General features: G+C 44.5%; 3 protein-coding genes across 4 annotated transcripts; 1 reads left to right on the top strand and 2 right to left on the bottom strand.

Annotated features, from left to right (window-relative positions):
- The first annotated feature begins 15,205 nt into the window (after positions 1-15,205).
- On the top strand, positions 15,206-29,735 carry LOC137352541 (transmembrane emp24 domain-containing protein 3-like). The gene is made up of 3 exons (XM_068018119.1): positions 15,206-15,463; positions 25,308-25,556; positions 26,641-29,735. The coding sequence occupies exons 1-3, from the start codon at positions 15,326-15,328 to the stop codon at positions 26,875-26,877; spliced, it is 624 nt and encodes a 207-aa protein (XP_067874220.1). The 5' UTR covers positions 15,206-15,325; the 3' UTR covers positions 26,878-29,735.
- Positions 29,736-32,845: 3,110 nt separating this feature from the next.
- On the bottom strand, positions 32,846-42,335 carry LOC137352542 (interferon-stimulated gene 20 kDa protein-like). The gene is made up of 3 exons (XM_068018120.1): positions 41,915-42,335; positions 34,416-34,616; positions 32,846-33,021 (listed from the first exon to the last, which is right to left on the bottom strand). The coding sequence occupies exons 1-3, from the start codon at positions 42,143-42,145 to the stop codon at positions 32,875-32,877; spliced, it is 579 nt and encodes a 192-aa protein (XP_067874221.1). The 5' UTR covers positions 42,146-42,335; the 3' UTR covers positions 32,846-32,874.
- Positions 42,336-51,277: 8,942 nt separating this feature from the next.
- On the bottom strand, positions 51,278-61,237 carry LOC137352538 (apoptosis-enhancing nuclease-like). Of its 2 annotated transcripts, none has more exons than XM_068018114.1 (4): positions 61,170-61,237; positions 58,320-59,140; positions 55,878-56,078; positions 51,278-55,178 (listed from the first exon to the last, which is right to left on the bottom strand). In XM_068018114.1, exons 2-4 carry the CDS (start codon positions 59,094-59,096, stop codon positions 54,975-54,977), a joined length of 1,182 nt encoding a protein of 393 aa, XP_067874215.1. In that variant the 5' UTR covers positions 59,097-59,140; positions 61,170-61,237; the 3' UTR covers positions 51,278-54,974. The 2 variants fall into 2 exon arrangements, with proteins under 2 accessions (XP_067874215.1, XP_067874216.1); XM_068018115.1 differs by lacking the exon at positions 61,170-61,237 and adding an exon at positions 59,907-59,999.
- Positions 61,238-65,943: the final 4,706 nt, after the last annotated feature.

Here is a 65,943-nt window from a genome sequence, read left to right as displayed (position 1 = left end):
CTGAACAGATGAAAGGAAAAAGAATCCTTGTCCTCTGGCTACCAAACATCACTGCTATTTTTAAAATGAATGTGGCTGAGTCTCCAAGCAGCCAGATAAGAGCTTGCTCACATGACCCATAGCCTTCTGAGCTTTCCTTCCAGCTTTCCAACTGCACACACTTTCAATTTTCCTCTCAAGTTAGTCATTGTTTTGGGAGCACATACATCACAAACAACCCCAACACACACACACACACACACACACACACACAGAGGACACAACAGTATTCTCCACATCAGCCCAGGATAAGCAGTGAGCATGTACACCAGAGGCAGTTTATATAATAATACGCTGTCTAAAATATCATCTGTCTGTGGCAAACATGCCAAAACAAGTTTGGGTCTATTTTACTGCCAACATTGTGAGTGTTTTTAAAAAGCACATAATTGCAAAAACAGTTGTAGCTGGAAAATTTACAAGAATGATACAAGAACTCAGAGGTTATACCTATCAGAAAAGATTGAACAGGCTGGGGCTCTTTCCTCTAGAAAGGAAAAGGCTGAGTGGAGACCTGATAGAGATCTTTAAGATTATGAAGGGGTTTGATAGGCTAGATGTAGGGAAGATATTTCCACCTGCAAGCGAGACCAGAACTAGGGGTCATAAATAGAAGATAGTCACTAAGAAATCCAGTAGAGAATTCAGGAGAATAGCATAGATGCATTTAAGATGAAGCTAGATAAATTCATGAGGGAGAAAGGAAAAGAAGAATATGTTAATGGAGTTCGATGAAGAGGGGCGGAAGGAGGCTCGTGTGGGGCATAAACACCAACATGGAACTGTTGGGCTGAATGGCTTATTTCTGTACTGAACATACTATGACATTCTATGTAAAATTAAGCCATACTACATTATCATACCAGCTTACTGTATTCTCATCGAGTACCTATGTCTCCAAAATATGTTAATGAGCATTAAAGAACAACGAGATTTAGTACAAGCAAGTTAAGCTTTCATATGACAACAACACTTTAATATGGTTAAGGCTTTGGGCTTAAATCCAGCCAGAGTGACAAAGCAGAAGATGTCCTTCCTGTGTCCACTGTAAGGGAAGGGAATATTCAGGGTCCCCACTCATGTATCTGTATGGTCATCCCTGCTGGGAACGTGAATGGTGGGAAAGGATACAATTAGGCTGACATGCAATGTTGTCCATAGCTAGATAGGATGCTACAACTCACCTAACCCCCCGACGGAAAACCAACAGAATCAGGTGGAACATCTGGTTTTACACCCCATCCATTATTTCTCTCGGTTAAGTTCAATAAAAGAGTAAAACCATTGTTATACCCTACCACATCAGTTTCCTGATGGGCACAATGAGTTAAAATTGACCCAGATTCAAGGCTCACACATGAATGACCACTTGGGTCATTAATGGTCACTTGGGCAAGATATCACGGGATGCAGGCAGCACAGTGGTTAGCACTGCAGCCTCACAGCTCCAGCGACCTGGGTTTAGTTCTGGGTACTCCCTGTGACCATGTTGGTTTCTGCTGGGTGCTCTGGTTTCCTCCCACGGCCAAAGACTTGCAGGTTGATAGGTAAATTGGCCATTGTAAATTGCCCCTAGTGTAGGTAGGAGAATGGTGGGGATGTGGTAGGGAATATGGGATTAATGTAGGATTAGTATAAATGGGTGGTTGTTGGTCAGCACAGGTTCAGTGGGCTGAAGGGCCTGTTTCAGTGCTGTATCACTCTATGACTCTATAACCACCATTCATGGAGATACATCTCAGAGAGGGTGTCAAGATCGTTCTAACAAAGGAGGCAAGAAGACTAGATTTTTTCAAAAATTGCTCCTCAACTGAATAAAAAGCCACAAGGTGGCCAGTGCAGGAAACAGTGCAAAAATCACACTGGTACAGTGGGAACTCAGAGAGACTCTCCACTTGACCAGGAAAACACAATGCTGGGTTTCCAAAATGGAAAATGCTCCACTTACCCAGGTCTAATGTCCCTCACCAGGCAGGTGCAAAAAAATTCAAACATGCAAGAAGTATTTAAAAAAATGTACAGCCAATTTAATTTTGACTTAATGATCATCCGAATCTATTTAAAACTATTCCCGTCTAATAAAGAAGATATCGCGCCACTGCTGCTACATTACAGAAGCTGATACACATGTGAAAGAACGTCATAAGTGACAGACCTTAAAGCATTTGTGGTATGGGTCTTTTCACACTCCTGAAAACTCCTCTGCTGAAGGCACTGACTTAACTGGTACTTTCTTCTTGAATGAGGCTAGACAGCACGTTATCTTACCACGGAGAAGGGATGATTTGCAACTGAGGCTAACACTATTCTCACCTGACATCCAGATGCGTGCACTTTCCCATTGGAGTAGCTGGATACCTACCAAAGAGGGACAGGAACCTCTCTGGCTAAGAAATGCTGAGGTCAACTGCATCCCTCCAAATGGTCCACTAGTTGAGAACAGTTTATTCAGAACATAGCTGGGCTCGAATTTGTGGTCTTCAGATCTGCCTGATGTACAATATAGCATACTCATCACAAGCATCACAAGGATTGAATAAGAAGTACAAAGAAAGAGTTTCCACTAACTTGGAAACAATTCTTCACTTTAATGCTCCCACTCTATCTCTCTCCCTGAATTAGTGCTGCAAGCATTTTAATTCTGAATCTGGATTAAAACTTCATTATTTGGATTATACTAAACCAGGCATTAAAAATGAGAAGATATTCAGATTTCTCATTGATATAATTAAGATGCTTTTCTGGATCAAATATTCTTAGTTACTTTTAAGGCTTTGCTGTAAAAACCCTTTCATCTAATCTGTTCTGTTGATTCTACCCGTACAAAGTAAACATTTTACATTGCTAATCACACTTCTAGTGCTGTACTGCCATCATGTGGCTCTCTGGTGTTGATTCAACATATATTTCAACCGTTCCATATTTACCATTTCTTCCTGATTCTTTCCCTTCTCTCCTGAAGGCCTTCATAAGTGAGCCTAACCAATCAACTCTGGCAGACCTACTTGGTGTTGCAAACACAGCTAAGCCTGTACTGTTCTCACCCAATGTGCACCCACCTATACTTTCCAGCAGGGACTAGCTTAACAGCAAGAACCCCATACCAGGGCACTGACTGATGTCCCATCACTGTGTGGGGAATCACAGGGACAGACCACAACCCATCACCATGTGGGGAAATGGGCATATACAGACCCACGTCGCACAGATATGGTGAGTGATAATAGTGGCCTTGGAAAAGGTGTAGAGGAGAGGCACGAGAATGATTCTTAGCTTAAAGAATCTCAACTACTCAGATAGGCTCAAAAACCTCGGTCTATTTATTCTACAGCAGTGTAGATTTAGAGCTGACCTGATAGAGGTCTATACAATAATGAAAGGGCTGGATAGTCTCCCTATTGAGAGATTATTCCAGTTTAACAGATGGGACACGACCAGGGGATGCTGATTTAAACTATGCAAGAGGAGGAATTGCCTGAATGTTAGGTGGTTCTTCTTTTCCCACAGAATTCTGAGCCTCTGGTCTGGTCTGGTGGGTTCTGACTCTCTGCCTTCAGGAGGGAGCAGCACCCATTCCTGATGGGCAAAGATCACATCATATAGAAGGAAGGTGTATTTACAGATTACACTTCATCCAGGTGATCTCCTGGATTGGGTTTGATCACTTGAAGCAGTCAGAGAGGAATTTTACAGAGCATTTTATCCCTTACTGGCCCTGGGATTTTTCTATGTTTTTTTAATCTCTCCCAGAAGATTACACGGCTGCGAGGATGGGAGAGGAGAGGGCGGAGGGAGGACGTGTTTAGTCACAATGCTCCAATTATCATGGTGTTGGGCAGGCTTGCTAGGCCAGCTGGTCTTTAACTGCCCATCAATGTTGTATGTTCACGCCTTTTTGAAGGGTGGAATGTTAATAAATCTGTTGAGCAATGGGGAGAAGGTACTGAATTACATCAAAGTGGTGTACATTAAAATTCCACCTCCATTATAACCCTAACTCTAACCCCATCTCCACCTTTACCTCAGACCATTTAGGATAGAAACCCGCATCCGTAACACAGGTTATCTGGTCATTATCTCATTGCTGTTTATGGGATCTTGCTGTGTGCAAATTGTCACTTGGTGTAGTTGTGCATGGGAAGCTGAATGGTGTAGCCTGTCCTCAGTTCATAATATGAGAGCAGGAGAATACTTCATTCTTCAAGGCCTGTCTATAACCAGCAGCTTTAAGGCATGAGACCGTAGTCCATGCATGGTTTCTGAAGGTTAACCAGATCAAATCCAGACAAGTATGAACTGGCCAAGTTTGGGTTTTGTGTAGATCTGACTTTCTGTGCAAATCACAAGCCAAACCAGAGCAAATTAAAATTCCAGAAATTGAAATTCAGCTGTGTGATAATTTTAACGCATTGGTTAATATACTTAGAAAGCAAGTGATTTGCATTTATATTGCACTTTATCCCACCTCTCAAAAACATTCTGAAGGACTAAACATGGAATTAATTAAATTGAAGCACAGTTGCAGTTGCTACCTAATCGAACACAGCAGGCAAGATCACACAAACAAGATGATACAAATGATCAGTTAATCTGTTTCCAGAGTGATGTCTTCAATAAACTCCCAAACAGTCGAATTTCACTAAAATGTAATAAGCGGTGCGTCACAAACATTTCACAATTGGTCCAGAGCGGAGTTAGCCCTAGTGTTCTCAGCAGAGCGATCCCCAGCATCAGTTAAACCAGTAAAGTTGCTTACTTGGTTGTCAGCTTCTTGTCCTCATTTCCTTGAATTTCTAAATTATTCTTAATCCGGTTCTCTTGGATTTTCATCCGAAACAACACACAATTCCCATTGTTCTGCCACTTTTACGGGATTCTCTAGATTTGCTTTTGTGCATATGTCCCTTTCAGCCACGGATAGAGTCAGCATCTGGTGCAACAATATTTTAAAAGATTTCTTAAACCAACAAAAGACTAAACCTTAGATATACCACAGACTGATTTAACACATGCATACTTAGCAACTTCATATGTCATTACTTTATCCAGAATTTTAAACAAAGCACCAATCTATTTAAAATAAATGAGTCAACGCCCTCATCAAAATATTGGTTAAAGTAATTTCATGTCAAGTCTTTTCGCAACTAATATTGCACAGGACAAGTTCTAGACCTGAACAGCGGGCATTACCCTAGGATGGGGGTTATCGGCATTATTGTTTCTAAACTGACAAGTTTTCAGAGAGAACACTAAAAATGAACAATTGCCTATCCTCCACCGCACCCCCCAATAATGACGTTGGGAGGTAAGGCAATGCGAAGCTGTATCGACCAGTAATGCTCTGCGTTCAATCCCTGTGGCAAGTTAGCCGTTGGATGGTTTACAACTGACCTCTGAACTCCTGGGAATAACCAACCAGAGCTCTTTGTCCTGAACAGTGTCTGGTGGTCCCCACTGGAAAGTGTAGGAGTGCGGAATTCGGAGGAAGACAAGATCAGGCTTTGTCACCAACCAAAGGCATGGCCACCAATGGTGGAGTGACGAAAACTGGGGAAGTTCAAGAAGTCAGAATTGGAGAAGCGCTGAGATCACAGAGGGTTGTAGGACTGGAGGAGGTTACAAAGACCGGGAGGGGGTGAGACCATGGAGGGATTTGAACACCAGGATTTGATTTGTAAATCTGAGGTCTTGTTGGACTGGGAGCCAAAATCAGTCAGCAAGCACAGGCTCCATCCCTTCATTCACCTTGGTTAGACCACACTTGCAACATTATGCATAGCTCTGGTTTCCATATTATAGACAGGATACAGAAGCATTGAAGAAAGTACAGAAAAGATTTCCAAGAATGATATCAGAGCTGAGAGGATACAATTATCAGGAAAGTCTTAACAGACTTGGTCTCTTTTCTCTAAAAAAGGTCAAAAGGCCACCTGATGGAGGTCTTTAAAATGATGAAGGGGTTTTGAGGGTAGATGCAGAGAAGGTGCTTCCACTTTTTTTTTATTCATTCATGGGATGTGGGCGTCGCTGGCCAGGCCAGCATTTATTGCCCATCCCTAATTGCCCTTGAGAAGGTGGTGGTGAGCTGCCTTCTTGAACCGCTGCAGTCCATGTAGGGTAGGTACACCCACAGTGCTGTTAGGAAGGGAGTTCCAGGATTTTGACCCAGCGACAGTGAAGGAATGGTGATATAGTTCCAAGTCAGGATGGTGTGTGACTTGCGGGGGAACTTGCAGGTGGTGGTGTTCCCATGTATTTGCTGCCCTTGTCCTTCTAGTTGGTAGAGGTTGCGGGTTTGGAAGGTGCTGTCGAAGGAGCCTTGGTGCATTGCTGCAGTGCATCTTGTCGATGGTACACACTGCTGCCAATGTGCGTCGGTGGTGGAGGGAGTGAATGTTTGTAGATGGTGTGCCAATCAAGCGGGCCGCTTTGTCCTGGATGGTGTCGAGCTTCTTGAGTGTTGTTGGAGCTGCACCCATCCAGGCAAGTGGAGAGTATTCCATCACACTCCTGACTTGTGCCTTGTAGATTGTGGACAGGCTTTGGGGAGTCAGGAGGTGAGTTACTCGCCGCAGGATTCCTAGCCTCTGACCTGCTCTTGTAGCCACGGTATTTATATGGTTACTCCAGTTCAGTTTTCGGTCAATGGTAGCCCCCAGGATGTTGATAGTGGGGGATTCAGCGATGGTAATGCCGTTGAATGTCAAGGGGAGATGGTTAGATTCTCTTTTGTTGGAGATGGTCATTGCCTGGCACTTGTGTGGCGCAAATGTTACTTGCCACTTATCAGCCCAAGCCTGGATATTGTCCAGGTCTTGCTGAATTTCTACACAGACTGCTTCAGTATCTGAGGAGTTGCGAATGGTGCTGAACATTGTGCAATCATCAGCGAACATCCCCACTTCTGACCTTATGATTGAAGGAAGGTCATTGATGAAGCAGCTGAAGATGGTTGGGCCGAGGACACTACCCTGAGGTACTCCTGCAGTGATGTCCTGGAGCTCAGATGATTGACCTCCAACAACCACAACCATCTTCCTTTGCGCCAGGTATGACTCCAGCCAGCGGAGGGTTTCCCCCTGATTCCCATTGACCTCAGTTTTGCTAGGGCTCCTTGATGCCATACTCGGTCAAATGCTGCCTTGATGTCAAGGGCAGTCACTCTCACCTCACCTCTTGAGTTCAGCTCTTTTGTCCATGTTTGAACCTAGGCTGTAATGAGGTCAGGAACTGAGTGGCCCTGGCGGAACCCAAACTGAGCATCACTGAGCAGGTTATTGCTAAGCAAGTTCCGCTTGATGGCACTGTTGATGACAACTTCCATCACTTTACTGATGATTGAGAGTAGGCTAATGGGGCGGTAGTTGGCCGGGTTGGATTTGTCCTGCTTTTTGTGTACAGGACATACCTGGGCAATTTTCCACATTGCAGGGTAGATGCCAGTGTTGTAGCTGTACTGGAACAGCTTGGCTAGGGGCGTGGCAAGTTCTGGAGCACAGGTCTTCAGTACTGTTGCCAGAATATTGTCAGGGCCCATAGCTTTTGCAGTATCCAGTGCCTTCAGTCGTTTCTTGATATCACGTGGAGTGAATCGAATTGGCTGAAGTCTGGCATTTGTGATGCTGAGGACTTCAGGAGGAGGCCGAGATGGATCATCAACTCGGCACTTCTGGCTGAAGATTGTTGCAAATGCTTCAGCCTTATCTTTCGCACTGATGTGCTGGGCTCCCCCATCATTGAGGATGGGGATATTTGTGGAACCACCTCCTCCAGTTAGTTGTTTAATTGTCCACCACCATTCACGGCTGGATGTGACAGGACTGCAGAGCTTAGATCTGATCCGTTGGTTATGGGATCGCTTAGCTCTGTCTATCGCATACTGCTTACGCAGTTTGGCATGCAAGTAGTGCTGGGGGACTTCTGGGGGATTCAAAAATTAGCAGCCATAAATATAAGATAGTCACTAATAAATCCAGTAGGGAATTCAGGAGAAACTTCTTTACCTCTAAAGTGGTTAGAATGTGAAATGCATTATCGCACGGAGTGATTGAGGGGAATCGCATAGAGGCGTTTAAGGGGAAGTTGGTAAACACAAGAGGGGGGAAAAGAAATGGAAGGATACGTTGATAAGGTTAGATGAAGAGGGTTGGGAGGAGGCTGAGGTGGAGCATAAACATCTGCATAGACCAGTTGTGTCAAATGACCTGTTTCTGAAATGTAGACTTGATATAATGCGATGTAGATACTAATCACATTCAAGCTAGACTGTTAGTCGCCCATCTGAGCTTGTTGCGACTTTATGTTAAGTCCCTCTCTAGTGCCAGCCGCTTGCTGAAACACCAGACTGACTGTCTCCGTACGAGGTGGACAGTAGTGACCTCAACCACCGTGACATCGCTGCAATATGAAGGGGATGGGGAGTATACTCCTCAGTCCCCCACCCTCTCCACCTCACACCCAGTATCCCCTTTTGCAGTGCTCGAGAATTAATAGTCAGAATTATTGGGATTGCACTGCCAGTTTCCCTAGCATCTTCTGCCAAATCCAAATCCAGATAGAGAGCAGGATCTGGCCAAAGCTACTGATAGCATCACGGCCTAAGTTCTGAGGCTTTCCTTGTTGTTCATTTAAAAAAGTCCATTAAAAATCTCAAATAATTAACAACTCCATTTCCCAAGGCATAAGAGTGACCAAACTGAAATTGTGAGCGGTGCAGTAAAATTCTCTTTCCCCCGGTTTAATGGAAATGTTAAGCTGTTTAAAAACAGTTGCAATTATCACATCAATTAAAACAGCAGAGGAAGGAATTTCATAGAAGTCATTTAAACTCTGAGCCCTAGTTTTGCACAGCCCAGTTGCAACTCATTGTTGGAGTCTTCTTGTGATGGAATATAGGTATAATAGGTTTAATTAGGTAGAATTTAGAAATAGTTAAAATATTATACCTTTTAGAATTAAAGATTGAGTGGGATGGTCAGGTTTTCAAAACCCACTAACATTCCCCTTTAAGAAGATAGAGTTAGAAAATTTCAAGGTCCCTGTTATGAACCAGAAACAAGTTCGGAAATCCATTTGTATCTCTGTTGTCAGGGGCTTGGAAGATAAAGACACACATCCTGTCAGTAAGAGGTAGCAATAAACTTAATTGGTTTGTACAGACAGGTCAGCTCCGGAGGTTGTTTTGGAGTGCCATGCAAAGGGCAATTATAAATAATGAAACAATAAATGGAATGGACTCACAGGAACAATGGAGGTTAAGTAAACACAATTATAAACATTTTGACCAGATAAATGCTCACAACTTCAAAAACAAAGGAATTTCAGTAAAACGTTAAGTGGAAACGGTAATTAAAGATATGGATTTTAAAAGCAAGAAACACACACAGGAAGGTCACATTTAAATGCTTAAAGTCAGATGACACTTCAGAAACAGTATAAACATGAGAGGTTTTGAAGCAATGATTAGAAGTGTTGAATCTGCAAACAATGCTTCTCAACTAAGGGGAATTTAAGGCAAAATGTTTACTTCAAATATTGATGGATATTCTGGATATTCTAAGATATTTTTGCTGCAACATTAGCAAGGTTAAACTTTTGGATTCTATGTTAGAAATAAGATTATGTGTTATATATTTTAGTAATATTTGATATTGTGATATACCTATCCACTTAGAAGCGTATTTCATGTTAAATTCTTTAATAAATATATAAAAGTTAATAAATGGTCTCATGTAGCATTCTGTATACAACTACAAAGATCTCCCTCTCTGTATCTCTTTAAGTGGAGAGATAGGTATTGAAAAGCATTCCCAGACCCTTACAATATCTGGGATATTTATGACTTAGCCATAATTATTAAAAGTAGGCTGTCCGAAGATGGTAATATTCTCAGTTAGTTTTCTTTCTTTGAGGGAAAGCTAGTACAATTGTTTCGACCCAAATAAGTGACTATGAGAATTTGTCTGGTTTGAACTTGATTAAAGGAGATTCATAGGGATCTACTCCAGATTTGGTTTAGTCCCTATAAGGGGTTAAAGTCATAAATCGCTTCATTCATAGACCTGCAAAAACTGGATTGGCCACTGCAAAATGAGGTGGGTGTGACTCTGAGGGGATCACCTGCAGGACAAAGACATTATCACAAAGGTTATTATCTGCATGAAAAATCATTAAAATACTGACTTTTATGACTAGATGCTCAGTTTCATTGCTTTAAGTCCGTTAGTAAGCGTGCTGCTATTAATAAAATTCAATAATTTTAATTAATCACATTTAAATATCAGGTGAGGGTTGAATCAACCTTGGACAGTCTCCTGGTCCCCCTCTCACGTGGAGAACAGACATTTGTAATGAGATAACCATGAGAAAACTCTTCCTAGCTCCCTCACCAATTCAATCTCAAATTCTCAACTTTTTCTCTCTGACCACAATGACATCTTTGCTACCATATTCCCATTTACCTGCTCCTTTGCCTCTACCTTTGACACTTGTATTTTCTCCAAATTACTCACTATCTCCCACAAGTCCCCATCCTCATTCCCTCAAATCGAAGGGCACTAAACTTGAGCACGCTTAATGCATATCTGGTCCGGTAATCCATTGCCCAATCTGCCTCAACCATATCCATTATTACTGTGCCTCTTATCTCCAACCAAAACCACCGCCTACTCCAGGATCATCCTACAGGGCTCCTTTGCTCTGCAACTATCTTTCTCCTCAAACCCCTTCCCCTCACCTCATACACCCTTACCTACAACACTAAGTGCAAGGAGCTTGTGTATTGCCTCTCCAAGATTGACACTAGTCCATGCAGCTGCCTTTGCCACTTACCTTTCCTTCCTCTCCCCTGCCACCAACCACACCCCCCCCAACCTCTGCCAGTGTTTATCTCCTCCAGAGTCCCAACCATTCTAGATCTGATTTCCTGTCACTCTGTAGTTTCTCCCTCAAGCCTTTCTCTTGCTCACACTAGACTTCTATCACCTTAAACACCTTCATACCCAACATCTGGCCACTCAACTTCCCCTCTTGGTTTTCCATGTTAGAAATTGTGAGGAGAGCGTGCCTGCAATTTTCTAATATGCGCCAAATGTGTCATTCTAATTAATGGTCTAAAACACATGGGCTATGCACAGATGTTTGGTATGCATTTCCAAAGGTGAGATTCCATGCCAAGAATGTGCAAGTAGAAAATTTAAACTAAAATGTGGAGCTGGATTTTACTGGGCTCCCGACATCGGACTCCATGGCAGGGGGAGGGGTGCGGGAAGATGGGTCCGGCAGAGGCCCGCCACGGAGTCTGACATCGGGAGGGCCAGGCCCGATCTTCCCGGCAGCAGTGAGGCTCCAGGGTGCCCCCCCCCCCACCACTCGGTGACGGGATCTGCATCTACATGTGTAAACAAAAAAAAAGCTTACCTGGGATCTTACGGGCCCGCCGCGATCTTCAGTGCAGGGGCCGGCACTCCTCCACCTTGACTTCTCTGTCTGGGGATATTAGGCATGGTACTGGTGAGGAGGGGAGGGGAAGTTAGGATCTTTTGTGCAATGGGGGAGAATGGGAACATAGGAATATAGGAACAGGAGTAGGCCAGTCAACCCATCGAGCCTGCTCCGCCATTCAATACGATCATGGCTGATCATCCACTTCAATGCCTTTTTCCCACACTATCCTCATATCCCCTTATGTCACCGGTATTTAGAAATCCGACACTCTCTGCTTTAAACATACTCAATGACTGATCTTCCACAGCCCTCCGGGGTAGAGAATTCCAAAGATTTACAACCCTCTGAGTAAAGAAATTTCTCTTCATCTCTGTCCCAAGTGGCTTCCCCCTTATTTTGAAATTGTGTCCCCTGGTTCTAGACTCCCCAACCAGGGGAAACATCTTACCTGCATCAATTTGTCTATCCCTTTAAGTATTTTGTAAGTTTCAATGAGATCACCTCTCATTCTTCGAAACTCTAAAAAATACAGGCCCAGTTTCCCTAATCTCTCTTCATGGGACAATCCTGCCATCCTGGGAACAAGTCTGGTGATTCTTCGTTGCACTCCTTCTGTGGCAATAATATCCTTCCTAAGGGACCAAAACTGCACACAGTACTCCAGGTGCGGTCTAACCAAGGTTGTATACAATTGAAGCAATAATTTGTTACTTCTGTACTCAAATCCTCTTGCGTTAAAGGCTAACATACCATTAGCCTTCCTAATTGCTTGATGCGCCTGCATGTTAGCTTTCAGTGACTTATTGACAAGGACACCCAGGTCCCTTTGTACATCCACACTTTCTAATCTCTTACCATTTAAGAAATACTCTGCACATCTATTCCTCCTACCAAAGTGGATAACCTCACATTTTTCCACATTATATTCCATCGGCCACGTTCTTGCCCATTCTCTAAGTCTGTCTAAATCCCTTTGAAGCTGCTTTGCATTTTCCTCACAACACACCTTCCCACCTAGTTTTGTGTCATCCGCGAATTTGGAAATATTACCTTGAATTTCCTTGAGTTTAGAAGATTGAGGGACGATCTATTGCAGTATTTAAAATTATAACAAGGATTTGATAGGGTAGTTAAAGAGAAACTATTTCCTATGGAATCCAGAACAATGTGGCATAATCTTAAAATTAGTGCCTGGCCACTGAGGAGTGAAATCAGGAGGCACTTTTTCACACAAAAGGGAGTGAAAATCTGGAACTTTCTTCCCTCGATGGCTATGGATGAAGTTTTCAAAACTGAGATGAGTAGATTTTTGTTGGGATGTGCAGTAAAAGTAGGTGAAGATTGAGATACAGATCGGTCATGAACAAACTGAATCGCGGAACAGGCTCAAGGGGAGCATGATCTACTCCTATTCCTTACATAGTTATACAGGGTTTACAGCACCTAAACAAGCCATTTGGCCCATCTAGTCTATGCCAGAATTTATGCTCCACACGAGATTCCTCCCTCCCTACTTCATCCAACCCGAAAAGCAAATCATTCTATTTCTTTCTCCCTCATCCAGCTTCCCCTTAAATGAATCTATGCTATTCGTCTCAACTATGCCCTGTGGTAGCAAGTACACATTCTAATGAATCGCTGGATAAAGAAGTTTTTTCTGAATACCCTCTTAATTTTTAAGTATTTATTATTAAGTATCATCCTTGTAAATCTTATTTGCACCTTCTGCAGTGCCTCTATATCCTTTTTGTTACTATGTTTTATAGATATAGATAGGTGGATTATTGTGACTTGATCCATATATTAGCATTTGCTAACCTTAAATGCTGGTCTAGTTTCAATTAACAAGACACAAGTGAAACATTCAAGTCTTGGAGGTGGGACAGAGAGGAGCCGTGAGGTCAATGTTTAACATTCAAACTATGCGGAAAGACTAGAGAAACATGTCTTTGCGAGAAGGTGACGAAGGCATTTGAGACCTATAAAATTTATTAAACACAATCAACGCGAGGTAACCAGGACAGCAGGCCAAAGGATTCACGGGTTCCAACTGGAGAAAGGTGAATTTAGCTCTGAGTACTTAGACAACATGTGGTTAACACTGGAGGTAGTAAATTATTGTTTGTGACAGAAGCTGAGGAGCATTTAACATGTTTGAAATAGATTTCAGCCTAAGTAATGGAAGCAAAAGACAAATGTGCAGCCATTCAAGAGGAGCAAGTGCTGTGAGGAGACAACATAGGAACAGGAGTAGGCCATTTAGTGCCTTGAGCCTGTTCCGTCATAGTTGATATGTGGTCGAACTCCATATACCTGTTTTTGCTCCATATCCTTTAATACCTGTGGTTAATAAAAATCTATCAATCCTAGATTTAAAATTAACAATTGACTTAGTATCAACTGCTATTTGTGGAAGAGAGCTGCAAACTTCTACCATTCCTAACTTCATGCTTGAAAGGTCTGGCTCCAACATTAAGACTATGTCCCCTAGTCCTAGACTCCCTGACTAGCAGAAATAGTTTCTCTCTATCTACTATCTGATTTTTCTTTCCAGCTGATTTGCCCATCCTGGGCTGTATGTATTCGTCATTTTACAACCACAGCAACAAGAGTCAGCATCTTGAGAGGAGAATGAAAGAAAATTAGCAGCAAAAACAAAGGAATTTTAATTAAATCACTACTGCCCCCTCTCCTCCCCCGCCCCCCCCCCCCCCCCCACTCCACCGACTGACCCCTCATCTGTACACCTACCAACTCACATGTTGAGCAGCCGTCCAGAATTTCTGACCAGGAAATCCACTGAATTGCCCCTCCTGTGGTTTTACAGTCTCATTCTGAGCTAATGGGGCAACAATTAAATTCACTTCAAAAGAAACTCTGACAAGTACAGAAACAGTAGGTTGTACAGGCCAGAATAATTAGGCAAGAGGGAAGGATATTGTGACTGCAACAGAACTAATGGTTGGTTCTTATCTCTCAATTCTACACGTGGCCCCTACTTGAATAAATACAACAAACTTGAAGTTAATTTTATCACAACAAACTTCTCTGATCAACTCACACCATCAACTACTTTCTGAAGCTCAGCAACTGTTGCTATGTAAGAAAGAACGTTCATTTATGCTGTGTCTTAACACTTCCCCAAGACCAATGAATTACTTTCAAAGTACAGGTGTAAATAACAGAATAAGGGAGTGGGGAGGGCAAGGGCTTCATATATAAAATATATAAGTCTTTCGATGATTCTCTCCACAGTTGAATGGCCAAATAAATCTCCCAACAGGTAGAAGTTTAAAAAAACGAATCGTTCTTGGTTTACATGTTGGCAGCATGTAAATGGGAAATGGATAACTATGTAAAATAAAAACAAAATTGAGAGAAAGGCAGGAGAAGTGGATGGCCCTATCAATGAGCTAGCACAGGTCCGACGGGCCGAATGCCTAAGATTTTATGTGCCTATGTTTTCCCATGATGGAAGGAAAACTGCAAACAAAGACAGAGGGAATGTGTCCTGGAAAAAAAAAGATACGAACTTGATCGCAATGTTTAATCTGTGCTGTAGAAATCCTGATGATACTTGCAAATCTCTCCCATTCTGCTTCCTTCCCTTTCGCACTGTTCCCGGAACGATCGATCTTTTGCTGCCACGTCAGGTTTAGCCCGACCCCAACACTGCGTCTGGTCGGCGGGAGGCGGAGCTGAAACAGACCTGTAAATGTGACACGACTCCTTTTACAAACAAAAGCTGTGTTCCAGAAAGCAATTGCTGCCAGTCTGCTTTCAGCCTCCTCCTGCATTCTCTCCCCCCACCCCGGGTCTTCACACTCCTCTCCAAACCATCATGTTCCTCCCTTACCTAATGCTATTACCTTTGGCATTCGCCGCTTTCACTGAACTAACATTTGAACTGCCTGATAAAGAGGTTGAATGTTTCTTCGAAGAGGTTGAAAAGGATGCTCAGTACACCTTGGTTTTCCAGGTAAAGTGCCAAAAAGGAGTTTTTTTAGAAATAAATTTAGATAATGTATGGCTGGCTGATTGATGCCATATGATACCTACTCTTATGGGCAGATGCAGGCTGCAATTGGCAGCAAGTTATGCTTTCATAACCTACTTTTATTGCGTAGCTTTTTTTGGGTGGAAAGTTGCACCAAGGTCGACAGTATAACTGCAGTTGAACTGGGCTCAGTAGGTAGCATTGTTACCTGTGGGATTGGAGTTGAAGGGTTTGAGCCCCACTGCAGGGTAATCTGGTTTTAGAGGATAGTTAGTGTCTTTCGGGTGAGATGTTAAAAAAGACTTGTATTTATATAGAACCGTGCACAACATCTGGACATCTCAAAGCACTTTACAGCCAATGAAGTACTTTTGAAGTGTAGTTACTGTTGTGATGTGGGAAACACGGCAGCCAATTTGCATACTTCCAGAAACCGCAATGTGATAATGATCAGATAATCTGTTTCAGTGATGTTGATTGAGAGATAAATGTTGGCCAGGACACCGGGGAGAACGCCCCTGCTCCTCTTCAAAATAGTGCCTTGGGATCTTTTACAACCACCTGACAGTGCAGACGGGACCCTCAATTTAAAGTCCCATTTGAAAGACAGCACCTCTGACAGTGCCGCACTTCCTCAGTACTACACTGGAGAATCAGCCTTGATTTTTATGCTTAAGTGCTGGAGTGGGACTTGAACTCACAACCTTCAGAGCTACCAGCTAACACACATTACACTGATCAACTGTTTACAGAGAAATGGGTTCTCTTGGTGCAGTAACTGATCATGCATCTCATTGCTGTTTTGTGGGATCTTACTGTGTGCATAATGGCTGCCATGTTTGCCTACATAACAATAGTCAATGCATTTTATGGTAATTTGTTGTATGCCAAGTGTTTTAGGCTAATGCAAGCTTTTTTATAACATAGTCAATCAATTCTGAGCCCACTGCTGGGATGGTGGGGGTGGGGGGCCGGGGGGGCGGGGGGGTGGTGGGGGTAGGGGTGGGGGGGCAGTGTGGGAGGGTGGTGTGGGGAATGGTATCACGCCTCTTTCACCTTATGCACCCATCACCCCTGTGCTCGCTGTCCTGGTTCCCGGTTAAGCAATGCCTTGATTTTAAAATTCTCACCCTTATTTTCAGATCCCTCCGTGACTTCGCCTCTCCCTATCTGTGTACCCTCCTCGGGCCCTACGACCCACCAAGATATCTGCGCTCCTCCAATCCTGGCCTCTTGAGAATCTCCAATTTTAATCGCCTCACTTTTGGCGGCCCTGCCTTTAGCTGCCAAGTCGCTAAGCTCTGGAATTTCCTCCCTAAACCTCTTTGTCTCTCTCCTTCTCTTATGTGGTTCAGTGTCAAATTTTGTTTGATAATGCTCTTGTATTTATATAGCACCTTGGGGTGTTTTACTATATTAAAGACGCTATAGAAATACAAGTTGTTGTTGCTCTGTTTGCAGTGCAACTACAAGTCTCATTTTGAAACATTTCTGCCATTCTGTTGAACGACTCATGGGAAGTACCAGAGACTGTCTGGCTTCAATTAGCACACTGCGCCAAGGATGAATCACCTTTGAGAGAAACGAAGGAGAGTGGAAGATTAGGGGACACAGTATAACATTGGAAAAGAACCGACTGGATAGTGAACTTTGAACCTGAGTGCCTGATGTCGGTATGAGAAGCCCCAACATGTGTTTAAGTATTTCCAGGCATAGAGCTTTGTTTTGTCTATTGAAAAGGTGGTCTAAATGGATAGTTCTGTTGTCCCTTGGCCAATGCATTACAGAATGGTTCACATTGAGTCAATATATTCTGATGCTGTGTGATACACTTCTTGTGCAATGTTTTTGATTTGCCCCCTCAAGTTTGGCCAGTTACTCCCAGTGGCAGACTTATAGCCACCAGTTAGCCTCAGTTCAAAATACATGAGCATGCTCATAGTTTGAAAGGACAATATGTCATAGGAACACATGAACCTAGGAACAGGAGTAGGCCGGTCAGCCCCATCGAGCCTGCTCTGCCATTCAATACGATCATGGCTGATTATCCACTTCAGTGCCTTTTTCCCACACTATCCCCATATCCCTTTATGTCTTTGGTATTTAGAAATCTGTCAATCTCTGCTTTAAACATACACAATGACTGAGCTTCCACAGCCCTCTGGGGTAGAGAATTCCAAAGATTCACAACCTTCTGAGTAAAGAAATTTCTCTTCAGCTCTGTCCTAAGTGGCCGCCCCCTTATTTTGAAATTATATCCCCTAGTTCTAGACTCCCCAACCAGGGGAAACATCTTACCTGTATCTACCCTGTCTATCCCTTTAAATATTTTGTAAGTTTCAATGAGATCACCTCTCATTCTTCAAAACTCTAGAAAATACAGGCCCAATTTCCCCAATCTCTCTTAATGGGACAGTCCCACCATCCCGGAACAAATCTGGTAAACCTTCGTTGCACTCCCTCTATGGTAATAATATCCTTCCTAAGTAAGGTAAGGGAACCAAAACTGCACACAGTAGTCCAGGTGCGGTCTAACCAAGATTCTACACAATTGAAGCAAGACTTGACTACTCGTATTCTCAAATCCTCTTGCAATAAAGGCTAACATACCATTAGCCTTCTATTGACTTGTATCACTGGATGCTGTTTACTGCTCAAGGGCGCAGAGTCCAAACATTTCACACAATCCTTCACACTTTACTGAAATTCTAGTGTCAACACTGGGTCAGTGTACATCTGCACTATCAGCTCCAAACAATGGTTCTGGCATCATACCAGCAGTATTGCTATGCTTGTAGGTGCCAATCAGTACTTGCTGCCTGGAAATTCTACCCAGCGCAGTGAAGCTTTTCAAGAATTCATTGTACAGCTTGTACTGGGAAGAGGAAGAACTGATCTTTAGGGGCTGTAATGTTTGTTGCAATGCTTGCACTACCTGTTGAGTTGAGCAGATGCCAGTTCCCCTGCCTGGCTATATTACAGGTCTATTCCTAAACTAGATTCATTCCAATTTCAGAGCTAGGACCTTGCTTTAATTTTTTGTTTAAAAAACCCTCCTTTCCTGAAGGGACTCACTCATGTTGGGGGTTTGGTTCCACAGGTTTTGGCTTCCCTTCGATACCTCATCAAATGACCAGTCTTCATTTAGGCTATTCCATCAAGGGGACAGAAAACAATCCTCTTCTACTGTCCACACACAGGTAGTGATCAGGAGCGAGAGCACGAGCTGATTTGATCCATTCCCCACCCTAGATGTGCTGGTACTGATTGTAGTGTCTCACTGCCCATAATGGAACTGAGGAACACTGACAGACCTGAAGGTCTCACGGATACAACCCCTGGTCTGAGTTGAGTTGCACAATGGGTAACAGTTGGGATTTTGCATTGGGGCCAATGCTTTTGGGCCAGGATAACGTCAGTGGTAGGGAAACGTTTAGAGATCCAAATCCAGGGCAAAATTGATTGTCACTTCGAAGATCATGGGTTAATAAATAACAGCCAATGTGGATTTGTTAAAGGCAAATGATGTCTGACAAGCGTAATTAAATTCTTTGATGAAGTAATGGAGAAGGTTGATGAAAGTAATTCCATTAATGTTGTATATATGGACTTTCAAGGTAAGTGCCACATAATGGATTTGTTAGCAAAATTAAAGCCCATGGGATTAAAGGGCAGTGGCAGCGTGAATACAAAATTGGCTAATAGAAAGCCCAGAGTAGTGGTGAACGGTTGTCTATCGGGAGGGAAGTATGCAGTTTTTAAAAATTCATTCATGGAATGTGGGCAGCATTTATTGCCCATCCCTGAGTGTTCTTAACTGAGTGGCTTGCTAGGCCACTTCAGAGGGCAGCTAAGAGTCAACCAGATTGTCGTGATTCTGGAGTCAAATATAAGCTAAACCGAGTAAGGACAGCAGATTCCCTTCCCTTTAGAACATGCGTGAACCAGACCAACAACAACAACTTATATTTATATAGCGCCTTTAATGTAATAAAACATCCCAAGACACTTCATAGGAGCATCATAAACCAAAATACGACACCGAGCCACATAAGGAGATATTAGGTCAGATGACCAAAGGCTTGGTCAAAGAGGTAGGTTTTAAGGAGTGTCTTAAGGGAGGAAAGCAAAATAAAGAAACAGAGAAGTGCACGTCAGATATTCCAGAGCTTAGGGCCTAGGCAATTGAAGGCGCAGCCACCAATGGTAGAGCAATTAAAATCAGGAATGCTCAAGAGGCCAGAATTAGATGAGCGCAGATATCTCAGAGGACTGTGGGGCTGGAGGAGATTACAGAGATACAGAGATAGGGAGTGGTGAGGCCATGAAGGGATTTGAAAACAAGGATGAGAATTTTAAAATCAAGATGTTGCTTGACCGGGAGCCAGTGTAGGTCAGCGAGCACAGGGATGATAGGGGAATTAAGACATGGGCAGCAGAGTTTTGGATGACCTCAAATTTATGGAGGATAGAATGTGGGAGACCAGCTAGAAGTGCATTGGAATTGTCAAGTCTAGAGGTAACAAAAGCATGAATGAGGGTTTCAGATGAGCTGAGACAGGGTTGAAGTCAAGTGATGTTATGGAGGTGGAAATAGGCAGTCTTAGTGATAGCACGAATAGGAGGTCGGAAATTCATCTCGGGGTCAAATGTGATAGCAAGGATGCGAACAGACTGATTTAATCTCACACTGTTGCCAGGGAGAGGGATAGAGTCAGTAGCTAGGGAATGGAGTTTGGAGCGGGGACTGAAAACAATTGCTTCCGTCTTCCCAAAATTTAATTGGAGGACATTTCTGTTCATCCAGTACTGGATGTTAGATAAGCAGTCTGATAATTTAGCAACAGTGGAAGAGTCGAGAGAGGTAGTGGTGAGGTAGAGCTGGGTGTCAATCAGCGTACATGTGAAAATTAACACTGTACTTTCAGATGATGTCGCCGAGGGTCAGCAAGGAGATGAGAAATAGAAGGGGACCAGGATAGATCCATGGGGGACACCAGAGGTAATGGTGCAGAGCAGGAAGAGAAGCCGTTGCAAGTGACTTTCTGGCTACAATTAGAGAGATAAGAATGGAACCAGGTGAGAGTAGTCCCACACAGCTGGGTTTTTATGACAATCCAAAAGTTTTATAGACACCATTACTGATACTAGCTTTTTATTCCAGATTTATTATTAACTGAAATCGAGTTCCCCAGATGCCATGGGGGGATTTAAACTCACATCTAGTGGATTAGTCTAGGCCTCTGGATTGCTAGTCCAGTAATAACTACTGTGTTACCAATCTCGTTTCTGGTGTTCCCCAGGGGTTGGTATTAGAGCCAGTGCTCTTTTTGATATATATTAATGACCTAGACTTAGACTTAATTTGAAAGTTTGCAGATGGCACAAAACGCAGAAATATGCATAGTGGGGGGGATAATAGCAGACTTCAGGAGGGCATAGACAGACTGGTGAAATGGCAGACTAATAGCAGATGAAATTTAAGGCAGAGAAGTGTGAAGTGATACATTTTGGAAGGAAGAATGAAGAGAAGCATTCTAAACTGAATGGTGCAATTTTAAAGGGGTGCAGGAACAGAGAGACCTGGGGTTCACATGCACAAACCTTTGAAGATGACAGCACGAGTTGGTAAGACTTTTCAAAGAGTATACAGGATCCTGAGCTTTATAAATAGAGGGTTAGAGTACAAAAGCAAGGAAATTATGCTAAACCTCTACAAAACACTAGTTTGGCCTCATCTAGAGTATTGTGTCCAATTCTGGGCACCACACTTTAAGAAGGAATGTCCTGGGAGAGGCTGCAGAGATTTACGAGAATGGTACCAGGGACGAGGGGCTTCAGTTATTTGGAGAGACAGGAGAAACTGGGATTGTTCTTCTTAGAGCAGAGAAGGTTAAGGGGAGATTTAACAGAGGTGTTCAAAATTATGTAGGGTTTTTGATTTAATAGACAGGGAGAAATTGTTTCAACCAGCAGGTAGTTCATAATCAGAGGTCACAGATTTAAGATAATTGGCCATTGAACTAGGGAGAGATGAGGATAATTTTTTTCAACGTAGTGAATTGTTATGGTCTGGAGTGCACTGCCTGAAAGGGCGGTGGAAGCAGGTTAAATCATCCCTTTCAAAAGACCATTGGATATATACTTGAAAAGGAAACATTTGCAAGGCTATGAGGAAAGAATGGGAGAAGTGAGACTAATTGGATAGCTTCTTCAAACAGCCAGTACAGGTATGATGGGCTGAATGTCCTCCTTCTTTGCTGTATGTTTCTGTGCTTCAGATTCTTAATGAACCTCCAATAACCTCTGCTGGAACCTGTGATGTTCAGTGAGAGCTAAGTTGTGTTCTGGTGGTATTTGGGGCTGGTAAGTGGGCTGGGGGATGGGTTTAATTTCCATCTGCCTACTAATTGCCTCTGGTTAGGTGTGTGCGGTTGTAAGAAGAATCTTGTCTAAGTATTTTTCCAGATAGAGGACAAACATCAGTCACTCCAGGTGGCAGGTGCACCACTAATACTGCTTTGTTAATTCATGAAATGTGGGGGACTGGGTTATCTAATCACCTTTCATAGCATGGCTGCAATGGCCCTAGGTGAAACAAGCTTGGCCAGTCTTGATCCAGTTTATATGTGGCTTTGAGCTAGAGCTCAAAACAGTTCCTAACCCAGAGCTAATGCGCAATCTTATGTAAGGAGACCCCATTTTGGCTGGTGTGGGACATTGGAAAATGTTAATGTTGGTACAATAGGGAGTACTTTATTGTTGGGAAAATGTAGCAAGCTTCAGTTTGCATAAGTGGACAGTATAAAGGGAGATTTATTCTCCATCTGGCCTGTGCCTTATCTAACCTGCAAATGCTCAATCAGCACAAAATTAGTAATTTTTTAAAGTTTAGTGATACAGCACTGAAACAGGCCCTTCGGCCCACCGAGTCTGTGCCGACCATCAACCACCCATTTATACTAATCCTACACTAATCCCATATTCCTACCACATCCCCACCTGTCCCTATATTTCCCTACCACCTACCTATACTAGGGGCAATTTATAATGGCCAATTTACCTATCAACCTGCAAGTCTTTGGCATGTGGGAGGAAACCAGAGCACCCGGAGGAAACCCACGCAGACACAGGGAGAACTTGCAAACTCCACACAGGCAGTACCCAGAATTGAACCCGGGTCGCTGGAGCTGTGAGGCTGCGGTGCTAACCACTGCGCCACAATAAGTGAAAACATGAGCATTTACACATCTCTTGAGCTGGAAGGGAACCGTGGAGAATCAGAGGAGACATGATTGAAGTGGATCAGGTGTGTACACAGCAGACCTGCTGCCGAACTAGTCAAGTCTAATCAGAGGGTCAGATGGTGGCATCTTGTTTATGATGTTAAAGAAACAAATATTTCCATTCAAAGCCATTGGCGGATTCAGAGAACAGATTTCAAAATATACTTTATAAAACTGACTACAGAGGAAACCTTGGTCCAAAAGAAATGTCGTAGGTGAGCAGGAAAGAGATGTAACTTTCCATTGGTCTGGCACACCATTCCATAGACTTAAATAATTAACAAATAGTATTATTCCTGAAAAATTTCAAAGTTACAAAGCTTCTTTTCTCATAAGTTTCTTTAATGATTAAATGCTATACTTTAAAGTGTTGGAGAAGGGTCAGCATCAAGTACTTCTGCATCAGAATTAACACAGATGATATACAGAGTAACTCTTCCTCCACACTGCCCCATCAAGCACCACCCAGGCCAGATACAGTCCTGTTAGGACTCCCTCTAATTTGGCTCCACAATGTGCCTCTATCATTACCTCAGAACAAACCATTACCAAAGTTGGAGAGAGTAATAAAGAAAAGATGTGGTCAAGGTTAAGAGTGGCGCAGTGGTTAGCACTGCAGCCTCACAGCTCCAGTAACCTGGGTTCGATTCTGGATACTGCCTGTGTGGAATTTGCAAGTTCTCCCTGTGACCATGTGGGTTTCTGCTGGGTGCTCTGATTTCCTCCCACAGCCAAAGACTTACAGGTTGATAGGTAAATTGGCTGTTGTAAATTGCCCCTAGTGGTGGTAGGAGAATGGTGGGGACATGGTAGGGAATAATGTAGGATTAGTATAAAATGGGTGGTTGTTGGTTGGCACAGACTCAGTGGGCCGAAGGGCCTGTTTCAGTGCTGTATCTCTATGACTATGACTAAGTTTGGTGATAGAAAGTTCATGTTAAGAATGTCCTATCCTTTTAGTATCATACCCCAAAATGAGTTTCTGGCTTCAGAAGAGAATTGAAGTGAATGGGGGGAAGACATGCACAAACATCCACACCACAACCTGTAGTAATGTAGGAACAGGAGTTGCCACTCAGCACCTTATGCTTGCTCCACCATTCAATTAGATCATAGTAGACCTGTATCTTAACTTCATTTATCCAGCTTGGCTTAACACCCTTGTCTAAGAAAAATCTATTCATCTCAGATTTGACATTTTCAAACCTCAACAGTTTTTTGGGGAACAGAGTTCCACATTTCCATTACCCTTTGTGTGAAGAAGTGCTTCCTGACATTACCCCTAAATGGTCTAGCTCTCATTTTAAGGTTGTGCCCTCTTGTTCTGGACTCCCCCCACCAGAGAAAATGGTTTCTCTCTATTTACCCTATCAAATCCTTTTAATCATTGTTATAACCCAGTGAGGAAGGGGTCTAGGGTTCCCTCTCAACCTTCACCTGGTCTTAACGTAACAGGGTTTAATTTTTAAAACAGCGTGTTTTGGCTCTCCCGTGGTGAATCCTTGTTCACCGCTTTCCAATTATAAGGCAAAGAAACCATCACAAAGAGGTTTTCTTAGGTTTAAAGAAGAAAAGTTGAAATTTATTAAACTTGAACTTAAACTCTAATTCGGTTGATGCCTACCGATACACAACGCACCCACGCTAGCATGCATACGCGATACACACACGCAAACAGGGACAGAAAAGAGCAGAACAAAAATAAAGCGGAAAAGTTTGAGGGAATATTTGAAGAGCTTTTGTTATGGTTCTTTGAGCTCACTGTAGAGTCCTCTATAGTGGGTAGATCTTGCTTTTCGTTGGGGCCCAGTATTCTTCGTAAACCTTGTTCGCTGTAGGAGACTTTTCTCTCTTGGGGTTCATGTGTCTTCAGCGGATTCAGAGGCTTGTGAGAAAGAGATAGGAGCAGACAGGAGAGATATTCTCAGTCCAGGAACAAACAGTGTTTCTGCGTTTAAACTCTCTGGGACTAGTTCAAAAGACCCTGGAGCAGCCAGTTAGTCATGTGACCAACTGGTCTAACCAGTCCTGGATTGTATCACCTTAGCAGTCTCTGGAATGCTCCTCTTACACACAATACCTGGTGATCAAGGTCCATTTTGGGCTGAATGTGTCAGGGAATGGTCCTTTGTCCTTCCAATCACTGTCTGCTAATATGCAAATGTCTTTTTTCAGCAACAGCTGATCTGTTTAACAAGTCATTTTCTCACTCCAGCAACAGTTTAAAATCAATGTACATGACAAAATTAATGTGCGTCATTCTTGGCAGGTGGGGGCCTAGCGTGACATCATCTAAAAACACATGAATTGGCAGAGTGGGGAAATCCACAGGGTTACAACTGCAACCCATCCCTTTGGGAACGTTGGCGTCTGATTATGTATACACGCCCATTTATATTGGTGATGGGGTGTGGTGTTGGGCTAAAGACAGTCTGTGTATAGTTAATGACCCTTTTGTTCTGAGTTCCCTTCGGATCTGACTTGTTGCCAAATCAGTGTATGATCAGTTGATAAAAGTTGAACATTTTTGTTCTCAACAGGTGGTTGCAGGCGGTCACTATGACGTGGATTGTTTCATCGAAGATCCCACTAGGCGAATGGTCTACAGAAAGCACAAGATACGGTACGACACTGTCGTTGGGAAAGCAGAGATCGCCGGAGTCTACAAGTTCTGCTTCGGCAACCAGTTCTCCACCTTCACGCACAAGAAGATATATTTCCACCTCCAAGCTGGCGAAGAGCCTCCAATTCTCCGCAATGTTGAGGACAAGGTCTCTGCTCTCACACTGGTTAGTTGGTCTTCCCAGGCCTTTGGAAACCTGGCTTCTCATCTTAATGGGTCATACAGAAATGTTGAAAAAAATTAGAGTGATTGGGTGATGCCAGGCTTAGATTTTAAAGCCTTCAAGTTGTAGGATAGTTCTGTGTGTTTGGCTAAACAATGGAATGTACTTGCATTGGCCAGATGACTCTTAAAATCGTAGAATATTACGGCACAGAAGGAGGCCATTTGGCCCACCGTGCCTGTGCTGGCTCTTTGCAAGAGCTATTCAATTCGTGCCACTCCCCCTGTGCTTTCCCCATAGACTGGCTAAATTGTTCCTGTTCAAATATATATCCTTTTGAAAGTTTGTTTCAAATTTGTTCTTGGGATGTGGGCATCACAGGCAAGGCCAGCATTATTGCCCATTCCTAATTAACCTTGAGCAGGCGGGGGTGAGCCAGTTACAACTGAGTGGCTTGCTAGGCCATTTCAGAGGGCAGTTAAGCGTTAACTACATTGGTGTGGGTCTGGAGTCACATGTAGACCAGACCAGCTAAGGACAGCAGATTTCCTTCCCTGGAAGGACAGTAGTGAATCTACTAGTTTCCTGATCATTATTAATGAGACAAGCATTTTATTCCAGATTTATTAATTAAATTTCTGTAGCTGCCATGGTGGGACTTGAACTCATATCTCCAGAGCATTAGTCCAGGGCTCTGGATTACTAGTCCAGTAACATTTCCACCTGGTTACCATCCCCTTAGCCTTACTATTGAATCTGCTTTCACTGCACTTTCAGGCAGTCCATTCCATATTATAACAACTAGCTGCATTTAAAAACAAATTCTCCTCATCTCCCGGTGGTCCTTTTGCAGGTAAATCACCCACTTGGCTGGTTTCTGTTGAGCTGCAGAGTCATTAAATTCTACCAAGTGCCAAATGTAAGGATAACAATTACAGCAACCATCCTGAGTCGTACGGAGAATAATAATGCTGATGTTTGAAGGTCTGTCGTAATTACTTGTGTAAGTGTAGGAACCTTCTGCATTATGCAGTTGCTGGCCGAAGCAGTTGGACTGCATCGTGATCCTTTTTGCTTCCCTCTTCAGCTGGAATCCTCCTGCACCTCCATCCATTATGCCTTGAGGACCGTGGTCAGCTTGCAGGCACAGCAACGTGTACAGGCGACAATTGATCGCCTGCATGCAGAAGATATCAGCATCCACATTGTCTACTGGGCATCGAGCGAGACTATCATTGTTTTTCTGGTTACTGTTGGCCAGGTGATCATCCTGAAGAGATTCTTCACTGAAAAAAAGGCCTCCGTGGGTGTGACCAACACCTAACGTCTGCAGCCACTGTAGCCTAGCCACTCGAAGTCACATGTGTGTGCCATGTTACTGTAATGTAGTTATTATGTGACAATCAGTGTGCAGTGGTCAAAGGGGAGATATAGTCAGTGAAGGTAGCCCTCCCCGTTAACTACCAGTTGCAAAGGGAGTGATACCTGTACCTGTGTCTTGCAGTCACCAGTTCTTAGCATAGTCAAAGCCTCTCGCATTCTCAGGGCAACCTCGCAACCAAAAAATGAATGAAAGAACTTGCATTTATGTAGTGCCTTTTGTGACCTTGGACATCCCCAATCAATTAATTAATTGGGGCGCTATCAATGTTGTTACATCGACAGAATACAACAACCAAATTGTGCACAGCAAGCTTCCACAGAAATTACAAATGAGATGACTGACCAGATGATCTGTGTTTGGTGACGTTGCTCAAGGGTGGAATGATGGCTGACATAGGATGGCCGTTGCCCAGGGAACTGCAGACCAAATAATTGACGTTAGGTTCCCAGGACACGCAATACTTTGAAACAAGCAATTAGGCAATTCTAATAGTTCCACCTTCCAGTCCATCTTCACATATTGATACTCTTGGCCTCACTACCTCCTCTGACCTCAACTGGAGCTGCCCCATCTCCTCAACTAAACCTTCCTTCAAGAAGTTTGGTTTCCCCTTTTGCTCTTTTACAGCTTTTCCCCTCAACATTCTTGTCTGTTAAATCCAAGGACACGTGAATGGCACTCTCATATTCTGCAACTCTCTCACTCCTGGATAGGAAACAAGGAAAAGCTTATCCTCTGATAGGCAATTCCAACTCTCACCTCTAGATTCCTCTATCCCTCCACTGCACCTTCATCTGTCTCTCTCCATTTAATGAAAATAATTAACATCAGGTTTCCTATGCAGTCTTCCTTCTTGTTCCTTTAAAGCTTTGAATGCACTGTCCTCGACCGTTCCTCCTCACTTTATCTTCACCCCTTGTTGGAATCAAGGTACTCCTCACACCTTCTCCTACTCACAAGGACCTCAGAACTGTGGTAATCCCAGCCTCACTGAGACTACTCATCCCCCTACAATCAACAAACTCCAAGCTTGCCATCATCTAATCCTTACTCCATGTTTTGCTTTTATCTTCTGGCCTACTCCTTTCACATTCAGAAGTGGCCTGTACTTTGGGCCTTGGCCCTTCATGTGGGTTAGGAACACAGGAACAAGTGTAGGCCATTCAGCCCCTCAACTATGTCCTGCCATTCAGTTACATCATGCCTGATCCTCATCCTCAATCCACTCATTCTCCAAAGGGAGCAGGTACAAAAAAACCCCACCCATTTTATGCAGAAACCCTGGTGCAGTATCACAAAGCTCTGTGATAGTGACATCACAAAACTCTGCACTAGTGACATCACAAAGCTCTGCAGGAATGACATCACAACTCTGCTTTAGTGACATCACAAAGCTCTGCACGAATGACATCACAACTCTGCTTTAGTGACATCACAAAGCTCTGCACGAATGACATCACAACTCTGCTTTAGTGACATCACAAAGGGATTGAAAGTGAGCATGAGACCAACATGCCTCTATTTTGTGATATTGCATTGTGGGGAAAGTGGCAAGTTCCACACAAAATATTCTGCTCCCAGCATAAAGGTAATTAAATGGGCAATTGGTACAGATGGACAAGAGTACAGATATCTCCCTCAATGGCAGTTAGGACTATGTGTTTCACCTTTCAAAGAAAACTGCTGATTGAAGGCTGGGGTCCCACTAAATGGGATCTGCTGATGATATAACAAGTCCGGTGTGCCCCCAATGAGCTTTGCTACTGAAAAATTAATTTTCCTTGGTGCTCCAGTTATAGGATGTGTCTACAGTAGAACTGCTGTTACGCTTCATCCATTGAAGATTTAAAAAAACTCACATTTATCCAGCACCTTTCACCACCTCAGGACATTCAATGAAGTACTTTTGAAGTGTAGTCACTGTTGTAGGAAACACAGTAGTCAATTTGCATTGAACAAACTCCCACAAACAGCAATGTGATAATGACCAGATCATCAGTTTGTAGGTGTTGGCTAGAGGATAAATATTGGCCAGGACACCAGGAAGAAACCCCCGCCCCTCCCCCGCTCTTCTTTGAATAATGTCATTGGAACATTTATGTCCACCTGAGAGAACAGACTGAACCTAGGTTTATAACATCCCACCCGAAAGATGCCACCTCCGCCAGTGCAGCACTCCCACAGTACTGTATCCCTGGAAAGATAGTGTTTGAATGTGTACCGAATGAAGAAGGAGGTGGAATAATACCACAGCCTGAGTCAGCACCTCCAGCAAAAGTATTAGCGCCTTCTGGTGAGGGAGAAAGTTGCAGGGAGCGAAAACAGTATGGCCACACAGCGTCAGTGATTTCACTCCAAGACACTAGTAGTTGATGTAGTTGGAATCCAGTCACGACTTCACACCGGCCAGCCCAGCTTTGACTGCTTCAAGAGACAGGGGCTAAGAGACCACAAGCCATGGGTCAACGACTCTCTTGACCACAACGACTTAGCTGTAATATTGTTGCCAGAGCTATACTGCAGAAATCAAAACTCTTCCATATTAAAGTGTATTTTTTAAAATTCACTTCAGGCAGGCTGACATGTTCTCTTGGGTAATGGTACTTTAACAGGAGACAACAGCTGACCTTGCAATCACAGAACAGCAAGGCCGGTACAGAAATCAGCACATTCTGTTCTAGTGCTGAGTATCAGAAAGGGTTGGGCTTAGGCCAGCTGGACAAGGTGGCTAAAGGGTCAGTGGTTGGTCTCTCATAGCACTGACCCAAGATTGGGGATGGAGGGAAAGAGGGAGGGGAGGGGAGGGGGGGATTCTCTCCTATAAATGGGACCCCATGATTATCTTTCTGAGCAACTCTCTCTGTGAGTTCTGTTTAGTTGAGTCTCCAGTCAGCAGTCTTTATCCTGCATATGTTTAAATTATGTGGAGTGATAATTACAGGCAAAATTAACTCTCCCAGTACTCTTATACTGAGACAGGAGGTGGCCAAGAATCAGGAACCAGCCAGCTGGCTGCTTTAAGTTGAGGCAGAGCTGCCCAAGTTAGTTTGCGCGCAGGTTGTTCTTTGCCCATCCCCGTCCCGCAGTGGTGGGTGAGTGCCCACTGCAGTGATCAGGGAGGCTCGCCGTGGGGAGTGCATTACTTTGCAAACGGAATCTCTCCATGGCAAAGGGGTTTTTCAGGACAACGGTTGCCGAGAGCAGACAAGGGATATGGGAATAGTGGGGAAAATGGTGTAGAGGTAGATGATCGGCCATAATCTGTTTGAATGGAGCAGCAGGCTCGAGGGGCCGAATGGCCTACTCCTGCTCCTATTTCCTATGATCCTAGACCAGGAACAGCCTTTCCATGGTTCAAACATCACCCACCGCTCCCTCCCTAACTCTATGTTGAGGTAGCAGCTGTGGCCTCACATTAAAACCCCCAGTGCTTCTGGGCTAAGGAGGTGGAATACCAGCTGGAAAGTAACTGAAGTGCATGGGCATTGGGCAAGGAGGGGATTAGGGTCCACCGCAGTCTTCTACTCGATTCTTTGCCAGCAATGGAGAATGGTGTCCATGACACTGTACCCCGGCGGGAGTCAGCAGCTTCAGAAGTGTGTGTAGGGGTGAATCAGAGGCAAAAATTCTCTTTATCAAGGAGACTCACTGTTTTTTCTCACTGCTTGTGAAGTATAAATTTATTCAAGGGCTGTGCAGGTCAGACGGAGTGCACTGTGCGATTACAATTGGGAATTTAATTCTGTCAATCACCACACTTTAACTGATTCCTATTTACGTTGACCCACCACACTGAATAAAAGATTAATGATTGATTGATTCTGGTTCAAGTTTAATTTTCACCTTGGCACTAAATGGGGAATGCTCCAGGAATTAATGCAGGCTTGACTCGCAGGGACACTTGTTAAAAAAAAACGGAAACAGGCAGCTCTACTCTGAAAGAAAGCATGTTTAAACGGAACAAAAGCGTTGCACACGTGGCACTCCCTGACTGTTCGACTGGCTAAGTTGTTCAGATGGAACACAGCCAGAAGCCCAAAGCCTGGCTCGGCTGTGATGCCCAGCCTGTGCTGTTAGCTGGGTTCACCTTGGGAACTCAGCATATTCTGACTCCATTGCAATGTGCCCCCTGCACGCCTCCCCCCACTCCAACTCCACCCAAGTCAAGAATCTTGTCAACAACACCATCTTAAAGAAAGAACATGCATTTGTATACAGCCTTATCATCATTGGCATGCCCCCAAATCATCTTTTACTACCAAGCAATTCATTTGTTTTGGAATGCAGTCACTGTTGTTATGTAGGCAAACGCAGCAGGCATCTAAAGTTCTCACAAGCAGCAATTAAGTTAAATGACCATTTTTGTTGGTGGTGCTGTTTAAGGGAGAAATCAGGGCTCTTCTACATGAAAGAAGGGTCACATGGGCAGGAGCATGGCCTGGCTAGCCCAGTGACAGCACCTTGGGCAATGGGGGCAGGCACAGCGCACAGCTTCAGCCCCACTTGTTCAAATTCCATTCACGCCATCGAAAAGAAAAATAATGACTTGTATTTATATTGTGTCTCTTATGTTCTTGGGGGTGTCCCAAAGCACATGAATTACTTTTGAAGTGCAGTCACAGTTATTTTGCAAATGCAGTGTCAATTTTGCACACAGCCAGGTCCCCGCGAACAGCAGTGAGATAACAGGCCAGAAGATAGGAGCCTAAGGTTGGTGGGGTACGGACATTATTCAATCCTTGTTTCATCCGGAGCTGTAGTCACAGAACAGACTTTCAATAACAGGACCAGTCCAAAATGTCCTCCCTCTAAAGTGATTGGTATTTTTTTGAAAAGAAAGAAAAAGTCAAGGGTGTGAAATGACCACATGGCCTGTAGAAATCCATCCCTCCCATCCCCTAACTCATCACAGCCTCCGACACCTTGAACAACCCCAGTAGTTTTTGTCTTTGCTACTTTCCCCCTGTTGGATTATCCCAAAACACTTCACCATCTTTTTATGAAGGAAATCTTTTCTTCATTTCATTGTATTTCACTCAACAACAAATTACCGGGCTGGATGCTTCCCCAGTGGGACAGGTACAGTTCCCAATATTTAGTGTTAGAATGACCATTGATTTTGGCAGAATTGGTAAACGCAGTGTCCCAGAATGAGAGCGGAGGGAATCCAGCACGGGAAAATGCTTCAAAACTGCTTCAGGAAGGGGTTGAGTTTAGATGGAGTTAGCCTGGCCTGGGTGTGCTTGATGCTGACAGTAAATGCCTAAATATTTTGTTTGCCAGCACTGACGTTCCCCTTCATCGTGAGTAGCACAAAAGTCACAGAAACACACACACACACAAAGTCTTTAAGAAAAGATCTAATAAGAGCTCTTGTAATCTGTTCAGAAGCAACTGCATTAAAGCTTTCTCCAGGCCTCAATGAGTAAATGCACCACCAGGTGTAGTATTGTGTTGGTCAGACCAGAGGATCACAGGTGCCCCCTGACCCCGCCACCGTGATCCATGCTTAATTAGCAGAAATCACCCTGGACAGTGATAGGGTCACTGCAATCGTCCCAGATCCCTGATCTAAGGACAAGTGGAGTAGGTGAGGTGATGAATAAGCAGGAGGGGTTCCTGCTCTGAATCACCACCCAGTGGGCTCCCATAGAAGATGCAGGATTGTAGAGACGAAGCGAGGATGGATTCTACTGTGACACCCACCACTGTCAGCAAGCTCACAGTCTTGGGTCACACATGACAAATTGGATTTGAGGACGAGCACCTGCGGAGCTGCAATTCGGGAAAGAACCGAGAGAAAATTGAGGCTGGAGGAGAAAAATGAAATGATGCAGAGCAGTTTTGTGATCCTGGGTTAACAGCAGATATTCCTTATTCCTGTTACACACGAAAATCAGAGTTCCCATTCCTAATCTGGTATTGCTGTTTTATTCACTAATATCTGTTTTGATTTTCAAATCGGTTTACTATCTCCATTCTGCGTCCCTCGCTGAGATGCTTTTCCCACATTTTGTCCACGAGTCTAAAAAGTTCCATGGCCGCTCTTGCATCTTCAATGGAAGAGTGTCCTCTGTAGCTGTCCTGTTAAAGAAAAGAGTGAACAAGTCAGGGGAGGCCACAGGGTGGAAAGTGGTCACATTGGTGCTGTCAGAGGGGCCCTCGGCTGAGACTAGGGTTCAGGCATGTTGTTGGGGCAGTAGAACGGGAGTTTCACTCTGCACCTGGCCTGTGCTGTACCAATCTGACAGTGGTTGAGGGGGAAGTTTGGAGGGAGTTTTACTCTGCATTTGGCTCAACCTTTATCTTAGATGGGAGTGTTTGATGGGGCAATATAGAGAGAGAACTTTGCTCTGTATTTAACTCCTGCTTGTACTTGACATTGATACTGGGTATCCAACATGAGATATTCCATTCTTGAGTGCTAATCTCCCTCACCTTAATGAGCAAAAATCTCTCACCAGAGAGCTGAAACAGAAGAAAACACATTTGCCCATCAAAGGACCATGTACTTCCACTTCTGCTAAAGGCTCCTCCAGAAAAGCTAACTTGCCTTTTGCTCTCAGATTTTCACTGCTGCATTTCCACCATTGTCTGTTCCTATTTCAAAATATCAAGCCTTTCTTCATCTTTTTTTAGCCCTTCTACAATCTACCATACTAAAGATTCCATGTCATCCACTCAGCCGTTTAAGAAGGCAGCTCACCACCACCTTCTCAAGGGCAATTAGAGATGGGCAACAAATGCTGGCTTTGCCAGTGATGCTCGCATCCCATGAAAGAACAAATAAAAAAAAAACCTCAATCTCGAGAGAGAAATTCCGACATAAATATATTCTGATTAGACCCTCCTAACTCCCATTCAAGCAGCAGAGCATAACGTATTTCCATATATACACACACATATACAGAGAGAGAGAATAAGAGGAATGAAACAGTAGAGAGGAGAAAAGGAGAGTGAGAACGAGAAGAGAGAAAGGAGAAAGAGAGCGAACATGAACAAGAGAGAGAATGAGAGAGAGGAGTGGGAGAACAAGAGAGGAGAGAGGAGGCAAGAGAGAGAAAACGAGAGCATCATGCTGGTGATCGAATATAAGGTGCAGAGTTTACTCTCTGGGACGAGGCTCAGAGCTTTCTCTGGGAGAAAGGAGAATGACAAATTGACCCCCTTTTTATTAGTAAGGAACCCAGGGCAACGGCCAAGGCCTCCTCGTACAAAACCACCACTGAGGTTAGACAAGAGTAAGAAGTAAATCAATAGTTATTGATTTGTTGGCAGGAAGTGACACTAACTTTGGGTAGGAGGAAGGGGGAGAATGAGGGAGAATCACACAGGTTTACAATTCTAGGAGCGAGTGAGCAAGGGTGAAGGACAGTGTAGTAACTCTTGAGTTCAACATAGCGGAAGGAAGTGTATTTGAAGCTTAACAGAGGAAATTTTGAAGGAAAGTTGAAAACTGTATCTGAGTGCCCATTTACCTGTATCCTTTTCCCCAGCAAGTTCTGGCAGAGGGCTTTTAATGAGGCACGTCTGTCGGTTTTCAGTTTTGCCTTTGTGATCAGCAACTTGCATGATGATGTGTCCCGTATGGCATAATCCAAGATGTTAATGTTCAGGACCATGAAGTCTGTTCTAGGATCGTGGCCCACAATAATTTTCCCTTGTATAATCTTCAAAACCTGAATGGAATTGGTAAATGCTTCATTAGAAGGCAGAACATGCATTTATATAGCGCCTTTCATGTCCTCGGGTCACTTCACAGCCAATGAAATACCTTTGAATTACAGTCACTATAGTTCAATAGGCAGACGTGATAGTCAACTTGCACACAGCAAGATCCCACAGATAGTAAATGATTGATCAATGCTTTTGCTGGTGTTTGATGTTGGCCGGGACACCAGGAGATTCCCAGTTCTTATGCAAGGTCCATGACTCGATATGTTAACCCTGTTCCTCTTTCCACAGATGCTGCCAGACGTTGTGAGTGACTTATAAAAACATAGGAACTGGAGGAGGCCATTCAGCCCCTCAAGCCTGTTCCACCATGCAACTGAATCATGTCTGATCTATATCTTAACTCCATTCACCTTGGTTCCGTAACCCTCAATACCCTTGCCTAACAAAAATTTACCAATCTCAGTTTTGAAATTTTCAATTGACACTCCCCTCCACCGCCCCAGCCTCACTAGCTTTTTGGGGGAGAGTTTTTGAAATTTCTACTACCCTTTGTGTGAAGAAGTGCTTCCCTAAAATCACCCCAGAATGACCGAGCTCTAATTTTAAGGTTATGCCCTTTTGTTCTGGACTCCCCCCACCAGAGCAAATAGTTTGTCTCCATCGAACCTATCAACTCCTTTAACCATCTTAATCATCTCAAATAGATTATTTAGTTCTCCAGCTTTACCTTTACCTGTTTTTTTATTATGGGGGATATCTTGCTGCTCTTTAAACATTGTGCAGAATCTTTTACATCCAGCTGAGCAGGCAGACGGTAGGTGGGACAAGGGGTGAGGTGGGGTGGGGTGGGGTGGGGGCTCAGTTTAATATTTCAACTAATAATCAATAAAAGTGGGCATCAAGCTGTTGGTTTGTCATAAAAACCCAAATGGTTCATAGCGTCCTACCGAGAAGAAAGCTTTACCTTAGTTTAGGCAGGCACCAAGATTGGCGCAAGCTTGGAGGGCCGAATGGCCTGTTCCTGTGCTGTACTGTTCTTTGTTCTTTACCCTGTCTGGCCTAAATATGACTCCTACCCCACATGCTGACTCTTAACTGCCCATTCACTCCAACTAGTCCATGCTGGTATATATGCCCCATATGAACCACCTCCGACTCCTCTTCATTGAACCCCATCAGCATATCCTTCTATTCTTTTCTCCCTCATGTGCTCATCTAGCTTCACTGTAAATGCATTTCTATTTGCCTCAACTACTTCCTGTGGTCGCAACTTCCGCGGTCTAACCATTCTCTGGGTAAGGACATTTTGCCTGAATTCTCTATTGAATTTATTACTAACTATCTTACATTTATCACCCCCTAGTTCTGGACTCGCCTGCAAGTGGAACCATCTTCCCTACGTTTACCCTATCAAACCCTTTCATAATCCTAAAGACCTCCATTGGGTCACGCCTCAGTCTTCTCTGTTCTAGGGGAAGGAACCCCAGCCTGTTTAAGTCTTTCCTTTTCCAGTGCCTCTATACGTCTTTTTATCATACGGAGACCAGAACAGTTCACTGGACACCAAGTGTGGTCTGACCAAGTGGTCTTTCTGTACATCTCCAGCTGCATCATCAGGTTTGGCAAATCTTATTCTTGTATGACACATCTTTTAGTAAAATAATTAGATTGAAATTGCTCCAACTTTGAGTTTTCCAGTTAGTTTGGAAACTATGGAAATGAAGTATCAAGGGAGGAGATAGCGGAGACTCTGACACAAATCTTCAAATCCTCTCTGACCATAGGGGAGGTACCAGAGGACTGGAGGACAGCAAATGTGGTACCTTTATTCAAGAAGGGTAGCAGGGATAAACCAGGTAATTACAGGCCAGTGAGTCTAACATCAGTGGTTGGGAAACTACTGGAAAAAGTTCTGAGGGGCAGGATTAATCTCCACTTGGAGAGGCAGGGATTAATCAGGGATAGTCAGCATGGCTTTGTCAGGGGGAGATCATTTCTAAATAACTTGATTGAATTTTTCGAGGCAGTGACTAGATGTGTAGATGAGGGTGAAGCAGTTGATGTAGTCCACATGGACTTCAGTAAGGTTTTTGATAAGGTCCCGCATGGGAGATTGGTTAAGAAGGTAAGAGCCCATGGGATCCAGGGCAATTTGGCAAATTGGATCCAAAATTGGCTTAGTGGCAGGAGGCAGAGGGTAATGGTCGAGGGTTGTTATTGCGAGCGGAAGCCTGTGACCAGTGGTGTACCGCAGGGATTGGTGCTGGGACCCTTGCTGTTTGTAGTGTACATTAATGATTTAGATGTGAATATAGGAGGTATGATCAGTAAGTTTGCAGATGGCACGAAAATTGGTGGTGTCGTAAATAGTGAGGACGATATAGATGGGCTGATAAGATGGGCGGAGCAGTGGCAAATGGAATTTAATCCCGACAAGTTTGAGGTGATGCATTTTGGGAGGACTAACAAGGCAAGGGAATATACAATGGATGGTAGGATCCTAGGAAGTACAGTGGATCAGAAGGACCTTGGTGTACTTGTCCATAGATCACTGAAGGCAGCAGCAAGGTAGATAAGGTGGTTAGGAAGGCATATGGGATACTTGCCTTTATTAGCCGAGGCATAGAATATAAGAGCAGGGAGGCTATGATGGAGCTGTATAAAACGCTAGATAGGCCACAGCTGGAGTACTGTGTACAGTTCTGGGCACCACACTATAGGAAGGATGTGATTGCACTGGATGGAAAACTACCTAGAACTGTAATCCAGGGAAAATGTTGTCACTGAGACCGCCCTCAATGCAGCCCAGTCTCTCCCAGTCATGGATGAGCTGGACGTACAGCCAACAAAATCGGAACTCAGTGATGCCATTGATTCTCTAGCCAGCGGAAAAGCCCCTGGGAAGGACGGCATTACTCCTGAAATCATCAAGAGTGCCAAGCCTGCTATACTTTCAGCACTGTACGAACTGCTTTGCCTGTGCTGGGACGAGAGAGCAGTACCACAGGACATGCGCGATGCCAATATCATCACCCTCTATAAGAACAAAGGTGACCGCGGTGACTGCAACAACAACCGTGGAATCTCCCTGCTCAGCATAGTGGAGAAAGTCTTCACTCGAGTCGCTTTAAACAGGCTCCAGAAGCTGGCTGAGCGTGTCTACCCTGAGGCACAGTGTGGCTTTCGAGCAGAGAGATCCACCATTGACATGCTATTCTCCCTTCGACAGCTACAGGAAAAATGCCACGAACAACAGATGCCCCTCTACATTGCGTTCATTGATCTCACCAAAGCCTTTGACCTTGTCAGCAGACGTGGTCTCTTCAGACTACTAGAAAAGATCGGATGCCCACCAAAGCTACTAAGTATCATCACCTCATTCCATGACAATATGAAAGGCACAATTCAGCATAGCGGCGCCTCATCAGACCCCTTTCCTATCCTGAGTGGCGTGAAACAGGGCTGTGTTCTCACACGTACACTGTTTGGGATCTTCTTCTCCCTGCTGCTCTCACACGTGTTCAAGTCTTCAGAAGAAGGAATTTTCCTCCACACAAGATCAGGTGGCAGGTTGTTCAACCTTGCCCGTCTAAGAGCGAAGACCAAAGTACGGAAAGTCCTCATCAGGGAACTCCTCTTTGCTGCATTAACATCTCACACTGAACAGTGTCTGCAGAGACTCATCGACAGGTTTGCAGCTGCCTGCACCGAATTTGGCCTAACCATCAGCCTCAAGAAAACGAACATCATGGGACAGGACGTCACAAATGCCCCATCCATAAATATCGGCGACCACACTCTGGAAGTGGTTCAAGAGTTCACCTACCTAGGCTCAACTATCACCAGTAACCTGTCTCTAGATGCAGAAATCAACAAACGCATGGGAAAGGCTTCCACTGCTATGTCCAGACTGACCAAGAGAGTGTGGGAAAATGGCACACTGACACAGAACACAAAAGTCCGAGTGTATCAGGCCTGTGTCCTCAGTATCTTGCTCTACAGCAGCGAGTGCTGGACAACGTACGTCAGCCAAGAGCGACGTCTCAATTCATTCCATCTTCGCTGCCTCCGGAGAATCCTTGGCGTCAGGTGGCAGGACCGTATCTCCAACACAGAAGTCCTCAAGGCGGCCAACATCTCCAGCATATACACCCTACTAAGCCAGCGGCGCCTGAGATGGCTTGGCCATGTGAGCCGAATGGAAGATGGCAGGATCCTCAAGGACGCATTGTACAGCGAGCTCGTCACTGGTATCAGACCCACCGGCCGTCCTTGTCTCCGCTTTAAAGACGTCTGCAAATGCGACATGAAGTCCTGTGACATTGATCACAAGTCGTGGGAGTCAGTTGCCAGCGATCGCCAGAGCTGGCGGGCAACCATAAAGGCGGGGCTAAAGCGTGGTGAGTCGAAGAGACTTAGCAGTTGGCAGGAAAAAAGTCAGAAACGCAAGGAGAAAGCCAACTGCGTAACAGCCCCGACAACCAATCTTATCTGCAGCACCTGTGAAAGAGTCTGCCACTCTAGAATTGGCCTTTATAGCCACTCCAGGCGCTGCTTCACAAACCACTGACCACCTCCCTCGAGGGAGACCCATTGTCCCTCGAGACAAGGAGGCCAAAGATGGAGATGAAGATGATTGCACTGGAGAGGGTGCAGAGGAGATTCACCAGGATGTTGCTTGGGCTCGACCATTTCAGCTATGAAGAGAGACTGAAAAGGCTAGGGTTGTTTTCCTTAGAGCAGAGAAGGCTGAGGGGGGACCTGATTGAGGTCCCTATATACAAAATTATGAGGGGCATTGATAGGTTAGATAGGAAGAAACTTTTTCCCTTAGCGGAGGGGTCAATGACAAGGGGGCATAGATTTAAGCTAAGGGCAGGAGGTTTAGAGGAGATTTGAGGAAATGTTTTTTCACCCAGAGGGTGGTTGGAATCTGGAACGCACTGCCTGAAGAGGTGGTAGAGGCAGAAACCCTCACAACATTTAAGAAGTATTGAGATGAGCACTTGAAACACCATAGCATACAAGGCTACGAGCTAAGTGCTGGAAAATGAGATTAAAACAGATAGGTGCCTGATGGCCGGCACGGACACAATGGGCCTGTTTCTGTGCTGTATAACTCTATGATTCAATGACCTCATCAGTCTCCTAATATGACTCACGCTTTCCATGCATCTGAAAAGTGTGGAAACCTTCATCTCCCTCCATCTCCTGTCTTCCTCCAAGCGACAGGCTTTCAAAACCCAAACTTGCTTTCATCCAACTTATCCTTTCTGATTTGTTTCATCTCCTGCTCTATTTAACCTTGGTGGTGAGCCACACTCTGAGCCTAGTCCTCTCACCTCTGTTTCCAAATTTTTTTACCTGTTTCCAAATATTTAAAAAAACTCCCATCAAATCTTAAATCCTATTTTCTTCCCACTTCTTCCCTTTTTCTGCTAAATTTCTCCCCTCCTCTCCTGAAGGTGCCAACTCATAGAATCATAGAATGATACAACACAGGAGACCATTCAGCCTATCGTACCTGTCATCTTGGATGTATAGTTTAACTGGAACTGGTCACTTGCTGGTATTGCATGCCATTGGCTATTCATTGTGAGCAAGCCTAGTGAATATCGTTAGCAGGTACCCAGAGCACAGGAGGAAGGGGTTATCATGGCCGAGCCCAAACCTGACCTCCTCACACGAAGAGACATGCTGTTCAGCAGGGCTCACTACTTAGTAATCAGGTGCGTAAATGCTCATGGCTATTTCCCTTTCTGAGGTCGGGCTATCCAACCAGTCTTGGGTATGGCAGCTATTCACTGAATTTAGTGACTGTCCTTTGATTAAAATGAGAGGAAAATTGTAAGAAGCCCAAAATTTGCAATAAGTTGTTGCGTCCCACCAAAAAACTTAATTAAATGAATTAATTGCCCAAGAACTTTGGCGAGAAGGCCAGGCCTTGAAGAGGCGAATCTACTCAAACAGATTGTTCACCTTCCGTCCTCCAAGCTCAAGTCTGTGTCCCTGCTCGCACCATTTGTCAGACATATTATTAGGGCTCTGTTTATTGATATGTTTCACAATTCATAAACCTTCAGTGAGGTCTTCCTCCCCTGTAAAACATGATCAGATTTCTGAAGGAGAAAAAAAATTGTTGGGATATTGGGAAAGAGCGGGTGAGTGAGACGAACTGGATTATTCTCTGCAAGAACACTAGTGCAGACTCAAGGGGCTGAATGTCCTTCTTCTATGCAGCATTATTCTATGATTCCATTCTAAGTCTCTTTAAGTTCAGATGCCTACTCCCCTTCCTCAGTGCTCTTTCTAAAGTCAGGATGTCCTCACTGTGGGATAATGACTGGAAATGTTTAGCATGTTCCAGAGAAAGCAGACAACAAGCTCAAAATTACCTGCCAGGACCCAAATACCATCCCCTGAAATTTTATTTGCATTTCTTTTGTTACTCATCTTTCACACTGCTCTGATAGTTTTAATAAGCAGGATAAATTTGGGTGTAATCTTGCTCAGTACTTTGGGGTTCTGAAGATGGGCTCCCCACTCAAAAAGGAAACAATTTTCCAGTTCCAAATCGCAACTGTGTGTTTGCAACGTTTTCTGTTTTTATTTCAGCCTGTGTGGCTTTTTTTCCCCCTCGAAACCATTTCAAACCCATTTTCTTCCAGGACAGGAAAAGAACTTGCATTTAAATAGCACTGTTCACAACCTCAGGACATCCCAAAGCGCTTTACAGCCAATGACATGTAACCACTGTTGTAATGCAGGGAAAACAATGCAAAACTGAAACTCGATCCCTCTCCTGTTGCTGTGTACTGTATGTTGCAGTATTTGTCTTATAATCCTATTACTTTTTTCCCTGTCCCAGTCTCATTCACTTGTATTTGTCCACATTAAATAACATCTACCTCGTCAGCCCAATCCTCCAGCCTATCCTGGTGTCTCTGTGTTTGGTCCTCTTGTTCCTTATTATTTTCCAGTACCGTGCCATCAGAAAACCTTAACTTTGCTTCTCTTCCCATTACTAAATCAATTTCCTTCATCTTCGAATCCACAGACCTTTAAAACCCAACCTTTGTGCCACCAGGCTGTGATTCACCTCATCTCTCCTGCAATGTCAGTGAATGTTTCACGATTGATCCTTCACTAGGTCTCTCAATAAAGTTGGTGCAAGTTACTCTTTTGTGTCAAGTGATTTCCCTTTAAGAAAGGAAGCTGTAAACAGTAGGAAAGGCTGTTCTATAGAATCACAATATCGCAACAAGTACATGGTTTAAATGTGTGAAAAAATTAAGCTTACCTCTTCCCTGGCGATAGGATAAGGCCAAGCAGTATCCATATCTAATGGACGAATTCCACTCACAGGGGTCCTGAAATCAGTTATCGTCCCGGTTGGTTTAATATATTTGTCATAGATCACTTTCCCATTGTAATCCACGATGCTGCAGCGTGCCAGTGCACTTTCAAAGCCAGTGGGGCCAAGTCCCACCATTTCGCAATCAATGGCAACATACTCTGAAGGATCTACCATCTTTCAGTCTGTAAGGCAACTGGTTTACCCTGCAAACTGTGGCCGACTCAAACCAAAGCAGGAACTATCCCTTCCTCTTTTATACACTTCCTCACTCAGTCAGTTGCGTTTGATGTTGTCACCTTTGCACTGAATACTTCCCTGCGTGCCAAAACAAAGAAAAACACAATTTCAAGAGAGTAGCTTTGAGCCTTATGTCAGCGTTCCTTTGAATCATCAACAAAGTAAATGTACAACCACACCTTGATAGTGCCCATGGTTACACTCTTGTCTTGTTTGTTTGTTTTATGATGGCTTTCCATGGTGCAATCATGCACTGAAAATTCAACCACAAAAATATTTTCTTGTTTTTTTTTTGATGCACAATAGCAGAGGCCAAAGGTGCGATCCTTTCCACTGCGTCTCTCCCTGGAAGGCCGGCATCTAAACCAGCTCAAAAACACTCCTCTCAATCATCTTGCCCTTGCTCATTGTGCCACTGAATCTAACAAGCATCACCCCCACCCCCCCACCCCCATGGCTTATTAGCTTCCTTCCTCTGAAACGTGCTTAGCAACATATACACATACTACAGGCATGTTCGCACACTCTTAAGGTCATAGAGTTATACAGCACAGAAACAGGCTCTTCGGCCCATCGTGTCTGTGTTGGCCATCAAGCACCTAACTATTCTAAGTCCAAGGTCATACAGAAAGTGCCAGAAAAGCTGAAAAGATAAGATTGGTCGTTATCTTCCTCAGTACATTGGAGTTCTGATAAAGGAGCACCCCACCCCTCCAATCTCCGGTCCTGAAAGGAAACCCTATCTTTCCAGTTCCAAGTACCAGCCAGCCTGCTGTGTAGGGGGTGGTGGTGGCGGGAGGCGAGTTCAGGATGAGGGAGCATGACGTTAAAATTAGAACTAGTCAATTCGGGGATAATGTCAGGAAACACTTCTTCACACAAAGGATGTGGAAATCTGGAACTCCGTCCTCCATAAAGCCATTGTGGCTGGGGGTCAACTGAAAATTTCAAAGCCGAGGTGGATAGTTTACTGTTGGGCAAGGGTCTTAAGGGTTACAGAACTAAGGCAGGTAGATGGAGTTAAGATACAGATCAGCCATGATCTCATTGAATGGTGGTATAGGCTTGAGGGGCTGAATGGCCTCCTCCTGTTCCTATGTTCCCTACTTCCCACATTCCTATGAGGTAGCTCATCTCGGCTGGGGTAATGGTGGAGGAACATCCTCATTGGGTTTAATGTCACTTGTTATGCAGACCCCCACCTGCCAAGAATGAGGCATATTAATTTTGTTATATGAACACTGATTTGAAACTGTTGCTGGAGTGAAGAAAAGCACAGTGGGCAGCACAGTGGCATAGTGGTTAGCACCGCAGCCTCACAGCTTCAGTGACCCGGGTTCAATTCTGGGTACTGCCTGTGCGGAGTTTGCAAGTTCTCCCTGTGACTGCGTGGGTTTTCGCCGGGTGCTCTGGTTTTCTCCCACAGCCAAAGACTTGCAGGTTGATAGGTAAATTGGCCATTATAAATTGCACCTAGTATAGGTAGGTGGTAGGAGAATTGAGGGGATGTGGTAGGAATATGGGATTAATGTAGGATTACTATAAATGGGTGGCTGATGGTCGGCACAGACTTGGTGGGCTGAAGGGCCTGTTTCAGTGCTGTATTTCTAAATAAATAAATAAAAAGAGACTTGTTAAAAAATATCACCAGACACTTGGCTGGAAGGACATTTGCATACTAACAGACAGTGTTTGTGGAGACAAAGGACTATTCCACAGTCCACTTAACCCACAATGTACTTTGATCACCAGACATCGAAGATGAGGCAGCTCACATTCTAGGATGACTGGTAAGATGGCAGAATTCACAATCAGAAGTGGTCAAGCCAGCTAGTCACATGACTAACTGTCTGAGCAACCTGGGGGTTGCTGGGAATTGTGCCACAGAGAAAGGCAGAAGGCTGTGTGAACTGGAACCTGGAACAAGTAAGCCTCTCTCTCTCGCTTTCTCCCAAGCCACCGGACCCACGGAAGACACGTAAACCTCAAGAGAGAAAAGACTCCTGCATCGGAACAAGTTGAAGCATGCACTGGGCCCCAACGAATTGTAAGTCTGACCGGCAACCAAAGACTTCACAACAAACTCAAAGGACAGTTAAATAGAAACCTATCTACAGCCTCAAACTTTTCCCCTTTATTCCTTCTACTTCTTCTGTCTCTGTGTGTTTATCACATATGCATGCTAACATGATGACGTCGCATATTCGTAATCGGTAACTGGATTAGAGTCTAAGATTAATAAACTTCTACCTTTCTTGTTTAAAATCTAAGAAAACCTGTCTGAATTGATTTATTTGCCTTACAACTGGAAAGCGGTGAACAAGGATTCACAAAGGGGGAGCTAAAACACTGTGTTTTAAAAAAAAAATTAAACCCTGTTACTGTTAAACCAGGCAAAGGCTAAGAGGGAACCCCTAGACCCCTCTCACCAGGTCATTACACACTAGTCTATTGTTTGGGGAAGGGGACGGGGAGGATTAATCAGCCAAGCTTTCTCTCCTACCTGTCCCCCTCCACCTGTCTGTCATCTTTGAGTCTGTTGAAGGTGCCATCCTCCTCAAATGAACATTTCTCCACAATCCACCTGAGCGGCCCTGCTCTCAATCTGTTGTATTCTTACCCATTACACCATAGGCATCATACAGCTTCAAATGGTTCTCAGAAGCAACCACCTGATCAATAGATTAGAAACTTGCACAGAATCACGTCCCTTATTGTGTTTTGCTTCCTTGCCTGTTGCTGCTTGGTCAAAACTATATATAACTGGTATATCAACATTCTCCAATTCTTCTACCCTTTGTTTTACAGTAGCTCCTTTGAGAATTATTGAGTTTCTTGTACATAAAACATCCAGCTCAATAATACACAAAGCATGCCAATGGCCACCTATTTCGGATGAGATATTACACCAAAGCCCCGTCTGTTTAGTTTAGTTTAGTTTAGAGATACAGCACTGAAACAGGCCCTTCGGCCCACCAAGTCTGTGCCGACCATCAACCACCCATTTATACTAATCCTACACTAATCCCATATTCCTACCACATCCCCACCTGTCCCTATATTTCCCTACCACCTACCTATACTAGGGGCAATTGCTAATGGCCAATTTACCTAACTGTCTCAGGTGGTTATCCCTAGGGCCCTGGCCAATACTTATTCCTCAATCAACATCACTAAAAGATTATCTGGTGATTATCACATTGCTTTTGCTATGTTAAAGATGCTATATAAATACAAGTTGTTGTAAATTAATTCAGCAATTTTGCAGATACAACAACCTGCATTTATATAGTTTATTTAATAAAAAAGCGCTTTACAAGAGCATTTTAAAGCACCAAGCCACTAAAGGTGATATTAGGGCAGATGCCCCTAAATTTGGTCAAACAGGTTTTAAAGGGCACCTTAAAGGAGGAAAGAGAGGTCGAGAGGTTTAGGGAAGGAACTCCAGAACTTGGAGCCTAGGCAGTTAAAGACATGGCCACCAGTGGTGGAGCAATTAAAATCAGGGATGCTTAAGAGGTCAGAATTATGTGAGTGCAGATATTTGGGAGGATTATGGGGCTGGAGGAGATTAAAGATGAGGAGGGATTTGAAAACAAGGCTGAGAATTTTTAAATCCAGGCATTGTTTAATCGGGGACCAATGTAGTTCAGTGAGCACAGGGCTGATGGATAAACAATTTGATGTGAGTAGCACACAGGCAGCAGAGTTTTGGACGACCAAGTTTACAGAGGGAAGAATGTGAGATGACTATCAGGAAAGTGTTGGATAGTCAAGTCTGGATGTAACAAAGGCATGGATAATGGCTTCAGCAGCAGCTGAGCTGAGGCAGGGGCCGAGTCAGGCATTGTTACGGAGGTGGAAATAGACAGTCATAGTGATGGCACGGGTATGTGGTCGGTAGCTCATCTCTGGGTCAAATATGATACCAAAGCTGTGCACAGTCTGGTTCAGCCTCAGATAGTTACTTGGAAGAGAGATGAAGTTTGTAGCGGAGACCAGAGACAATGGTTTCAGTATTCCAATATTTAATTGGAGGAAATTTCTGGTCATTCTATACTGGATATTGGACAAGCTGTCGGACAATTTAGCGACAGTGGGGGGAGTCGAAAGAGATGGTAGTGAGGTTGAGCCGCGTGCCATCAGCATATGTGTGAAAACCTATGCTGTGATTTTGCATGATGTTGCCAAGGGGCAGCTGATAGCTATGGACCTATTTATGCTGAATCCTAGTACACAGTATGCCTCAGAATTTGATGTCTCATAATTCATCAAAGTATCCTGTTTGTACTATAGAGCAGCTCCAAGAAGCAAAGGGCAGGAAAAATCTCCTTGTTTTATATCCACTATTGCTCTTTCATTGCAGGCTCACATCTAGTGTAGCAGTTTCCCCAGATCTTTCTGCTCTGTTGCTTGTCAGCCTGGGAAGAAAACTAAGGTGGAAATATATTCTTTTTTTTTAAGTATATGCAGCTGTCTAGTGGGTGAAGGTACAACCTGCAGCAGCAACTCCACTTTTGTAGCAGAAATATCTCAGAGCAACTTACACAGCAGTGAGCAAAAAGTGAACACCAGGCATAAATGAGGAAGGGAAGAGCAGGGTGGGGAGGACAAATGCTTAGTCAAAGAATCTTGAGAAGGCTTTTGAAAGCTGGAAATGAACGTGGAGATGCAGAGGGCAGAAGTTCCTGAAGGCAGGGGCAATAGTGATTGAAGGGCTGGACACTGCTGGAGTAAAGGGAGCAGGGCCCAAGGAAAAGGAAAAAGCTGGTGTCAGCAGAGAGGAGAGTGCGCACCAGGACTTGCAGCTAGAGAGATAGCCGAGGTAAGATAAGACCATGGATCTTAAAATCAACTTGATGGAGCATGGGCATCCAGTGAAGATGGAGTATAACTCCTCCCCTCCCATCCCCACTTGGTTTTCCCCAAGCCCCAGTCAACTTGTTTAATTCTTTACCTCATTCCTTGACGTTGACCCTTTTAAAGTTGTATACCCAGGTATTGGTTTATCCCAGATCGAACCAAAGTTAAAAATAAAAACAAAGTGCAGGAAATACTCAGCAGGTCTGGTAGCATCTGTGGAGAGAGAAACAGAGTTAACCTTTCGGATCGATGACCTTTCATCAGAACTGGCAAAGGTTAGAAATGTAATGGGCTTTGAGTAAGTGAAAGGGTGGAGGGAGGAAAGAAGAACAAAATGGAAGGTGTGCAATAGGGCAGAGGGCAGGAGAGATTAAATGACACATGTCATGGGACAAAGGCAAAGGGAGTGCTAATAGTTGCAGTAAAAGACAAAGCATTAGACAATTGCCATTAACACTCTCTTGAGTAATGCCAGACCTGTTGAGTATTTCCAGCACTTTCTGATTTTATTTCAGATTTCCAGCATCTGCAGTATTTTGTTTTTATTTTCAAGCAGAGTGAAGCTCGCTTCTATCCTGAGGTACTACTGTTCCCAGTAATATTTCCCAGTACATCTGGGTCAGTCTCAGCTATGGCTCAGTTTTAGCACTCTCGCCTCTGAGTCAGAAGGATAATGGTTCAAGTACTATTGCGGAGATTTGAGCCATATAATCCAGTTTGAAACTTCAATGCAGTACTGATGGAGCACTGCACTGTTGGAGAGATCACCTTTAGGATGAAATATTAAATCAAGGCCCTATCTATCTGTCCCCTCAGGTGGATGTAAGAGATGCCATGGCATTATTTCAAGGAAGAGCCAGAGGAGTTCTTCGTGGTTCTCAACCAAGATCACAAACAGATGACCTGGTCGTTACCACATTGCTGTTTGTGGATTCTTGCGATGAGCAAATTGTTTGCCGCGTTTCCTACATTACAACAATGACTACACTTATAAATTACTTCATTGGCTATAAATCGCTTTGGGATGTGCCGAAGTTGTGTAAGCTGGAGAAATGCGAATCTTTCCTTCTTACTTCACATAACCAAGTTAAGATGTGAGTTTGCCTCTCATGGCATCCCTAATGCAGTCACATGCTTCAGCCAATGAAAGTTATTTTGGGCCTATCCTTGTTGAGTTGGCTTGATTCGTTTGAGAGTCAGCAGTTGTTGTTGCTAGGATAGTCTGGTTGAATTCCATATCCTGGGATCAGAATTAACAAAAGCAAGAGAAAAATGCATGTTCAGGGTCTAATAAAGTTTGTATCTAAGCAAGTCTTGGCCTAAGACGGGAATTAAGATATATCACATCTGTTTTTCTAGTCAGAAGCTGGCCCGAAAGGAAACAAAATGTGAATATATTAATTTTTCTGGATAGCAAAGCATGTTTTTGTTATTTTGCCTTTTATGGGAAGCATTGTAGGAGTTTTTTTTTAAAGTTTGAATTGCTGCTTTTGTTCAGTCATATACATATCCCCTTGACATTCAATGGCATTATGATCGCTGAATCCCCCACTATCAACATCCTGGGGGTTACCATTGACCAGAAACTGAACTGGAGTAGCCATATAAATAGAGTGGCTACAAGAGCAGGTCAGAGGCTAGGAATCCTGCGGCAAGTAACTCACCTCCTGACTCCCCAAAGCCTGTCCACCAACTACAAGGCACAAGTGAGGAGTGTGATCAAATACTCTCCACTTGCCTGGATGGGTGCAGCTCCAACAACACTCAAGAAGCTCAACACAGTCCAGAACAAAGCAGCCCGCTTGATTGGTACCCCATCCACAAACATTCACTCCCTCCATCACCGACACACAGTGATAGCAGTGTGTACCATCTACAGGAATGCACTGCAGCAACGCACCAAGGCTCCTTAGCACCTTCCAAACCCGCGACCTCTACCACCTAGAAAGACAAGGGCAGCAGATGCCTGGGAACACCACCACCTGCAAGTTCCCCTCCATGCCCCACATCATCCTGACTTGGAACTATATCGCTGTTCCTTCACTGTCGTTGGTTCAAAATCCTGGAACTCCCTTCCTAACAGCACTGTGGGTGTACCTACCCCACGTGGACTATAGCGGTTCAAGAAGGTAGCTCACCACAGTGGCGCAGTGGTTAGCACCGCAGCCTCACAGCTCCAGCGACCCGGATTCAATTCTGGGTACTGCCTGTGTGGAGTTTGCAAGTTCTCCCTGTGTGTGCGTGGGTTTTCTCCGGGTGCTCCGGTTTCCTCCCACAAGCCAAAAGACTTGCAGGTTGGTAGGTAAATTGGCCATTATAAATTGCCCCTAGTATAGGTAGGTGGTAGGGAAATATAGGGACAGGTGGGGATGTGGTAGGAATATGGGATTAGTGTAGGATTAGTATAAATGGGTGGTTGATGGTCGGCACAGACTCGGTGGGCCGAAGGGCCTGTTTCAGTGCTGTATCTCTAAACTAAACTAAACAAAAAAAAATTCACAATGGGTACATACAGCCAATGGAGAGATAAGACTCCCATCACATTGAATCAAATCCAGCCAATGCACCGGAGGTGAAAACCCAGTGTCTAACTTGTTATACCAGCCAGTTACCCCCAGCCCTCAGATTCATGATGGTAAATTGGCAATCACAGAGGCACCATAAAGTGGCAGATGTGGGAAATGGAAAAATATCACACTAGGTACCACAGTACGGGACACTTTACTGAAGCACTTTGTTGGGCAGAGTGCTTATATAACCGCCCTGGGTGTGCCTGGTGCTAACCTCTAGTGCCTGAAATAGAAAGTGATGTTTTCCAGCATTGGCACACTTCATTTCCATGAACAAAGTGACAAGATACAAATCCTGATCTTGGATCATCAAAAACAAGTTTTTCATATATATCCCTGGACACAGAAGGAATAGAGTAAGGTGATGCTTGAGGGACCCCCGCCCCCCACCCAACCACCTTCTCCAATTTCGAAAAATTCTTGTTCTTAACTTATAAAACCAACATAAACCCTTCCACCAGCAGTGGCTGGTTTGATTTGCCATGAAACCAACTGGAGCTCCAGCTCCAGATCCATCAACTCAAAGGCAACCTGGTCAAGAATCAGAGGTCTCAACCCATTGTTACCCAACCTAACAAACTTAAATACAGGTCTTACAGCTTAGTCCAACACCAAGCAGTTTACCATTGCCTGTTCCACTTAAGTCACCAACAGCTTGGAATGCCAAACAATTCTCGACAATGCTCACAAATCCCTTAAATCTCTGCTCCCTGGAATAGCCAATTGACCCCAAGCTAAGACAGCCTCAAATCAGAGCCCCTAGCAGAAAATGGGACAGTCTACAAGCCAACAATAGGACATAACCATTGTCAAACCACGCATTTCTGTTCAGACAGACAAAATGCCTGGGTAACTGGTCTGTGTCTTTTGCCAACATAACAGTCACTACACTACACATCAAACTCATTCATTGTGAAGTACTTTGATGTATGATGAGGTGCTGCATTAGAAGCGGCTATTTTACTAGAATGTTTGCTGTGGAACATAGGAAATAGGAGTAGGCCATTCAACTAGATCATTGCTAATCTACTTCAATGCCATTTTCACACACTATCCCTTGATATCTTTAATATCTAGAAACCTATCAATCTCTGCCTTGAACATACTCAATGACTGAGCCTCCACAGCCCACTGGGGTAGAAAATTCCAGAGATTCACCACCCTCTGAGTTAAGAAATTCCTCCTCATCTCAGTCCTAAATAGCCTACCTCTTACTTTGAGATTGTGTCCCCTGGTTCTAGAGCCCCCAGCCAGGGGAAACATCCTTCCTGCATCTACCCCGTCAAGCCCTGTAAGAATTGTGTATGCTTCAATGAGATCACCTCTCATTCTTCTAAACTTTAAGAGAATATAGGCGCAGACTCCTCAATCTGCTACCTGGAGCCTCAAACTAAGATCCACAAGCTCCATTGCCCGTTTTTCCACACAATGTGCTGCCAGGCCTGATGTAGGCTGGTACTGGACATCAGTAGGGATGAAGCTGTGGGTTGCCCACTGCCTTCAGTGGCAGCTCCCTGCACCCTTGATCATGTTGTGTCCAAGGCCCTAACAGAGACACATAGTACCGGTTGTTGTAACAAAAACGGCACACAATAAAAATTAACATATCTGACTAGATAAGACAGAAGGCGACAAACTGTTTGAAAATAATTTATTTCAGACAAATTTATATGAAAGATAGCAAATCTGTCAGCTTTCTAATCACTGGGTCAATGTTACAGGGTGCACAGGTTGAAAGTAGTGAACGGCCAGGTTAGGTCTTATATCAGGAACACAGAGAGCGATCAAAACTCAAAACTGCTGGGTAGAGTAAAAGAATTGAAACTGCATAAGGAAAACATTGCATGCAATGATGGAGATTGTATGGCTTTCTGGATGGACAAGCTACAACAGGCCAAATGGCCTTCTTTATCTATACCCATGTTCAATTATTTGTGGAAAGCAATTGTAGATACTTCAAATAGAGCTCATTCCCCTGCTCTCCTGAAGGCACTGACTCACACCAGTGTATGTTGTTGGAGCCCTGTTACCTGATGCAAGTGCCTTCCTTCATTGCTGAGGCAAATTGTCATCGGGCCATTCAACAGTGGGAAGCATCACTACTCATTGCAAACCCAATGTCCACACACATGCACCTGATTGGAGGGGTTCAAAAGGAGTAGCAACGAAGAGCAGTAACACTGTCTGATGATTTGTTACACTCTCCCTAACCTGGGGTGCTGAATAGTAAGTAGCATTGTAGTGTCACCATCACACCACCCCTGCTGCGACTAGCCAATTTGGGATGAAACTTGGGACCTTCCAGGTCTGTCTGGCTCAAACTGATCCAGCCATCGAGATCAATGGATTTTACTAAAGATTTGACACAACATGCTGCAGAGACAGCAACACAACCAACAGAACGCCAAGAAAACTTGTACTTCAATGCATTAAACTGCACATAAATTGCAGACAGCAAAATCGGTGCACCTGCAAACAGGACAAGAGTACGAGAAACTTTGAGAAATCAAGCACCCAAACATGGTCGGATGCAGTGATGGTTCCACTCATCTGAAGAACTGGTTTGAAAACAAAATAATGTTGCAAGCCTTCAATTAACTTTTAAAATGGGGAGGGAAAAAAGTAGACTGCACTGTAATTAAGCTGAAGGTCTAAAAAAGATGTAAATGCAGAAAACAAAATACATGGGACGGTAGGTTGGGACAGTAAAAGAACTTGCATTTCTATAGCAGATTGTGATCTCAAGACATCCCAAAGCACTTTACAGCCAATTAAGTACCTTTAGTCACTGTTGTAATGTAGGAAATGGGGCAGCCAGTTTTCACACAGCAATGCAGTAATGACCAGAGTATCTGTTTGTAGGTGTTGATTGAGGGATAATATTGGCCGGGACACCAGGGGGTGTACCCTACTCCTTTTTGAATAGTGACTTGGGACCTCGTCTCTGGAGCAGGACTTAAATCCACAATCTTCGGACACAAACAACAGTACTATCCACCAGAGCCACAGCTGTCACCCAAGAAAGCTTTGCATTAAGGTAACACATCACATCTCTGAGCGACACCTGGAAACTCTTCAGATGCAATAAATTATTTTGACAATCAATGGCTGTTATGTAGGCAAGCATGACAGCCATTTTGAGCACAGCAAGCAGCAATGAGACAAATGGCCAATTAATCAACCTGTTTTTCTCCCACCGGTAAATTTTTTCCCCCCAGAGATACAAATGTTGGCCAGGATACTGGATAAACATCCCTGTTGTTCTTCAAATAATGCCATGGGATCTTTAACGTTCATTTGAGGTAGGTGGGCAAGTCAAGCCTCTGAGCATGCAACACTTCCTTGATAAAGGATGTCACAATAAAAGGGATCACACAAGAAAGAAAATGGACTCAGTGAAGTTCAAGAGGGATGCTCGGACCGGACCCGGACCACGAGTCCGTCTCTTCAGAAAAGGAGATTATTAGGATGGAGGAAGAGAAAGACTTTGCTTCTTGCTAGATGGCAACCAGATGCACTAAGGCTTATTTGGGACCTGGATTAAGAATGGCCAAGCTCATAAAACCAGTTAAACAAATGAGAGAGCAGGCTTTCATACAGCTGGAACATAGCTGTATTTCTCCCCCCAGATCCCCCCTACCAAGTGAAAGAGGAGCATTCCCACCCACAATGCTCTATCCCAACAGCCCAGCATCGGTACACAACAAATTCCCAATGAGCGAGGAAAGTTTCACACCAGTCACTGTTTGCAGATGGGAACAGAAGTCATTTTTTGTTAGATAATTACTTAAGTGCAATTATTTTTCCTTCAGTTTTGCCTTATTGGCTTGCAGTCCTTTGGTACAATGCAGATATACAAGTTAGACAAAGTGAAACTAGAGACGGAATACAATAGCATGGGAACCTGTTGAAGATAGAACAAAAATTAAACACACGAGGGAAAAGTTTAAAGAGGAAAGAGCAAGGAACTGGGATTAGTGAGGAGTTAACAATGAGACAGGTAGCCTCCTGTGGGCTGAAATTTCTATCATTAATCCATTAGCTGTGGCTTTAAACAGTCAAAAGATAGAATCCAGGCAAAGTACTTTTCTTTTGCCTACCTGCCCCAAAACCAGAACAGTAAGCAGTTCCTAAACTATTCTTGTATGTTAATTTAACATTTATGGAAGTGAACTGGAGCTGTACACTTACTGCTTTTGCCATCATGCTTTGTTACTCTTAGGTGCACTGGTTAGAGACAGCCTTGAAGCAGACATTTTGTATAGAACTCCTCTCTCGTATGAGATCATCAATGGGAAATGATACCCACAAACCACTGCCCTACTGATGATGTCACAGGGGAGAGAGAGAAAATGGTACAAACATTCCGCCTCCATTTAACCTGCAATCCTTCCGACACAGGCCTCAGAGAATAACCACCCATTATGCACAGAGTTACTTTGATCTGTGATGGTCTCCAGTTTGGATGCTGAAATTGGCCTTAGCATCTCGGAGTTAGAGAGTGAGCCACAGTTGCTGCTCCTGAAGTAAGAGAGTGTGTGGCGAGGAACTAGAGGGCAGTTGGCATCAGTGGAACAGTACCACAGCAAGAGTCAGCATATTCAGGTGAAAGGGGAAAAAGGAGAAACTTTTAAAATAAACATTAAAAGGGGAAAATGAAGAGTGGCAGTACAGCATTCCCTCAACTTCATATCATTGCACCGAAAAAACACCGCTGTTATCCCAGGGAAACAAGCAGGGTTTGAACTGTTAGCGAAAGAATCATTTGCAATCTTAATCTTCAAGTCGAGTGGAACAGAGTTAGCACCAACTACTGCCAAGTTAGGTGCTGTAAAGGGTGGATAAAGACTTCAGCTCTCCCTCAATTGTGTCCCGACTATATGCCTCAGTCCCTACTACAGGATAGCACCCCTTATTGAACATTTTTCCATTCCCCACAACAGCTCTCAAGAGATCGGAGCACAGTTACTTTAGTCCCTTGTCCACTGAGAATGGGATTGGGACTGCCCAGGACTCAGGCCGGTGGCAAACTACACCACTTGGTGTGCTACTGAGCCTCACAGTACAGGAATGGCCCGTACTCAATCCCAGGTCTGTGCCGAGTTAGTGGATCTTGAGCAGAAACACTACATGCTCAGTCAGACCAATTCCAATGGTAAAAGCCAGAGAGTGTAAACATTTGTTTTGTTGGTCAGGAGAGGCACAAGTCAAAGGGAAGACCAGAGAACAATGGAACCAAGAAGTAATCATCATCCCTCCAGAGTTGAGACTGCTACAGTTCATTTGCTGCAAGTGTGTTGATGACGGTTGATGCCGAAGAATACTTTCTCCGATCATTTGCTGTCCTCTTGCAAATCAGCTGGCCAATACTGGTCGTCCATGTAGCGATCAATTTCAGAGTTTAATTCAGGTGCCGTGTATTCGTGTTCTGCTGACAACTGATTGTGCAGTTTCTGCTCCCACTGAATCTCCACCAGTTGGTACAACTCCATCGAGGTGCAGGCATCCTCAACGGAACAGTGCCCATCTCTGCCAACCTGCAGCAAGAGGGAATGACAATAAAATCAAGGGGAGGGGAGGAAATATTTCCCTGACTCTTCCACCAAATTATTCACCCTCTGTCCCTGAAGGCCGATAGGCATTGTACAGTTCCACAGGTGCCAGTCACCCATCCACCAATCACCTTGTTCAAATGCCCATTTCGCATATACAAGGCTGCCCAGCAAGTGGCAGCATGTACTTCAACCATGAGGGGAATCACATCAGAGTGGTATCCCAGTCTCACCAGACGCCCACATCCATATGGGTGCCAGCAGCAGTCAATATCAAGAGCAGGAACCAAGACAGATCCTTTCCTCTAATCAATGGCAACAGTACTATCCCCAACTGTTGCCTTGGCAAAGACCAAACCTGGCATCTAGTGGTCTGTATAACTTGGTAGCAAACCACTCAATTTATCTCTGGCGGTGCCACCGGCTGGGAAGAGACCTGTACAATACATCAGAAGTAGTTCAAGACTGGCTCAGCTTCAATCTACCTGCATTTATGTTCTAACTGGTCTCATAACTGCCATGATTAGAGTTGCATTGGAGGGTGCAACACATAAAGCTGGTTTGTTCTTGCCTACACAACCATGTTTTGAAATCAAATCAGGTGGTGATTCGGGGAGTACCCTCACTCCAACATACTGCAACTTTCCTCCCAGAGCAAAAGAATCAGTCAGTTCACATACTCACCTGGATGTTTTTGCCCAGAAGCCGTTTTGCGAGATTCTTCAGGGACACAGACTCTCTTTCTGGAAAGCCAGCTTTCCTCTTCAACATTGGGATCTTACTCGTGTCCCTTGTCAGAGATTTTGGATGAAAATACTTCAGTGCTTTAAAGTCGTTGTGCAATGCATGGCCCACCACAATTTTACCCTTCAGGATCTTCAAGATCTGAATTGAAGCACAAATCAAAAGTAAACGGCTGCAATAAATTCTCTTAGATTTAATACTTCCTCCCAAGTTGTGCACCATCCCAACTTGGACTTATGACTATTCCTGAATCGCCACTGGGTCAAATTCCTGGAATTCCCTACCTAACAGCACTATGGGAACCCCTCCATCATACGGACTACAACTGTTCAAGGAGGCAGCTTCAAAGGAAACTAGAGATGGGGAATAAATAGTCACAGTGAGTGACATCCAATATTCCCAAAAATGTTTTTTTAAAAATTATTTCCATGCAGATGTGTCTGTGTAGTGTTCTTTCCCAAGCTAACAAAAAAAGTTTAATTGGCAGCACTGCCAGGCAGGGCTGGGTTTTATTTCTTCAAGAAAAACATGGCAACAGTGCCCCAAGACCCATCCTCCCGAGCAAACCTGCCTCTGTCCTGACCTCAAACACAGCCCCAGACAAACCCTCCAGTCACAGGCCCAAGCCCCAGTCATGTCCTCACCCTTCACTGGAGCTGTACTCTGATACCTGCCCATTTCTCCAATCCCTGGCTCACCCATGAGAGAAGTCACAATAAATACTCAAATGTCAAACTCATCCTATAAATCTGCTTACAAGGCTGTCTTTTCGATTTCCCAATATGACAAATTGATTTTAGTTTAACTAGATTTGATGTTTAATTATAATAGCTGTGCCTCCTCAGTTTGAGAGTTGCCTGTTACCAACACTGTGGCAACCCTAGCATCATCTCTATTCCTTTATTTAAGACAGGAAACTGAAACTCTTCCATCCTTGCAATCACGTTTCCGATGAAAGGTCAGTTACCTGAAACGTTAGCTGTTTTTCTCTCTCTCTCTCCAGTGACCTGCTGAGTATTTGCAACATTGTGTGTTTTTATTCCACATTTAAATAACAAGGTGAATGACATCCGTAAACAAAGTTGAACCTCAAGAGAACAGCGTTTCTTGCAGCTTATTGGAACTCAAACGACTAGGAATTCAATGCAGAATTCCTAGGGCAGTGAGTCTCAAACTTTTCTCATCGAAGGAGCCCTTTTCACATGGATTTGTAATTGGGGGCCCACCCTATCTAAAGTATAAAGCTATATAATGCTCATAATATGAAAGTGCTGCAGGTACAGATGTTTTTAATTATGCCTTTAAGACAGATATTTACTGCCAGATATCAGTGAGATGGGTGTGTCTGGTTCTCACTGGAGAATCCGTCTATTCTTGTCTGGTGCATGGAGAGAGCAGATCATGAAGAAAGCATTAGAGCAGCAGGGGGGCGTTGCGGTTTGGGGGAAGCAGAGCACACCTGCAATTGTGACTCGCTTGCTTACCCTTGACCGGTATACCCTGGGCAATTGCCCAACTGTAAGGCTAGCTCAGTGTCGTGGACCGCCGGGACCCCACAGACCCCAGCTTGAGAACAACGGTTCTATAGCACTGCTCATCCAGAATTGAGAGGATTCACTGCTTTAGAGTAAAGGGATTAGTTGATAAAGCATGATAGGGAAGTATCAAAAGGAGGTAATTGTGACAATTAAAAGACATGCATTCATATAGCACCATTAACAACCTCAGGATGCCACATAATTCTTTACAACTAAAGTACTTTTGAAGTAGTTGTTTGGTAGTACAGAACTTGAGTATTGCTGAAAATAGAGACATTCTGTCAAAGCTTTTTGTCTTGCACTCATCAGGACAATTCACAAGAATACCAGTGTAAGGGAAATGACAAATTTATACTGTATGAGATCATACATTGGTATTCTTGTGAATTGTCCTGATGAGTGCAAGACAAAAAGCTTCAACCAAATGTCTCCATTTTCACCAATACTTTTGAAGTAGTCGCTGTAATAAACGAAAGGCAGCAACCAATTTGTGCACAGCAAGATCCCATAAACAGCAATGGGGTTCATCTGGCTCAGCGATGCTAAGTTGAGGGATAAATATTGGTCACACGCTGGGGAGAACAACCCCTCCCCTTTTCTGCAAAATAGCGTCATGGATCTTTTGCATTCACCCAAGAAACGAGACATGGTCTTAGTTTAATGTCTCATCTGAAAGACAGCACCTCTGATGGTGCAGCACTCCCTCAGCACTGCACTGGGGGTGTCAGCCTGGATGGAGTGAGACATGAACCCATGACATCCTGACTCAGAAGCAAAAGAGTGCTATTAAGTGCACATAGCGCACAAGCTGTCTGATACATTATTGCATACTCGGTTCACGAACCTCCCTCTGTGCAACATTAAACACAATTGCGTTAGTCATGTGCTGCTTTCGGATGCCGCTCCATCGGGTCCGGTAGTCAGTGATGGGAAGTCCTGGTTTCACATACTTGTCATAGATGACGTCACCCTGATAGTTCACTATGCTGCACCTGGCCACCTCGGCAAGCCGTCCACAGGGACCTGTGCCCACCATCTCACAGTCAATGGCCACGTACTTGTTAGGATTACAACAGAAGCATGACAGGTTTGCCAGGCAAGGGGCTGCAGCTCGTGCCAGTCTGACGGAGTCCTCATGAGTCAGTGGGTTTGTCTTTTGTACAGGATTCTCTCTCATACTCGGGTCCGTGGACTTTGGAAGGAAAGTAGGTTGGCTACTTTCAGCTTCAGGCCAGGGGCGGGAAGCACCAGCCAAGATGAAGCGATTTCCATTCAAGTCAGAACTACTCAGCTGCTCGGTGTCTCCAGACTGAACCGTACAGTTTGGTTTACTGGAACTCTGGCACCGTGCTTGGTCCAAAGGCCCCTCCTTCCTTTTGAACCGACGTCGTTTCAGGATCCCTTTTCTCTCCAGAAAAGCCTTCCTTTCCAGAAAGCGCTGGTGCCTCTGGCTTGGCTTCTTTTTGCGTTTCATGGCTCGGCAGTCGGAGCTCATAATCAGGCTGGACGTGCAGCGGAGGAACTGGGCCGAGCTGCAGAAATCATGGGGCAGCCGCCTAGAGGCCAAGCCTTTAGACACAGTGGAAGAAAGGTCCACTCTGGTGTCAGCCACACTCGGCATCCTTTAATCGAAACACAGCGGGGAATAGAGGAGCTCCTTGGAACCTGCAAAAAATAAAAAAAAACTGAAGGTCTCTTTAATCAAGGGGAGAGGCACAGCAACAATTTAACATGTCACACCAGAGAATCCTGACATGTGGTAGTTCATCACCCAGTGAGATCCTGATTTTAAATGTGCCATCCATGGGAAGGTGGGGACATCAAAAGAATAAGGGACCAGCAGCTCCATCCACAATCGGGACTCTCAATGCCTCAGCTTTCCCGGGTTCGGGAAGGAAATATTCAGTGCATATTAAAGAAGCTCAAAACTAGTAAACTGAATATTTTCTATGAGCGGGCTCAACTATGAACTGGTCCAGGGTTCACCAAGGATGTCAGTCTTGGCTCAATTGGTAAAACTCTCACCAGAGAGTCAGAAGGTTGCAGTTCAAGCTGCACTTCAGAATTTGAGCACATAGTCCATGCTGACACACCAGTGCAGTACAGAGGGAATGCGACATAGTCAGAGATGCCCTCTTGCAGATGTCTTAAACCAAGGCTCCACCTCCCTGTTCAGATGAAAAGATCCTGTGGCATTATTTCAAGAGCAGAGAAATGTCCAGGCCAACAATTATCCCTCAAGCAAAAACATTAACTGGCCATTTCCCCAATTAGTGATTGTGGAATATTGTCTGCAAACTGACTGCACCTGTTACAGAACATGACTAAACTTCAAAAGTACATCCTGGCTGTGGGGACCTGCATTTACATAGCACCTTTTACCACCTCAGGACATCCCAAGCCAAATGACTTTCTTTTGAAGCATAGTTACTGTTGTAATGTAGTAACACCGCAGCCAATTTTCACACAAGATCCCATAAACAGCAAATGAGATGATGGACACATAAGCTGATGTTGTTTGAGAGATAACTATCAGCGCGGCAATCACTTGACACAATCCACCCCACCATCCGACACCGCCCTCTGACGATGAGGCCCTCCTCTCTGACAGTGCTGCCCCCACCTCTCCCCTTCCCCAGACGGCACCCACCCCTCCCCCAGACAGTGCGGCCCCCACCCCTCCCCCAGAAGGTGCGGCCCCCACCCCTCCCCCAGACTGTGTGACCCCCCCCTTCCCTCAGTGGGGCACCCCCCACCCCCAAGGCACCCCCAGACAGTGCAGCCCACCCATCCCTCAGACAGTGCCGCCCCCACCCCACCCTCCCTCCAGACAGTGCAGCCCCCACCCCACCCTCCCTCCAGACAGTGCAGCCCCCACCCCACCCTCCCTCCAGACAGTGCAGCCCCCACCCCACCCCACCCCACCCTCCAGACAGTGCGGCCCCCACCCTCCCTCCAGACAGTGCAGCCCACCCCACCCTCCAGACAGTGCAGCCCCCACCCCACCCTCCAGACAGTGCAGCCCCCACCCCACCCCACCCTCCAGACAGTGCGGCACACCCCCCAGACAGTGCAGCCCACCCCCCAGACAATGCGGCCCACCCCACCCTCCCTCCAGACAGTGCGAGCCCACCCCACCCTCCAGACAGTGCGGCCCCTCCACCACCCTCCCTCCAGACAGTGCGGCCCCTCCACCACCCTCCCTCCAGACAGTGCGGCCCCTCCACCACCCTCCCTCCAGACAGTGCGGCCCCTCCACCACCCTCCCTCCAGACATTGCGGCCCCTCCACCACCCTCCCTCCAGACATTGCGGCCCCACCACCCTCCCTCCAGACATTGCGGCCCCACCACCCTCCCTCCAGACATTGCGGCCCCCACCCCCCAGACAGTGCGGCCCACCACCACCACCCTCCAGACAGTGCGGTGCTAGTTTGGAGTGGGACTGGAACTCAGGTCTTCAGACTGATGCGGTGGGGGGGGGGGGGGAGTTGTCTCCGCCTGGGCCCATTGCCGGCGCCTCAGAGTTGGTTCCTTCTCTCTGAGGGCAGTTCAGCTGCCGGGAAAGCCCGCACCGAGCCCACCCCTGACAGCAGAAACACCAGTGTCAACACTCCCCCTGACTATTTAATATGAAAGCCGGTCCTCAGTAGCATCCAGACCCCGCGTTACCCCCCCGTCAGCCTCGGCTCTCACCTGCCGGCCTCTCCGCCGATGCCACGTGCTCGCTTCCCCGGCTCTCCCTTCCCCTGCTGATTGGCCCATTTGCTCCGGTCGTCTGGCCTTTAGCTCACTCCCATTGGACAAAATGCTTCGCTCGGCATTCCCTAATTGGTCGGTCTGAAGATACTAGTATTTTATTGGCTCCTGGTGCTCCAATGTCCTAAAGGATCGCTGCGTCACAAGTGGCGTCGTTTAAAAAGCGTAAAGAGGAAACTCGACCAAGCCGGTACGGGTGGGCGATAAATAGCGTCCCCTACCGGCCGGAGGTCAGAAAGGGACATGGGACAACTTTATGCTTCTCTTTTGGTTAGAACTGGTGGGGTGTGCTATTACAAGGCTGCACAAGATGTGAAATCTTTAGTTTACAATATAAACTGATGCAAATTCTTTATCACTAGAAAAGGAGTCAGGAAAGTGAAATCTTATTGCTCAAATCTGTTCAGAAGCATAGGAACAGAAAAATATCAGTTACATTGAGTAGAATTATAGAATCATAGAACGGTTACAAGCACAGAAGCAGGCCATTTGGCCCATCATATCCATGTCGGCTCCCCACAAGAGCAAATGAGCTAAGTCCACTCCCCAGCTCTTTCCCCATAGCCCAGCATTTTTTTCTCTTCAGGTGCTTATCCAATTCCCTTTCGAAAGTCATTCTATGATTGAGCCTGTCTGCACCACACTTTCATAGAATCATAGAGTCATTTATGACACAGGAAGTGGCCAAGGCAGTGCATTCCAGATCCTAAGCAATCGCTGCATTAAAAAAAGCTTTTCTTCATGTTGCCTTTTGCCATTCACCTTGTATCCGTGTCCTTTGGTTCTGAACACTTCTGCCAATGGGAACAGTTTCTCTCTTATCTAAAATAAAAGCAAAATACTGCAGATGCTGGAAATCTGAAATAAAAACAAGAAATGCTGGAAATACTCAGCAGGTCTGGCAGCATCTGTGGAGAGAGAAGCAGAGTTAACGTTTCGGGTCAGTGACCATTCATCTGATGAAAGGTCACTGACCTGAAATGTTAACTCTGCTTCTCTCTACACAGATGCTGCCAGACCTGCTGAGTATTTCCAGCATTTCTTGTTTTCTCTCTTATCTATGCTGACTAGACCCCTCATGGTTTTGAGCAGCTCTATCAAATTACCTCTCAAAGTTCTCTTCTCTAAGGAGAAGTTGTGAGGTGATGCATTTTGGGAGGACTAACAAAGCAAGGGAATATACAATGGATGGTAGGACCCGAAGCACAGAAGGTCAGAGGGACCTCGGTGTACTTGTCCATAGCTCAATGAAGGCAGCAGCAAGGTAGATAAGGTTGTTAGGAAAGCATATGGGATACTTGCCTTTATCAGCTGAGGCATTGAATATAAGAGCAGGGAGGTTATGATGGAGCTGTATAAAATGCTAGTTAGGCCACAGCTGGAGTACTGTGTACAGTTCTGGGCACCACACTATAGGAAGGATGTGATTGCACTGGAGAGGGTGCAGAGGAGATTCACCAGGATGTTGCCTGGGCTGGAGCATTTCAGCTATGAAGAGGGACTGAAAAGGCTAAGGTTGTTTACCTTAGAGCAGAGAAGGCTGAGGTGGGACATGGTTGAGGTATACAAAATTATGAGGGGCATAGATAGGTTAGATAGGAATAAACTTTTTCCCTTAGTGGAGCGTTCAATAACCAGGGGGCATAGATTTAAGGTAAGGGGCAGGAGGTTTAGAGGGGATTTGAGGAAAAAATTTTCACTCAGAGGGTGGTTGGAATCTGGAACACACTGCCTGAAGAGGTGGTAGAGGCAGGAACCCTCACAACATTTAAGACGTATTTAGATGAGCACTTGAAATGCCAAAGCATACAAGGCTACGGACCAAGTGCTGGAAAATGGGATTGGAATAGTTAGGTGCTTGATGGCCGGCATGGACACGATGGGCCGAAGGGCCTGTTTCTGTGCTGTATATCTCCATGACTCTATGAGAACAGTTCCAGTTTCTCCAATCTATACACATAACTGAAATTCCTGATCCCTGGATCTATTCTCGTAAATCTTTTCTGCACCCTCTCTAAAGTCTTCATGTCCTTCCTAAAGTATGCTGCCCAGAACTGGGCACAATACTCCAGTTGAGGCCGAACAGTGTTTTAGAGAAGTTCAGTATAACCTCCTTGCTTTTGTACTCTATGCCTCTATTTAGCCTGCACCCCCTTTAGAATTGCCTCTCCTCGTTCATCCTACCAAAATGTAACATTTCACACATCTCTACATTGAATTTCATGTGACACGTATCCACCCATTCAGCCAGCTTGTCTATGTCCTCTTGAAGTCTATCACTATCCTTCTCACAGTTTACAATACTTCCAAGTTTTGTGCCATCTGCAAATTTTGAAATAGTGCTCTGTACCCCCAAGTCTAGGTCACTAACATAGATCAAAGATCAAGAAAAGCAGTGGTCCAAGTACCCACCCCTGGGGAACCCCGCTGTATACTTTCCTCAAGTCCAAAAAACAACCTTTCCCCACTACTCTGTTTCCTGTCACTCAGTCAACTTTGTATCCATACTGCTACTGTCCCTTTTATTCCAGGGGCTTTTACTCCAGCATTCTGGGCTGACTTTGAACACTGAGGGCCCAGAGGTGTTAATCCACCACATCACCCCTACTTTCTGCCCCCAACATATCCCCCTTAGCCCTGCACTGCAGCAACTCACCAAGCTTCCTTCCACAGCACCTTCCAAAACTCCAACACCTAGAAGGACAAGGGCAGCAGGCGCACGTGAACACCACCACTTGCAAATTCCCCTCCAAGTCACACACCATCCTGACTTGGAACTATATCGCCGTTCCTTCACTGTCACTGGGTCAAAATCCTGGAACTCCCTTCTAACAGCACTGTGGGTGTACCTACACCCCAAGTTCTGTTCAGGAAGGCAGCTCACTACCACCTTCTCAAGGGCAATTAGGGATGGGCAATAAATGCTGGCCTTGCCAGTGATGAGCACATCTCATGAATGAATAAAAAAAAGAAACAGGTAATTTGGCCCAACTGGTCTGTGCCGGTATTTATGATTCACATGAGCCTCCTTCCTCCCTACAACAGAAGTAAAATATTGCAGATGCTGGACATGTAAAGTAAAAACAGAAATGCTAGAAATACGCAGCAGGTCAGGCAGCATCTGTGGAGAGAGAAACAGAGTTAACATTTCTGGTTGTTGATCAGATGACGTTTCCCCTGCTTTGAGTTTGTAAAGTAGCCTTTGCCAAAGATTTTCTAGAAGTCCAAATATCGTATGTCATGTAGTTCATTGAAGGTCATTTGAGGTTTCCCCTCCTCAAAAACACTGGTGAAGTTGAAACTAATGTACCAGCCACTACACCCTACAGGGAATCCTGCAGTGATGTATGTTTTCCAAGCTACAAGCATCAGAGTACAAACTTTGAGCACCACTTCGATACCACTGTGTAGAATTTCAGCATTAGCTGAATGAAGGGCAGCAGCATCCTTTATCAGACACGTTAGGAATTGGTTCTCCTGACTGAATTCTGTGTGATGGGAGCATATGTCACTAACTCTGGCACGAGATCAGTGTAATGAAAACAGTTCAAAAACATTAATTTTACTGACTGAAAAACAAGCAGGGTGAAGACGTCTACACTTGAATTCCTTATATGCACTTCTGTTGCATTCACCAGAAAAAAAGAAAGACTTTCATTTATATAGCACCTTTCACAACCTTGGGACATCCCAAAGCGCTTTACAGACAACTAAGTACTCTTCAAATCGTGATCACTGTTGTAATATTGAAAAACTAGGAGCACTAATTCATTAAGTCCACCCAACGTTGAAAGTACACTCCCTCTATTTCCCATAGGAACGGGAGTAAGCCATTCAACCCACAAGCCTGTTCTGCCATTCAGTTGGATCATGATTGCCTTGTATCTCAACCTCATTTACCTGCCTCAGATTCATATCCCTTGGTACAATAACCCGGTATGTTTTTAATTTCCTTTAAGTAGTGTTTACACATGCTGTAATCGTAGCTTACGCAGACCCTTAAAGGGGCACTACTTTCATTGGAAAGAGACCATCCAAGACTATTCAGCAACACAAGACTCAATAATCTAAATCTAGGGAAATACCACTGCGTGAAAAAAGTATTGCTTGCCTGTGAAGAAAATGATTCATTACTGTGCCGGGCTGTTTAAAACACCCTGTCCCTCCCAAACCCCATTGAATCTAATTTTTAAACCAGATCTTTCAAAGCAGTAGGACTATAATGTTATTGGACAGTAGGTGTCACCATTGCAATTTAGAGTCAGTTGCTGCTGTAAATTATTCAGTCTTTTCACATTCCAGCCTTTCCATTCACGCACACACACACTCACACACACAAGTACTCAACATCCCTCATTACCCCTTACAGTCCCCACATTACAAATCCTGCCACCTGCCTGGCTGCATTTTCTAAGCGACCTGTTAATCTGGAACACATTTTTAACTATTTACAACAACAACTTGCATTTAACTAGCCCCTTTAACGTAGTAAAATGTCCCAAAGCTTTAACAGGAATGTTAACAAACAAAATTTGGCACCAAGTTACATAATGAGATATTAGAACAGGTGACCAATAGCTTTGTGAAAGAGGTAGGTTTGAAGGAGCCTCTCAAAGGAGGAGAGAGAGGGAGATAATTAGGAAGGTAATTCCAAAGTTTAGGGCCTAGGCAATGGAAAGCACATCTCCCCAATGGTGGAGCGATAAAAATC

Source organism: Heterodontus francisci, chromosome 38 (assembly GCF_036365525.1).
Source record: "Heterodontus francisci isolate sHetFra1 chromosome 38, sHetFra1.hap1, whole genome shotgun sequence".
NCBI lineage: Eukaryota > Metazoa > Chordata > Chondrichthyes > Heterodontiformes > Heterodontidae > Heterodontus > Heterodontus francisci.
Note: the sequence above shows the minus strand (reverse complement) of the source record. Positions and strands in the feature narration are given on the sequence as shown.

Excerpts from the sequence above, each read along its gene's own strand:
- LOC137352541 (XM_068018119.1), top strand. The coding sequence starts at position 15,326 with ATGTTCCTCCCTTACCTAATGCTATTACCTTTGGCATTCGCCGCTTTC. Across the intron at positions 15,464-25,307 it reads AGTACACCTTGGTTTTCCAG|GTGGTTGCAGGCGGTCACTA; the intron begins GTAAAGTGCCAA and ends TGTTCTCAACAG. Across the intron at positions 25,557-26,640 it reads AGGTCTCTGCTCTCACACTG|CTGGAATCCTCCTGCACCTC; the intron begins GTTAGTTGGTCT and ends TTCCCTCTTCAG.
- LOC137352542 (XM_068018120.1), bottom strand. The coding sequence starts at position 42,145 with ATGGTAGATCCTTCAGAGTATGTTGCCATTGATTGCGAAATGGTGGGA. Across the intron at positions 34,617-41,914 it reads ATCCTATCGCCAGGGAAGAG|GTTTTGAAGATTATACAAGG; the intron begins GTAAGCTTAATT and ends AATTCCATTCAG. Across the intron at positions 33,022-34,415 it reads TGCTGGGGAAAAGGATACAG|GACAGCTACAGAGGACACTC; the intron begins GTAAATGGGCAC and ends TTTCTTTAACAG.
- LOC137352538 (XM_068018114.1), bottom strand. The coding sequence starts at position 59,096 with ATGCCGAGTGTGGCTGACACCAGAGTGGACCTTTCTTCCACTGTGTCT. Across the intron at positions 56,079-58,319 it reads TTAATGTTGCACAGAGGGAG|ATCTTGAAGATCCTGAAGGG; the intron begins GTTCGTGAACCG and ends GCTTCAATTCAG. Across the intron at positions 55,179-55,877 it reads TTCTGGGCAAAAACATCCAG|GTTGGCAGAGATGGGCACTG; the intron begins GTGAGTATGTGA and ends CTCTTGCTGCAG.